The sequence below is a fragment of the Lepidochelys olivacea genome (assembly GCF_965140295.1).
Source record: "Lepidochelys olivacea isolate rLepOli2 genome assembly, chromosome: 5".
Lineage (NCBI taxonomy): Eukaryota > Metazoa > Chordata > Testudines > Cheloniidae > Lepidochelys > Lepidochelys olivacea.
Genome location: NC_140415.1, coordinates 123,759,286 through 123,831,374, shown reverse-complemented (window position 1 = coordinate 123,831,374; position 72,089 = coordinate 123,759,286). Strand labels below are relative to the sequence as shown.

The window sequence follows — 72,089 nt, the reverse complement described above, 5'->3', positions numbered from 1 at the left end:
ACAAAGCAGGAGAGGTGGGATCAAGCGCAAAATGCCACCAGTAGCAATAGAGCAAACACAACAAATTATCAAGAAGACCAAATTTCAGAGCTGAGTGAATTATAGCCAAAGGTTGCAAAAACTTCCCTCAGCTACCCTCGGCTGCTCCCTATACGGAGGTGGAGGAGAAGGCCACTGGACTCGGTGCAATGGGCACGTTCCTTTTCACAGAACTGTAAGTGAAGGAGAATGTTTTCAGAGGGGCGCAGGACAGTGAAAGTCTGAGGGAGGTGGCCACCCACTTCCCTTTGTGCCTTTGACATTCTCCTTTGAAGATCACAGTACTTTCTCAGATTTCTTATTAAACATGCTTAACTATGAGATTCAAATGAGGCATTAATAGAAATGGATGATGGGGATGGGAACTCACCGAGTCGCTCCCCTCAATTTGAATAATTTTAGCTTCCAGATATCACTACTATGCAAAAATCTATTTTGTTTGATCACAAGCCAGAACAACCACTGTATCCTACTCCTCCCACTACATCTAGACTCCATGCGCTCTGCAGTAATTACCAATTTCCTCTAATGCCTAAATATGCTACAGCAGGTACCCCTGCATTATTATGCATGGCTGTGCAGTACCGTTAATTAGAAGGAACTGTGACAGTGATTAAGCCAGCCAATAATCTTACAGTACCATGTCCCCATTGCTGAGGTCAGATCTGAATGTTGCAAACTTCAAAACCTGTAGTTTTTGTAGGCATTTGGCCCCAAAGAATGAACAGTTAGATTATAATGTATGAAGAAATTATTATTTAAAGGCGGCTTATGCTAATCTTTCTGCAATAAACTAACTAGAGTGCTTTTCCTTCCAACTGAATGGTTATTTAATCACATGGAGAGGAAGAGAACAAACATTCTGGCAATAGGTTTTGAAATAACCAGGGCTGTAATGTTGAAAAATTGAGGTTTCAGGAAGTTGTTCCCAGCATTTTCATTCGCATTAACAAGTCAATGCACTATGAACCTCATTGTCAAAACACAGGTTTAAAAAGCCACTTGGACTTGGACTCAGCCATGATTCATGCTGCACAATCAGATCAAGGGCTTTTGCTGGAGGTGTTTTAAAATACTCTGGGCCAGATTGCTCCATTGAAGACTTTTGGGTTCACTGGGTTTATGCTATAATAGGAGTATCACCATCTCTTGCAGCAATATTGTGGCTCCTCATCCTTTCCCCCTTCCCCCAGTTCTCTGGAACACTAGGGACCAGAGTCTCAGCTGGTATGAGTGATTTGGAGGCAGGTATGCTCACTGACATTCACAGAGTACTTGACTCCAAAAGGGAGGAGAGCGCGTAGTAAGGAGAATTGGCACAACGGAGAGAATCAAAGTTATTTCTACTGTCTCCTCTTGGTAAGCCAACCAATAATCTTGGGTCCTCTCATTTCAGTTGTTTCCAGCAAGATTGAATTTTTGATCCATTACGTCCTAAGTAAGGAAGTATTCCTACAATCAACGTTCATGGAAGCTATGAGCCCAAAAATGTTAAACATTTGAGACTTCTTTCCAGTCTGAATTTGTCTAGCTACAATTTCCGGCCATTGCATCTTGTTGTGCCTTTGTCTGCTAGATTACTGGAGGACAATGTTTTTTAAACCAGAAACAGACAGGGTGAGTAGGACTCTGGGCCAAAGCTCTAGAGCAGGGGTAGCCTATATTTGTCAAGGTCCAAATTTTAGGTCAAGGTCCACGCTCCAGAGATAATAATAAAAAAAACCACAATAATGTTGAGTAAATAAAAAGATTTGGGAGTCAGTTCAAAAGCATCTGGAGATCCAGATTTGGCCCACCATCCACCTGTTGACTACCGCTGCTCTAGAATTAGGAGATTCAGGCCCACAGTTAGAAACCCTCTGTCCCAACACCGTGCAAGGCTTTAGCTTTTCAAGAGACCACTGTGATATAATCAAGCCCCCTGGCACAGTATTTTCTACAGCATAGATGAGACTTTACTATCAGCACTTACAGAACAAGCACCGCGGACTTGAAATTCCAATCATTTTTGAGCTGATATGATCCAAATTAACTTACAATAAAACCTGTGGAAGAACAAACCCTGCACTGTTTGTAGAAGTCTGAGTGCATCAGAAATCATGACCAGATATGTGAAATATCTATTATATTAATAAAAGCGGCAAAGAGTCCTATGGCACCTTAGAGACTAACAGACATATCGGAACATAAGCTTTTGTGGATGAATACCCACTTCGTCAGATGCATGGAGTGGAAGTTCCCAGAGGCAGGTATAAATATGCAAGCAAGAACCAGGCTAGGGATAACGAGGTTAGTTCAATCAGGGAGGATGAGGCCCTCTTCTAGCAGTTGAGGTGTGAACACCAAGGGAGGAGAAACTGCTTTTGTCGTTGGCGAGCCACTCACAGTCTTGTTTAATCCTGAGCTGATGGTGTCAAATTTGCAAATGAACTGAAGCTCAGCAGTTTCTCGTTGAAGTCTGGTCCTGAAGTTTTTTTGCTGCAGGATGGCTACCTACCTTTAAAATACCTGCCTCTGGAAATTTCCACTACATGCATCTGACGAAGTGGGTATTCACCCACTAAAGCTTATGCTCCAATATGTCTGTTAGTCTCTAAGGTGCCACAGGACTCTTTGCCACTTTTACAGATCCAGACTAACATGGCTACCCCTCTGAGATTATATTAATCCTATTGGGATCCGAGAAGTGGGCAGGCAAAGCCTGTCCACTGCAAAAGGATCCCCCCCAGCCTAAGAGGGGGATCCACAAGACCTGGATACCAAATAAATACAGGGGACAACTAATGAAATAACAGGGACAGGAGTGCGGTCAAAGCATCATATTAATGCAAGTCATTTTAACGTGAGATTAAAGATAAAGTTTAGCTTGCTCATGGCTGAATTAATTTATATACAAGATACCTGCCACTAAGGCACAGCCAGAATAGTGCTTCCCAGCTTGGGTAGACAGATGAGCTAACTTGGGCACTAAACATAGCAGTGTAGGCGAGGATAGCATGGGCAACAGCTCAGGCTGGCCGCCCGAGTACAAACCCACCCAGACCCCAAAGGAACATACTCAGCCTGAGCTACCCCGGGCTACGCTGCTATTTTTAGCGCTCTAGCTAGAGCAGAGCCAGCAGACATCCATCTACCCAAGCGAGGAAGCATGATCTCAGCTGCAGTGTAAGCATACCCGAAGGCATCCCTAAAGGAAGTAATTCCACATGCAGGCTTTGTACGATTGTATCAGGACTTAATTTGTGTCCAAAGAATAAAACAGAAAGGCACAAATCTGGCTAAGCAGCTTGGTTTTGAAGTCTCAGGACCTGCAACTCATAGTTCATTATTCCTTTTTAAAAAAATTGTTTAGCAGTAACTTGAAATCAGCCTTAGTCAGATTTACCACCTACAATGAACTGCTCCACTTCTCATTCAGCTCACTCAAATGCCTGTCTGTGGGTTACACCAAGAGACAGGTAAACAGTTAGACACCAATGGAAGACAGATATTGCTAATGCTTTTTCATCATGTTGCCTATGACTCCAAACTTCTCTTACATGCATGCAAGTTTTGGCTTTGCTAGTTTGGACTTCAGGCTTGAGTATGAGGGGTATTTTCCTTTGAGATATGAGAGTGTTACAGGAAAGAATACAGCATGCAAGTGTCCTTCCTTCCAGCCTTAATCAGTTTATTACTTCTATAATACATTAATACAAATTAGGGCTTAGAAACAGATTTAGAGGTGATAACTGGAGTTCATCAAATGGTGAGAGACTTTCATGGAAATTTTTGGATTAAAAAGATATTTTAATCAAAATTGTGAATGGTTGCCAAAAAAACCAAAACAAATAACCCCACCCTAAGATGTTTTCCATTTTTCTGGATGGTCTTTCTCCTTTCCAGTGGCAAAAACAGGGAAAGAAAGAAATGGGTAATTGGGGAGAAACAAAAGTAACCCCACCCCCACCCAAAAAATCGAGCCCAGTTGAAGGTACAATTCAGCACAAGTAAAGATGGCAGAATCAGGCCCAGAACAATTTCTTTCCACACCCAGCATCAGACATGGCCCCTGCCTCAGTTTCCCAATCTTCACTTCAGCCAAGAGATCAAGTCACCAGTCAGTGCATTAATGAAGCTCCTGCCACTGTTGGTATTTCATTCCCTTTTCCAAGGGATTTGTTTGTTGCTCACACACAGTTCTACATCAATCAAGACAGGTAAACCAGACCAAGTCTGACCTCCAGCCTCTGTCTCATAGGGCTCCTGCTGCTGCCTATGCAGCAAGTATCCCCAGCCAGGTCTTTCACCTCCCTGCTGTGGTAAGCCCCACTCCCGGAACCTTTCCCTGACCTCAGAGCTGCTGGCCAAGGTGACCAACGCCAGCATCCCTCTCCCCTCCAAGCTATTTGTTGGTCTTTGTCTTAGGACCTGGGAGGCAGCCTAGTTAGTCATAAGCAGGGCTTTGTCTACAAGCCGCCAGGAACACTATTCCCGATAATGTCACGGCTAACCTGGTGGCTGAACTTTGTGACTTTGTCCTTACCCATAACTATTTCACATTTGGGGACAATGTATACCTTCAGATCAGCGGCACTGCTATGGGTACCCGCATGGCCCCACAGTATGCCAACATTTTTATGGCTGATTTAGAACAACGCTTCCTCAGCTCTCGTCCCCTAAAGCCCCTACTCTACTTGCGCTATATTGATGACATCTTCATCATCTGGACCCCTGGAAAAGAAGCCCTTGAGGAATTCCACCAGGATTTCAATAATTTCCATCCCACCACCAACCTCAGCCTGGTCCAGTCCACACAAGAAATCCACTTCCTGGACACTACAGTGCTAATAAATAATGGTCACATAAACACCACCCTATACCGGAAACCTACTGACCGCTATTCCTACCTGCATGCCTCCAGCTTTCACCCTGACCACACCACACGATCCATCATCTACAGCCAAGCTCTGCGATACAACCGCATTTGCTCCAACCCCTCAGTTGCTCCAACCCCTCAGACAGAGACAGACACCTACAAGATCTCTGTCAAGCTTTCTTACAACTACAATACCCACCTGCAGAAGTAAAGAAACAGATTGATAGAGCCAGAAGAGTTCCCAGAAGTTACCTACTACAGGACAGGCCTAACAAAGAAAATAACAGAACGCCACTAGCCGTCACCTTCAGCCCCCAACTAAAACCCCTCCAACGCATTATTAAGGATCTACAACCTATCCTAAAGGATGACCCAACACTCTCACAAATCTTGGGAGACAGGCCAGTCCTTGCCTACAGACAGCCCCGCAACCTGAAGCAAATACTCACCAACAACCACATACCACACAACAGAACCACTAACCCAGGAACTTATCCTTGCAACAAAGCCCGTTGCCAATTGTGCCCACATATCTATTCAGGGGACACCATCACAGGGCCTAATAACATCAGCCACACTATCAGAGGCTCGTATACCTGCACATCCACCAATGTGATATATGCCATCATGTGCCAGCAATGCCCCTCTGCCATGTACATTGGTCAAACTGGACAGTCTCTACGTAAAAGAATAAATGAACACAAATCAGATGTCAAGAATTATAACATTCATAAACCAGTTGGAGAACACTTCAATCTCTCTGGTCATGCAATCACAGACATGAAGGTCTCTATCTTAAAACAAAAAAACTTCAAATCCAGACTCCAGCGAGAAACTGCTGAATTGGAATTCATTTGCAAATTGGATACTATTAATTTAGGCTTAAATAGAGACTGGGAGTGGCTAAGTCATTATGCAAGGTAGCCTATTTCCTCTTGTTTTTTCCTACCCCGCCCCCCCAGATGTTCTGGTTTAACTTGGATTTAAACTTGGAGAGTGGTCAGTTTGGATGAGCTATTAGCAGCAGGAGAGTGAGTTTGTGTGTGTATGGGGGTGGGGGGGATGTGAGAAAACCTGGATTTGTGCTGGAAATGGCCCACCTTAATTATGCACATTGTAGGGAGAATGGTCACTTTGGATGAGCTATTACCAGCAGGATAGTGAGTTTGTGTGTGTGGTTTTTGGGAGGGGGGTGAGAGAACCTGGATTTGGGCAGGAAATGGCCCAACTTTATTATCATGCACATTGTGTAAAGAGTTGTCACTTTGGATGGGCTATCACCAGCAGGAGAGTGAATTTGTGTGGGGGGGTGGAGGGTGAGAAAACCTGGATTTGTGCTGGAAATGGCCCACCTGATGATCACTTTAGATAAGCTATTACCAGCTGGACAGTGGGGTGGGAGGAGGTATTTTTTCATATTCTCTGTGTATATATAAAGTCTGCTACAGTTTCCACGACATGCATCCGATGAAGTGAGCTGTAGCTCACGAAAGCTCATGCTCAAATAAATTGGTTAGTCTCTAAGGTGCCACAAGTACTCCTTTTCTTTTTGCGAATACAGACTAACACGGCTGTTACTCTGAAATCCCTCAAAGGGAATTATCCCACACTGTGACGGAGCTCTTAGTACATCTGAAAGACATACCACCACACAGTGAGTAATGTAGTTACTCGGTGTTGCCTTTTCTGATCTTTAATCCCAAACATGGAATCTTACTGGATAATACTCATAAATTAGCATTTTGCTCCTTTGTCTTTTCTAAAAAGAAGCTTTCCATTACATGGACTATAACTATTCCAGTGCGAATGTTCTTAAATCTGAAGCATTACTGGGTGGATTATTTTTAATATCTTTATTGAATCCAATTCAATTGAACAGTTTTACTTAAAATGGGATTGCCTAGTTATTTTCTCCAGCTATGTGAAAGCTGACATATACGAGGGCTAAATTCCTGCTGTATCTTTACAGATGACTCTGACCTATGCATTGCAAGAAACCTTTTACCAGAAATGAATTTCTGTCACATTGTTTTACATTTTCATTGTTTAATATGAATAGAACTTGCATTGTATTTTCTTCAAATGAAAAAAGTCATTTATATACAAAAACCGCCAGGAGGACGATGGCATTTTATCGCTGCACTACGAAATATAACTTTTTAGCAAGATTTAGCAAGGTCATTTTCAAACTAAATATTTTAAAGCCATACATCTATTTTGTGCAACTGAACTCCTGATGTTTATTGCGTAGAGTTCTCCCCAGTTAAAATGAAAATTGTTGTCCTTGGGTAACCCACAAATAGTATCAAGTCTACATCACATGAATAAATATAGAGATCTCTAGTTAGAATATATATTTTCCAAATTCTCATAATGTTCATTCTCACACGTTTAGATTGTTCAAGTCAAACCTAGCTACTAATAGGAGATAAAGGACAAAGAAAGCTTATCTGCGTATGCAATAATAAACACACCAGCCTCTAGTTCAATTAAATATGAGGCTTGTTCGAACATGAGAATTCTATATATTGCATGACAATTTAATGTCCTACATAACTGAGTTAATGACTGCATAACAGCAAACATCCTAGACTGAAAGACTAATCCTCTGAGGCTTGAAGGTGAAGGACTCATACAGCTGGTACCATGACAATAATATCCAGAGAATACTACTTTATGCAAGGCCTTCATTCCTGAAAATGTTCTGAAAGCTTTTTTTTTTTTTTTTTTTTTTTTTTAAGAATTTACTGGTTTCATGCAGAAAACACTTCACCCACCATTGAAGTAGAGCCATCTCTAGGGAGAATCTAAAGAATAGCATCGAACTACACTATTTAACAATTTAGGAGGGACAACAGAAGATCACATCGAATCAAAACTCAAAAGGAGAGTTTCAGAAAGTTTCAGAGAGGCAGAAAATTGGCTACCTATAGAATTTGGCCATGACACTGGGATTAAAATCCCTTTCTTGTGAAAAATACTATGGGACTTTGAAATAACAGAAGTTTTCAGAAGTCTAGTTGTACATCTCAGTCAAATGCTAGCATATCCAAAACTTCTGCTCCCTGTAGCACCGTTCTAAGATATTTGTTTAGTGCTTACACAAAGGGAAAAGTGACTTCCGACAGGAATCACCAGCACCATGGAGAGAAGTTGTATATCATTTTTACACAATGTGATTTTTACTATTTGGACAGCTGGAGGCTTGAGGTTGATCCCCAAAGCAAACATTCTCCATGTCAGCATACAATTCCACTGAAGAGCAGCCAGGCAGATCTTTCTTTCTCAACCTATATGCCAAAACATCACCTTTCCCTTATCTTTTTTTAGATTTAAAAAAAAAAATTCAGCAAGGATCAAGTGTCCCAGTGACAAGAGGGGGGAAGGATAGCTCAGTGGTCTGAGCATTGTCCTGCTAAACCCAGGGTTGTGAGTTTAATCCTTGAGGGGGCCATTTAGGTATCTGGGGCAAAAATTGGGGATTGGTCCTGTTTTGAGAAGGGGGTTGGACTAGATGACCTCCTGAGGTCCCTTCCAACCCTGATATTCTATGAATATAAGGCCTGACTACAAGAAAACAAAATCTAGGATAGGGCACTTTTTTTCTCCTTTAGCCCTTTACTTAACATGGAGTGGTCACAGGATACACTCACCCCTAGGGGCACCTCCTCTTGGCTGCTCTCAGGGTTAGCTACACTCACATCTGACACCCCTTTCTGCTGCTCATTCATGCCCCTTGCCATCTCTCTCTGCAACTCAGGGTGCTCGCTCTTTGTCAGTTGGCCCTCTAGCCAGGTTACCACAGTCCTCCCCTTCCAGGGTACCTAAGTCCCGCAGGACAAACCATCCAGAGCAGTCTCCAAATTCACTTTCCTGACTGTGCCACTTCCCCAGTGGCTGGTAGGGGAATCCAGGTCCACCCGCTATTTGAGATTCCAGCCCAGGGACTAGGGTTGCCAGCTTTCTACTCACACAAAACCGAACATCCTTACCCTGTCCCCTGCCCCACCCCTTCTCTGAGGCCACAGCCCCCACTCACTCCATCCCCTCTCCCTCTGTCACTTACTCTTCCCACCCTCACTCACTTTCACCAGGCTCGCTCAGGGAGTTGGGTTGCAGGCTCCAGCTGGGGGTGTGGGCTCCAGGGTGGAGCCAGAAATAAAGAGTTCAAGGTGCGGGAGAGGGATCCGGGCTGAAGCAGGGGATTGGAGGTGTGGGAGATGGTATGGGCTCTGGGCTGGGGGTACAGGTTCCAGGGTGGGGCCAGAAATGAGAGGTTCAGGAGGGGGCTCCAGGCTGAGACAGGAGGTTGGGGGGCAAGAGGGTGAGGACTCTGGCTGGGGGCACAGGCTCTGGTGTGGGGTGCAGGAAGGGCTCTGAGCTGGGGCAGGAGGTTGGGGTGTGGGGGAGGGGCTCCAGGCTGGGGCCGAGGGGTTCAGAGTGCAGGAGGGGGCTGAGAGCTGCGGCAGGGGGGTTGGGGTGCAGGAGGCAGTGCAGTCTCTGGGAAGAAGGTGGGGTGCAGGAGGGAGCTCAGGGCTGTGGGAGGGGGTTCAGGGTGCGGGGCGGGCTATGGGTGGCACTTACCTGAGGTGATTCCCAGAAGCGGCCACATGTCTCTGCAGCCCCTAGGCACCTGTGCCATCACCCACAGATACCGCCCCCGCAGCTCCCATTGGCCGTGTTTCCCAGAGCTGCAGGGACATGGCCACTTCCAGGAGCGGCGCAGAGCCAGGGAAGGCAGGGAGTCTGCGTGAGTCCCGCTGCGCCACAGACTGGACTTTTAACGGCCCAGTCAGCAGTGCTGACCGGAGTTGCCAGGGTCCCTTTTCGACCAGGTGTCCCCGCCAAAAACCGGACACCTGGAAACCCTAACTGAAGCCCCTTTCTGCTGCTAGCTTTCTGGCTCTATCATACCCTTACCTGTTAATCCTCAGCTGGGCTCTATTTCCAGTCAGGAGTTGCTTATCCAGTCAAATTCCCCTCAGGTGTGGCTATCAAATTAATTAGCCCTTTTCACTCTTTCAAGGCTGGGGTAGGATGAACACACCACTACAGGAGCCTGCAATGTTTGTATCTAAACAACATCCCATGTAAATTATTGGTGAAATTTGGTCTCTGTTAGGAAGGGTGAGGGTAATGGCATTTGTAAAAGTATCATAAGCAGCTCCTGTTCTGCAGCCCTTACACATATAAGTAAAGATTCTTCACATGATGTTGATTAGGGTTTTATTTTTGTCTCCAATTTAGAGCCACTAAGAAAATGGATTGTAAATGCAGTACATGACAATGCACAATAACAGATACAAAAATGATTATATATGCTTCTATCAGGGCTGGTTGAGATAAGAAGTAGGAAATTATGCAATTATTTTAAATTGCCCTTTTAAATTTTTGAAATTAAACATTACAGAACATTTTTCAAAATTAAAAAAAAAAAGTTTAGCCCTACAGTACGTTGAATATTGTCAGTGTATATCCCTTGCATTTAAAAATTTTGTTGGAAATTTCTGAATTTCAAAATTTAACTCTTATTTAAGGTCTCACAAATATAGATGGAATTAGGCAATGCTTCCATTTTCATTGGATTTATATACTTAGCTTGAAAGACACTGAACCAGATTCACCATGATCTTAGGCAGTTGCAACTCACATTAAAGAAAATTAAATGTTTGTGTCTCACCACTAGGCTTAAATTTGGTTTGCTGTATTTTGCAGTGGGCTAAACTATAGCAGAGTAATTTCAAATGTAATTTCACACACAGAAATACTTAAACTATAAACATGGTGGACAGTCAGATAAGGCCATATGGTGGCTAACCTGAGTTTATGCATGTTAAAGTTAGTAGGCATCTTTCAATTCATAGAATCATAGAATATCAGGGTTGGAAGGGACCTCAGGAGGTCATCTAGTCCAACCCGCTGCTCAAAGCAGGACCAATCCCCAACTAAATCATCCCAGCCAGGGCTTTGTCAAGCTTGACCTTAAAAACTTCTAAGGAAGGAGATTCCACCACCTCCCTAGGTAACGCATTCCAGTGTTTCACCACCCTCCTAGTGAAAAAGTTTTTCCTAATATCCAACCTAAACCTCCCCCACTGCAACTTGAGACCATTACTCCTTGTTCTGTCATTACAATGGGCTTTGGATCAGGCCAGTACAGAGTAGGATGCTCATAAGGAGTGGGCCCTTACAACATTTCAGTATCGTTTATCAATTATCTGAGGGTGAGATTTTCAAGGAGTCAATGATCAGTTGGGCATCCAACTCTTATTTCACTTTCAATGGAAATTTAACACCCCTGTCCCGTCTCCTTGAAAAATCTCCCTCTAGTTTTGTATGCAGTTATAATAGACCTCAGAGTTTCAAGTACTGACTTATTGATACAGCCCACAGTCTGCATCTACAGCTGAGTATTTGGAATGCTAGATCTGCAAAATAAATGAGCTGTGATATGCAGGAAATATCACCTTTTCAAAGAAAAAAATAAAATAATAAATGATAGCTTATGGTAAGTAGCACCACAGTAGCAAGTGGTAGGGTTAAAACTGAAATGACCTTTTCATTTTCTGTTTTCACCTGTAATCTTAGAAACCCTGAATCTTAAATCAAATGGAAACTTCTACTGTAGCTGCATCAGCCAGACTGCATGTCACTTGGATTAAAAACCTCTTGCTTGAACAATCTTTCATAAGTACATAAACATTGTCCTGTTCAGTAGTTTTCCTATAAGTGGTAACCAGAAGAATGATGAATATTATATGCTAATAAAAATACATTGTATGTGCAGCGAGGGAGAATGGAGAGCCCTCTTCCCAATGACCTTTTGGCAAGGTGTTTTATCTTCATTGAGCCATTTTCCTTTCTTCTAGCATCATGTGTTTATAAATGCATTCTGCCAAGACAGGCTCTTGCAATAGCATTAGCGCGTGGAAAGCCAACAAGATTTCTCCCAGGTGTGTAGAACTCCATAACATGGAGCAACAGTTAAGCAAAATCTAATTGTAAAAAAGAGGATGATTCTGTATTATTGAGTAACCCCTTAAGGCTCTGTGGAAAGTTATTGAAAAAAATCACATCCACTGAATATATATTTTCCTCAAGATACAGTACAAATATTCATAATGGTTCTTGACAGTGAAATGCGTTAGCATTTACGGTCACGATGATTTGGAAAAATTGAAGTCTTCAAAACAATTTTAAAATTCTGATCAATAATGTGTATGGGAAATGTTTGCAAATGTGGATGCTTAGAGTAAATGTTATGGATTCGCTAGAAACTTAAGATTCAGCCCACCTTTACTGAAAGGTGAATAGAATAGAATTTCTACCACTAATTAGAATCACTTGACATACTGTCTATCTCCATCATGGCACCTTAGACCTGATTCTGTTCTATTCCCAGAATCTGCAATACCCATCTGCACTTTCTTCTTATCATAGCTGTTTATCTAACTGGGTGGAACCACTTTGACCAGATACTCATTGCTATTCATGCCTCATCCCAGTTAATGTGGATCTTTTGCCATTGTGCAAATAGTCCATTTTCAAACCATCTTGGATTCTTCTCCAATCGCTTCCTCTCTTGCATAAAGGATAGGTCCTGTCCAGCCTCATTCTCGGTCTCTTTCAAATCAGTGAGCTGGCAGGAAGTTCTTCAGGTTGTCTTCTCAGCATTACAGTAGAGTCTGTAAAGTGATGTGAGTTTTCAGCCACTCATCTGTGGTAACTTCCAATAGACTGGCTCTTCTTGAGAAACACATTAAAAATAAGAGTCAATAACAAGCAAAAAGAGCCTTTAGAACTAAGAAAGTGTTTGCCAGACACTTTGTTCTTGTGTCCTTGGGTGAAAAAACCCAAAGCAACAAAAAGCGCGTTTGGGCTGTTTAGAACCAGATCTTGTGCCCACAAAAATTAGCACACAGGTATAGCTTTATTCATATGAGTAGTCCCACTACCATGTGAGGAAAGTTAAGCGTGTGCTTTGTAGTTGCATCTCTAGATCATAATCTCTAAGAGAAAGAATCTTGGGCCAGATGCTCAATCGATATAAATCTGTGTAGCTCTATTGACCTGAGTGAAACTACCTCAATTTACACCTGCTGAGGAGCTGTGTATATCCTTCAACTTCATGTAAAGTGCCAAATGAATTTTAGTGCTTTATAAGGGCTTGAATTTTCAGCCATTGGAAACAATGGTAATATTTAATGGGTGAACAATCAAGCCCTAAATAAATGCAGTAATCATTATTAAAATGTTCTGTGTGAAGCATGGATGGTCTTGTTCAGCGTGGAGTTTACCAATAATAAACTGCTGCCAGCTAACTTTTATCTTGAAAGGGAAAATTTTCCTCACAGAACTTGTATGCCTCATGCAGTACATTTTCAATATAATTTCAAGTAGGTTGCACATATGAATATATTAATGATGTAATTTAATTCATTTTTAAATAGATTTAATATACATGTATATTCAAGCACTATGAAAGAATAATGTTAACATTAAAAAAGTGTACTATTGATCTAAAACTACTGTTAATCCAGCAGCAATTCATCCTCTGGGAATAGTGGGTTCTTGTGTGAACTGCAGATGCGGATATTAGAGATGATGGGCCATTCCACAACTGCTGGAAATTGGTGTAGCTCCATTGACTTTGATGTAGCTACACTGATTTACTCCAGCTGAGAATCCAGCCTGTAACAAACGCCGCAAGAGCAATACTGAAGTTGGGATATGCCTGCATGTGAATCAGGAGGGCAGAAAAAAAAATCAATTGAGATGCAGTCCTTACAGTACAACTCTGTATAGTATCTTCCACTTATTCCATTGACCTAGCTACCGCTGCTTGGAGAGGTGGATTAACTACAGTCATCAAACACCCCTTACATTGCCGTAAGAAACACCTACACTACTGCAGTACAGCCGCAAACAGGGTGGCCAGGGGTCCGGTTTTCAACCAGGAACTCTGGTTGAACATGGAACCTGACAGCATCCAGTCAGATCCGCTGATCAGACACCCAAAGTCCAGTTACTCTAGGTGGAGGAGGCACTGGGTTATCACCCGCGCCAGCCCCTATTCAGTCGGGGCCACCTCAGGCAGCTACGGCTCCCTGCCCCAGCTCCACAGGCAAATCCCTCCTGACCCAGGCAGAAGAGGAGGGGAGAGGCACGAACAGGAGGTTCCAGCGCTCCTGCTGGAGTGTCTGATTTTTAAATATTACAAAGTTGGCAACCCGAGGTGCAGAGCTGTATCTGTTCCGTTGCAGTGCCCAGAGTGTAGACATGGCCTAAGAGTGATAGAATCACATGATTCTACCCTGAGGCTAGAGGCCTAGCACCTGAATTGGGTGCATTCAGAAAGACCAGAAAGGGGCAAGAGGTGTAGCTAGCTCTGCAACCATATGTACAAATATTTTAAAAATAGAATTGCTATCTTAAAAGTGTCTTCCATTTTGAGAAAGACTATGGATTTCAGAGATGTTCCCTACATTTAAAATCACACTGGAACCGGTAATATCTCTCCATACAGAAGTGACTGTGTATCTGTAATAGATCTGCTCTTTGATATTTTGCCAGTATGGGTTTGCAGTTTCGCCAGGTGAAAACAGCTTTTTCCAAGTCAGGCTGTGAGCAAAGCTGGAAGCCATGTGACATACTGAAGGTGCTGGCAAGAAAATCATGACCATCTGCAAAGTTTTGTTAATATTTCAAAATTGAAAATGTTTGTAGAGAGATTCCACTTTTATGGACATTTTCAGGCGTGGGGGCGGGAATATACCAGATTCAAATCTGTCATTTCCTCCTCTTCTGTCACTACTTATTTTTATTTATTTAGATGTATGCATGTGCTAAGAAGGGAACCTGTCCACCCATCTGCTTTAGGCATACTTGATATAACAAATATACATCACAAAAATACCCTGCATACTGCAGTACAATTTATTATAAGTCTCCACAAGTAGTGCAGGCCATTTAAAAACCTCAGAGCCTCCTTCCCCCATCTTTTAAAATGCCAAGGAAAAAATACGAGCTTGAAGGAATTAGTTAAATGTTAGTTGATTTAATCTTTACATGTAGTGCAAGCAAGAATATTCTGGTCACATTGAAACTGCCTGGCTCTTACACAGAACAAGCATCTTCTGCCATCAGTTATCTGTGGGGATTTTTAAAAGAAAGACTTTAAAAGAATTTTTCAGTTCTCCTGCTGCCCAGCAGCCTTCTTAGTAACTGAATCAATCTATCGGTCGAGCTCAGCTCTCAGCAACTATTCTCAGGCACAGAAATCCCAGCACATTTGCTACCCCGAGCTCCTCTGTCACAAAGCCATCTATTAGCACATCAATTTCTGATTAACTCTTTGTCTGATGCAGCCATTGATCTCAATAGCCCTAATTGACTTAAACAATAAAAAGGTACATTTTAGCACTGGTGAAAATGTACTGTGTTTTTTTAATCCGGAGCAAAGCGGATTAAAACTGACATCCCTTTGTCAACTATTGCTCATTCTTTTTGTTTAGCTTCAACATTCCACATAATTACACTGGCACTAATAGCCTCACCACATTTAGGAGGTGTCATCATTTCCATTCTAAACCCATTGTCAAATATGCTATAAATTGGCCATTAGCATTCAGTGTGGGCTTACATTTAGCATAAACGATTCTATGCTACAAGGTGCGGTGTGTTGGTCTTTTGTGTTCAGTCTAAATTGTAGGGCTGCAACAATCGGTAATATGTATTTTCTTTACCCCACAAACACTTTCCTATGATTGACGGGAATCTCTAGAAACTGGAGAAAGTAGAAACCGACAACTAAGAAATACAGGACCAGATTCTCAATTGGTGTTGACTGGCATAGTTCCATGGACTATACAATGCCTGATTCTCCGTTATGCTAAGGCCCCTTTACATTGCCAGAGCAATGTATAGCAGCCTTTCTGTAAATGAAAATCAGGTCCACAGAGTATATGAAATCTATAATAGTCATTGGATGATCTTCATCTCCATCTGAAGTCACTGACTGTACATACTATTCTATGGGCTAGACTATGTCTACACAACCGCTGGGAAGTAGAATACCCTGTGTGGGCAGACATACACATCATAGCTCTGCTTGAGCTAGAACTTAAAATTAGCAGTGTGGCCACAGCCACGTTGCTATTTTAGCATGCTAGCTCAAGCAGAGCTAGCGCATGTATGTCTACCCATACCGGGAACCACATCTCCCGGTTACTAGGTAGTTACATCCTAAGTTAAAAGAAAGGTGTTTAGATTGCAAAGTCAAGTGCTCCAAAGCTAGTAAGTGGCATATTTACAGTTGCCTGTGTAACCTTCATTCTGTCCCCTTGTGCATCCATCCAGCCTGTGTACTGAGAGAAGCAAAGGGAGTTGCACAAAAAGCCATAAAGCTGCTGTTTCCTAACTTTCACGTGCTTACTTTTGCAATCTAAATACCTTCCTTTAGCATAGATTTTTGTACGTAATTTCCTAGGTTGAAGAAACAGGTACATACAAATTCTGTTATGTTTAACTAACAAAATCCACAGCAGGGTTTGAACCCGGAGCCTCCAGTAATTCAGTACAGAGACCTACCACTCAAAGAACAGGATTAAGTGTGTAGCTGGTAGGAGGCGAAGGTGAGGGGGATGGGCTGTTGGGACTATGTGCTGAAGCCGGGGTAGGGAGGTGGGTGTTTGTTGGGGAACCTGGCTTATCTGCCCTCTACCCCTGTTGCTCCAGCCTCTCTTGCAGGCCCCAGTACAGTATATACTGCTGCTTTGGTGGTAGTGTAGGCCTGGTTCTTTAAAATGTTTGTGTTTCAGGTATTACTTTGGCAGGCTCCAAAATCTTCCTGAGGAATGCAAGCAACAGAAGGGAAAAGTGACTTAACAGTTTATAACCCAGCTAAACCTGAAGGGAATTTCATGGAAGAAAAGGCACTTCCTTAGCCCAAGGGCTTTCTCCCTGCTGTGAAAAATGAAAGCGCTCCTTGGGGAAAAAGGGCACAAGAATCCTTGAATGGAGATTGTTAGGCAATTTTTTTTAAAAAAAATAGACCACTCTTATAATGACATGTAGAAATCTTTTCTGTGTTCAAACTTTTAATTGAATCTAAAATATATGTGGGCAGTTCTCAACTATACCAGAATCAGTCTGGAGTAACTCAACTGAATTCAACAGAATTCCTCTGGATTTATCCTAGTGTAGAGGAGAGTAAAATCCAGCCCATAATAAACAACACTTGGAGGGGGAAAAGAATGCAAACATGAAGAAATGACAAGGGGTCAAATTAATCTGTGGCGTAAATCCCTAAACAGCAAGTCAGACTGTGGCCTCTGCTATGAGTAGCCATCAGCAAAAATGGCTGAGAGATTCCTCTGCCTATAGTACCAGGCAATCTGGGGACCCTAAATTTTTCTGTGATTCAGATTTTTCTGAGGTTCAGATTTTCACCAAAATCAACAGGGTTGTGCCCTTTAATGACTAGAACATTCCCTGAAACTTTGGAATTGATCAGATGCAAAGTTCAAAGTTATCACGTTACAGACAGAGACATGCCCTCATGTTGAGCGTTAGACCTTGCTTTGGTTAGTGAATTACACCCAAAGCACTAGTTAAACAACATGATGGTTACAAAATCAAGCAGTCAGAACTCAGAAAGTGCTCCCAAGTCCCTCACCCCAATCTCTTTTCACTCTCAGTCCCGGCTCCATCCCCTGGCTCCCATTACCAGTTATCTCCCCCTTCACCCACAACTTCTAGTCCCAGTTTCTCTCTCCCCTCCACTGGGTAGCCTCCAAGTCCCAGTCTCCCCCAAGCTTCATGTCCCAGTCTACTCCCCCCACTCTTCCTCAGGTCTGGCTTTTGCTGCCTCTGTAATACACCTTGGGCAGCTTCCTGGTCAAGGCTGCCTACATCTGGCAGGAGAGTCACTGACAGCACAGGAGAGAAATGGTCCCTGCTCTCAATTCAGGTGCCTAGACCCAGCATAGTGCACAGCAGTCCAGAGCTGTAATGGCAGGTAAAGTTTTGCGCAGCCTCAGGCAAAAGCATGCTCAGTGCAGACAGAATCTTAAGGGAATTTAGCTGCTACAATCTAAGTCTCAACTTAGCATATGCAAACTCGTTTTTCAAAGGCTGATTTGGCCAAATTTGGGTAGATTTTCATGAAGACAGCAAAAGACACATCCCTGATACAAAGGCCACCCTCCTGCTAGATTTCTACTCCCTGATTCAAAGTATGGGAACACTAGAGCTTCTCAAAGGAAAGGTTGCCAGAATTTTTTAAACATACGCAAATCAATGTATTTTCCCTCCTCATCTTGTTCTCAGAAAACAGCTGAACTGTTTTAGTCGAAATCTTCCCAAAACGTTCAGCCTGAAAAAGTCACCCAGCATGGAAAATGTCTACGCAAATGGTAGTTTGGCAAAGTTATAAGCAACTGAAAACAGGTTCTTACAATGAGATGTGTTGAACAACCTTAATAATACACAGTAGCACCAGCCCACATTTAATATATTGTGCTCTGTTCTAGTCTTTTATAGATGCAGGATTTGAAGATCTTTATGTTCAGAGTAAAGGTGCATAACTGTTTCACAGTGACACTGTCAGATTGGCCAGGGAGGCAAATTCTGAGTACCTCTTTTATGCTGCAGCCCAATACAAGAGTGTGTGCATTGGCCAGCTCTTGTTCTTCACAGAACATAATGGAACTTGGCCATTGATACGCACACACACACGCACCCCTTACCTAATGGTAGATCTTGTACCAAAACAGGGATGCTCAGGTCATTTGGTGGGGAAAGTTAGAAGAATCCTCTTCTTCCTACCCCCACTACACTCACACAGTAGCAGAAGAGGATATCTACCTAGCTTGCAAGCGTGGAACCACATACCTGGGGTGCCTCTCAAGCTCCCAAAGAACTAACCCATTATCTGGGAGCAGATAATACTCCTCTTTTCAAAGGACCAGTTGTCTGGGCCCCATACAATTTCTTCTATCTGCCTGAGGCTCCCTGGGCTTCTGGGAAACACCACCCGACTAGCACTATACCAGCTCTTTGCAATATGGATTAAGCAGGTAAGAGCAAGATTTAGCCCCTGCCTTATGTGGGTAGAGGATAGATTTACAGCTTCATTGTTACTGTCATTTTTAACTGACTCCTCAATTGTACATCCTGAATTCACTATGGGCCTGATACGAAGCCCTGCAAAGTTAATGAGTCTGTCCATTGACTTCAAGAGGCTTTGGATTGGGCTCTATACAGCTTCCATTTGTTTTGGATTTATGGACCTTGGACAAAATTAATTCCTGGTTTTCTCCCTTGACTTCAGTGAGCTTCCCCCAGGGAAAGGTCTAGTCCTTTGTCATTTCTCCTCCATTCTCTTTGTGTTAATTAATCTGGACAGGTGTTCTACTCTACCTACCATCTGGTAAATGTGAACTGACTCCATTTAGATCAGTGGCATTGCTCTAGATTTACACTTACGCAGCTGGGAGCAGAATGTGTCCCTATATATTTTAGATTTGATGAAAAACTGAAACAAAACAAAAAAAAAGGATTATAACGAAAGCCTAAAGGGTAGCTCGCAATCAAGAGGACATGGTTAATGTAACCGGAATATCTAGACTGTAGCTAAAGAGAGCTTCAATAATGTAACTACAATATGCACGCCCATGGCCAATTCAAAAAAGATTCTTTAAAAGCTTGGGGCAGGGGAACTAATGTGACTCTTTGATCCTCAGACTCTTTCTAGTTTGTCTTCTGTACTGAGATCCTCCAAGCAATCTGGCTTTTGGTCCCCTCCAGCATCCTACAAAGAAAGGTTACCTCTGCCATAAGCCTGCTGCCTTGGGAACCCTTAAGCTTCCTTGTTGATACGAGTTTCCTCCAGCTTCCATCTAGCAGCTCAGTCCCTAGGCACCTTTTTCCTCCAGCCAATAATCCAGCCCCTTCTAATATTACATTGGGAAAACAATCCTTTTACCATTAGCCCTGTGTCCTTCAGCACCATCCTTCCTCTAACCGCTTGCCCTGGGTCCGCTTCCAGTATTTGTTTTTTCCCGCCGTGCTGTTTTTCCTCACAAGAGATGGATTGAAAATATAAAATGCAATAGCCATTTTTTTAAAAAGTTGTCCTTTCAAAAGGAATGTAGCTCTAAACTAAGCCAGCTAATCAGAGTATGATTTTTGGGTTCAAATCAGCTGTCACACACTCGTGAACAGATAATGTACCTAAATCTCAGCAGGATTTTTAAATGGGTCAGTAAAAAAAAGCTAAAGGTCCCAGTTCTATCACCCTCACTTACCGTGAGTAGTACCCAACTCTGTGAAATCAATAAGACTGAGTGATGTTTTCCCCTGTGCAGAGTGCCAGCAGGAGGAGAATATACACCACTTGAGTCTCTATTCAGCCTTCAAAGTAGAGCCTAAATGGGAATTAAGTGCATAAGCCTTGGGCTGGATCTCAGCACCAGGGTGAATTTCACTCTGAAGTGTATCTTTTCTCTACACAATGTAGATACGAATGACAGAACTGGACCAGATCCTCAGTTAGTGTAAATAAGTCTAGTTCCAGTGAAGGTTAAGCTTGGTCGTGATCTGTAAGTAGCTACATACAGAAAAGATTTCTGCTCTTTAAGCTAGCCGCCAAAGGCATTGGCTGGAAATTGGCCTCAAGAAAATTCAGACTGTAAATATAAAAATTTACAATGAGGTAAATTAACCACTGGAACAGCTTACAAAGAGGCTGGAATTCTCCATCCCTTAAGATTTAAGAAAAAAAATCAAGACAGGCTGTCCTTCTATAAAATATGCTCTAATTCCACTACACGTTGATTGAGCTTAAAACAAGAATTGCTTGGTGAAATTCTATGGTCTGAGTGATACAGGAGGCCAGACTAGATTATAATAATGGTACTTTCCGGCTATAAAATATATTAAGTTGATGGAGCTATGACAGTTTACACAAGCTGGGGATATAGCCCATAATGAGAAGTTAAATAAGAATCTAAAAGCAGCTGTTCTCATTAGATAGAACATTACTGTAGTATTTTCATAGCACAGTATTATAAATATGAACTAAGGTGCTCAGTTTGATGCACAAAGTGTTCAATTAACATTAAAGTATTAAAATAAAGCAAAAGCAAAATAATATGCTCACAAATGAAAGTGGCAACATTAAAAAGAAGCGGTGGCTTGACATGGGGTGGGGTGGGGGGAGAAGAAGGAGAAAACACCTTTCAAAAATAGCCGTCAGTTTTTTAAACATGGACAACATGTCCTGGAGAACAAAGTATGAGCAGAAGGTTTGAATGGACATAAGATAGGTTAAGCACTGGGCAGTTCTCCGCACAGAGTATTTTAGACCTTCCTTTTGCTCACCTCCTTATTTTTTAAGGATATGAGATAAAAAGGCAAAGTGATGTGAATGAATAGGCATGTCTAAGTAGACAGACAAATAATACTGGCATGTTGAAGAACAATGGGACTACTCGAGAAGTAAGATACTACTCAATGTGAGTAAGGGTGACTGAAATATGGCCATAAGTCACTGGAGGAAATTATGTTTAACTAGAGACCGTTTTAGAAAGCAGAATAATCCATCCTGAATTAGCATGTTTTTTCTTCGAGTAGACAGGATTTGAATTCAGTTCCACGTGCTTCATTTTGGCTGCTCTCGGATAGTTCTTACCTTTAGGGCTTGGTCCTGCACAGAGCATCTGTGGAGCCTTGCACGTATGATGAGCAACACAGGGCGTGCATGGGAACTCTGTACCAAGGAGAATGCTGGCATGTGGCTGACCACGTCATTCCTGTCCAGTAACGGGAGTAATACCACAGAAGGAATGTCATGGTTTGGTCATACTCCTCAAGTAGTCCTACTGGAGGTAAGGCACTACTCAGTGAGGTGGCAGAACCTGGCGCTGTGTAACTTACAATCCTAGAGACAGCTACTACAAACAGGCATTTTTTGGCTGTGCAGAAGCTGCAGGATCATGCCCAGGGACAGCATGTGTTTTCCCCCTTCTCTTGTGATTCATTCGAGGAGAAAAATAAAAATCCTGTATAGGATTCAGCCATTAACGGGGACAGAGTTTGGTCGCATCCAACCATTTGCGGCTAAATATTAATTGAGCTCTAGCCCCATGCTCTCGCAATAGTGGAACAGAGCTCTGTGCCTTGGGAGGTGCCTCCAAGCCCATGTATAGCGCCCGAACTAAATCGGAGCTGCACATTATAATATATTCAGCACAGCAAGGAAGATTGCCCATTTTCTTGATCGCTGAAGCTGACCAAGCACAAATTGGCCAGTACGAAAAAGGCACGATGAAATGTTCTGCTCTGTGTGTGCGCGCACGCAGGATATATAAATATCCTCCTTTTCCCCAGATTCTGCAATATGATAATGGGACACAAATCCAGTAGCTCCTGCAATAAAATAATGTGCAACTGCAGTGCAATTTCTAACTGGTTATTTGCAGATTACAAAAGGTCTACAAATAAAAACAGCGTTCAAAGGTGCGTTGATAGAGGAGGTAATTCATTTTTTTGACACCTAATGGTGCCTTTAACATTACTCATGTCCAGGCGCCATGCATACAATGAACCGGTTAAGAAGCAGATTCTCAATAGCCTGACTTCAACTGGTTTTAAATGATAAATTGGTGCATAATTAAATGCAAATGACTCTCTTTACAAGCGCACTTATGAGGAGTTAAAATTGCAATCCTCCCCATAGCGTGCAGTAATTATATCACAGCATCTTTTGGTTAAAGTCATTAATGTCCATAAATAAGAGCACGTGAGGTACTTACAACTATTTTGAAACCAATGTGTTTGTTTCTTTCTTTCAGCAAAGAAAGTGACATCTCCTCACCCACACCTTTCTTTTCATGGAGGACAGAGGCACCGATGCTTTCGTGCCACTCTTTAGGATTGAGAATTTTTGTGTTCCATTTTTCATGCTTATTGACTCATGATTATGCCAACAACAGAGCAATGCAAGCTCTAGGATAGCTAAGTAAAATTCAAGCTCTGGTTTTCATTTTTCTCATTGTACTGGCATATGTTGGAGCTATGAAATAAAAAAAGCCCTGTCACACACATGCACACTGTCAAACCATGGACAAAAATATGAAAGCTGATCGGACTCAAATTATACGAGCTTTTAGTCACACACCCTTGTGTATCTCTGGCTGACTCAAGCCAACCATTTTCCAAACTAAATTAATTCATAATGGTAAAATCAATCAGTTGAATAAGGTTATCCTCCATTATTGCAATGTATATGAATGGTGACAAAACTGCCCGGTATAATATTTAGGTTTAATGACATCAAAACTGTGTCTTTAATTAATGAAGTATCTAGCATCACTTCCTGGAAACATACAGATTGAATTTATAGACTGATATAGAATCCAATTGCTTAATGATGTTTCACTAAGAGTTTAATCTACCACTAGTATTGCCATAATTGGCATTGGTACTGCAAATCTCAGTTGTTCAGATTTACAGTCTGTCAGTTCCCCTCTTATCAGATTGAAACTAAATAGACAAATTACATCCATGCATCTCAATGAAGCCAGTGGTTTTGAAATGGTGTCAGGGCAAAAGATGGAACCAAGAGGATATATATATCATCGGGCTTTTCAAAGGCGTATAAAGGAAAGTTGACAGATTTCAGAGTGTTAGCCAGGTCTGTAATCGAGTGACCAGGGAGACTGAAGTGTTCTCTGACTGGTTTTTGAATGTTATAATTCTTGATGTCTGATTGGTGTCCATTTATTCTTTTACATAGAGACTGTCCGGTTTGGCCAATGTACATGGCAGAGGGGCATTGCTGGCACATATCACATTGGTAGATGTGCAGGTGAACGAGCCTCCGATAGTCTGGCTGATGTGATTAGGTCCCGTGATGGTATCCCCTGAATAGATATGTGGACACCTCCACATCAGACATCAAGAATTATAACATTCAAAAACCAGTCACAGAATAGGGTGGTGGTGGAATCTCCTTCCTTAGAAGTGCCTAGGGAGGTGGTGGAATCTCCTTCCTTAGAAGTTTTGAAGGTCAGGCTTGACAAAGCCCTGGCTGGGATGATTTAATTGGGGATGGGTCCTGCTTTTGAGCAGGGGGTTGGACTAGATGACCTCCTGAGGTCCCTTCCAACCCTGATATTCTATGATTCTATGAATACTTCAATCTCCCTGGACACTTGATTACAGACCTAAAAGTCGCAATATTACAACAAAAAACATCAAAAACAGACTCCAATGAGAGACTGCTGAATTGGAATTAATTTGCAAACTGGACACCATTAAATTAGGCTTAAATAAAGACTGGGAGTGGATGGGTCATTACACAAAGTAAAACTATTCCCCCATGCTTATTTCCCCCCTTCCCCCTCCCCCGCTGTTACTCTCACCTTCTTATCAGCTGTTGGAAACGGGCCATCCTGATTATCACTACAAAAGGTTTTTTTCTCCTGCTGATAATAGCTCACCTTAATTGATCACTCTCATTATAGTGTGTATGGCAACACCCATTTTTTCATGTTCTCTGTGTGTATATATATCTTCCTACTGTATTTTCCATTGCCACCGCATGCATCCGATGAAGTGGGTTTTAGCCCACGAAAGCTTATACTCAAATAAATTTGTTAGTCTCTAAGATGACAAAAGTACTCCTCGTTCTTTTTAAAGGAAAGTTGGGTGCCTAACTCATGAGATTTGGGTGACTAACTCCTTTAGGCTCTTTTGAAAAATAGCCACATATATCATCTTGGCTCCAATTTTGTACTAAGATTTATATATTCTATTTATTATACGGGGGGTCTACATGCATGTGCATGCATACACACGAGCATGTATATCTCCAACATGGATTGACAAATAGATTCATAGATGTAACAGCTTGAATTTAGGGGTGTGTGTGCTGTCAGGAGGGCTATGCGTATGCACATACATGCATTAGAGCTGTGTCTCTCAACGTTTCCAGATTACTGTACCTTTTCCAGAGACTGATTGGTCTTGCATACCCCCAAGTTTTCTCTCACTTAAAAAACTACTTGCTTACAAAAAAAACAGACAAAAATACCAGTGGTTCTCACTCTCAGAGACCATCATTGCAGGCTTTCATGACCATACCAACAAAAGAAGTCTCTGGCAATGATGTTGATGTCAACAGGATCACCACCTTTCAGTACCAGGGAATGTAAGTGGTGTCTAGCCCTAATAGAGTCCCCTGAATTTCACTCAAAGAACTAAAGTTTAAAGGCTGAGATTTCCAAAGGAACCCAAGGGAATTAGATATCCAAATCCCTTTGCTCACCTAATGCATTTGGCCTAAAGGCTTGTCTATACATACATTTCTACAGCAGCACCACTGCCTCTTCAGTGAAGATGCTACTTGTACCAAAGGGAGGAGTTCTCTTATCAGCATAGGTAATCTACCTCCCTAAGAGACAATAGCTGGGTCAACAGGAGAATTCTCCCGTCACCCTAAATATGATTATACCAGAGTTTGGATCATTTTAACTGTATCACACAGGAGTGTGGATTTTTCACACCCCTGAGCAACATAGTTATACTGACCTAATACCCTAGAGTAGACCAGGCCTACATTTTTAATTAGACCTGGTTAAAGAACTTCATATATAATTACACACAAAAGAATCAGATATTTTCTATTTTCCCAAGCTTGGTTTTCTTTAAATAAGGAGAACAAGTCATTCATTATTCACAAAGATACAAGCAGTTGCTGGATATTCATGAAAATATTCACAAATCCTGTAAGTTCACATTTTTCATCACAACCAATTATTCATTCAAAGCTCCAACTGGGAGTTGCATTTTTCACTTGTCATTAATGTCCTGCTTCAGTTTTTCCCAGTCATCAGATCAACATTCATAAACAGTATCATGACATAAGCAATCAATCACACTGCAGGAAGTGCAAATAATGGGGGGGGGGGGAATTATGAGCAGCATATAGTCTGAATGCTATCTGCCTAAACTATTCAAGTAATGAATACATTTGAGGTGGGGGGGGGGAATCAGGATTGGGTTGCAAACAATTTGCTTACCAAAACAGGAGTTACATTCATTGTGAATATTATTAGTGATTAATAATTAAGCTAGCACTGGCTTTTAATTTTCTTTCCTGCTGCATTGCTGTGACTACTAAATCATTGCAGGTTGCAAGGTCACCAACATTTTCCATCCCTCACAAGCCTCTAAATCTCAAGGGAGGGAGAAACCTCTTTCTCCCTCCCTTCAGGTCAGCTCTCATTTTCTTTCCTTAGGAAGGTAACTTTCTAAATCTTGCTGCTCTAAGGGGCATGTTATCTGTTGCCATAGTGATTGGAGGCTCTTGGTTAGTGAGTGATATGGCTTCCTGTTCGACTGTACCAGCAACAAGAACTTTTACAGCTGGGAGGGTGGGAGCAGAGTGGGAGGAGAAAGGAAAGAGGGCAGCAACTGAAGTTAGAGAGAGGAACAGGAAAAATCAGGGGAAGAGAGAAGATAACACCATCTGGTGTTTACTAAGAAATAGTATCACCACTCACAAATGCAATTCAATTGATAGGCACCCAGAAAAAAAAAAACCAAAGGAGAGGCCAAGGTTCCTTGATACACAGCAGGAAAATGGGGTAGGAGAAGAACATAAAAAATGAAAAAAGGAGTGGAAGGAGAAACTAAAAACTGAATGGAAGAGAGGGATGCTATATTCTGGGATATAAAGATGCTTTCAAATTGAATCTCTCAGCAACTATGGACTCCCCAATAAATATGAAATTCAAAAACTGCAATAAATTAGTTCCTGGACTTAGAAACTCTGAATTTCACCATTTTATGGCACTTACCCACAATAAATTGATATTTTTATGTGACACTGAAGAAACTGAACTGTTCCGGGAGAGTTGTTCATTCACAGACAAAAGGATTATATCCCAAAATCTTGTTCTCAGCAGCCATTGGCAACTACAGCATTTTGGGTTCTCTCTCAGGAGGACATTTATTAGAAGAAGAAAAAAATCTGTGATCGCATATATAATCAGTGACATTAACCTTCAGCTATTACTTGCTCTGACAAGACCTGCTGAAAGATATTCAGGAGAAATAGACTGAAGAGGCTTAGAAACACTTAAGCAATAGGAAAATAATTTCATTCCATTTCACCATACTAGGAGGGTGAATGATCTCTTGCTTTGGAGTTAATCCCTACTCTGTCAGAGGTTCTGCATCTTTTTCTGTGCACAGCCCCATACTCAATCACTTTCTCCTCCTTGACTCCAGAATCCCAGATTTCTATAGGTCAGAATTGTTTCCAGATCTCTTGCTGCTCTATCATATTCTTATTCCCATTTCTCTCCCATCACTTTCCAATCTGGAGGACAACAGAAGATGCATACACTACCCCAATTGGCCACCTTTCCCCTCCAGTCCTTTTATTTTTTTCATTGTTTAAGATAAATAACAGGATAAACTTACACAGACTGTGCCTTGCACCAGAATTCACTGAAGTGAATCCCATAATTCAAAATGGAGGACAAGCTACTATTGATACCACATGCCCCATGTGGGACTATGGCTGATAGAGCTACAGCTAATTGGGCTGATTCTCAATCAGATCTCTCCTGATCTGTTTAGTCCTTTAACTGGTGAAGCTCATCCAGTGTCCATGTGTATTCTTTTACTATACTGTTATTTTGCCTATGTGTACTTTGAAATCATCTTTCACAGACTACATATGATCACTATACGTATGTAAACGGCTACCTACGGAAGACTACTATACTTTTGAAGCATTACATTCAGTTTCTTGTGCAGAGCAAATCCTATTGAGTTTCTATTCAGAAATAACTTATTTTCTGCAGGATAGGAAGACTTTTGAGACGATGGGACTGTAGTAACTATCCAGATCCTAGATTGCTGCTGAGATGCACTGATCATAGAAAGGGTGATGGAGAGAGCTGATTACAGCTCCTCAATTTGCTGTTCACCTCCACCATAGCCTGATCCCTGATGTAGGTTAGATAAGTTGGAAGCTGTTCTTGTCTACATAAACTGGCAACAGCTCTTAGTGGGCTGTTCAGCAGCTGGTACAGCTGGAGTATCGCTGAAGAGATGGAGGTGGCTTCAGATGGAATAAAGGGGACCCCCTCTGTCTTGTAATCTCTGTTCCCCAATACTTATGGCAATATGTCAACACTCCTTGACCATGTCAAGTTTGATTTCGATTCTGTTGCTGTGCATTTGGATTGTACCAATTTTAAATAGGTCAATTTTGTATAAGTAATGTATGTGGTTTGATTTGAATGCTCTTTAGCAGTACATGACAGTTCCTTGTACATGACATTGCCCAGTGGACTACACTGCCAAGAATGACTAATAGGAAGGAGGGAGGAGTGATAGGAAAGTGTAAGAGAATCAGTTGTTTTTTGCAGCTTGGTCAAACTTCATAGTCCTTCTAACCCTACTAATTCTTTTTAAGGACTTGCTGTCAGAAACATATTCAAAAGGCCATGCAAATTAGACACTACTTTGGAGTACATTAACACACCCCTGGTAGGTGGCAAAATGATTTCTACATTGAGTAAGATGTAAGAGAAACAGTTCTGTGAGACTGTCATGTTCACCACAAACTCTTGTGATCAATTATTTAAAGCTGAGGTTTGTCTTTTCAAAGAATAATTTTGCAAAAGACTTTGTTAATGGACCCAGTAAATTTCTAATGTCATTCATTGGCTTAGATGGAGATATAACAGGACAAGTTAGCTTCCGTCCTGACCCTCTTCTTCATTATTTAAGCAGGAATAATGTGGAAAGTTCATGAAAATAGTGGGCGTAACTAATGTTACGTTTCAGGCATTGGTTCACAAAGACATTTTAGCATAAAACTAATTGTGTTTCAATTTATTGCAGGTCAGGCTTAACAAGTCCACAGACACATGCAGAAAACGATTATATGAAAAGCATTACTTTGAAGTTCAGACTCCTGTTTTTTTCCTGGTAAGTCAAACAAACAGAAGTAACTACTCCGCTTTCTTCAGTCACTAACTATATGAATATTGGAAACTAACTAAGATTTGCCACACTGTATCTGATCCTCCAATCTGGTATCCTAGCTACGGACAGGGACCAAATCCTGATGCTTCAGAGGAAGGCAACTCAGCACATACAAACGTCTCTATAATCGACCTAGCCAATTTGTGCAATGTACAGAGGAGGTAGATTCTTTTCTGACCCACTTAGACAATTAGCCTATGTTCCAAAGCTTGAGATGTGTTTTCCTTCTACCCCTGTCTTCAGCTGACATGGCTGAAAATATTACCAGTCATATAGTTATCCAGTCATTTTATAGATCTTATTTCAAACTCACCTGAGCACCATGAATGAGCATGACATTTGATAACAGAGAAGATGGATGTTCTTTAGTAACACTCAGGTGCTCATTAGTTGGAAAAGCAAATAAAGAAGAACTGACAAATTCACTCACATATTGACCAAGTGGCACAGGTGTCCCCTGCATGGAAGGGAAACTAAGGGCTAGATTAACACAGTCTATAATGAGGTACAGTACATGGTTGCCCTCTTCCATAAGTATCCCAGGAAGGAATTGTGGCTTGGGGAACAACAGTCCCCTCCTTATTCCTGTGGACAAATAATTTCTAGTGGCCCATGTCCTAAACAAATTGCTGCCTTCCCTGTGCACCCAAGTTCCACTCAGTGGCAGACAGATTTGAGGCTCTGCTCACACCCCACCCAGTGTTCCAGGGGAATCTGCATGAGCAGATGTGCAGCATCCTTTACACATCTGTGATTAGATACAATGATCAAACAACTCACATAGGGGTGTTCTCCCCTCGTATGCCCTTGTGCAATAAAAAAAAAAAATCTTGCCCTAAGGTTTCCATTTCCTATTCTGGTTAAAAATATAATCTATCTTCCCATATCTATCCAGCCATTCCCAAGACATGACTCATGTTTTATTTTAATACAATAAAAACAACCACTAAAACAATCAGTACAAAAAATTAGAAGGCCAAATCTTTTTCTATTGCCCTATCAGGAGGAAGAGAAGGAGAACTGACACTGGAGAAAAAATAAATCAGTCTACTACTTTATAGAAAATTAAATCGACATAAAATCGGTAGATTTATAGAAGGTCAATAATTCAAATACAGCTGGATTTCACTCTATAAAAACCTGACACAATTGCCATTGTGAGACTGAATCCAGAAGCCACTCTTGCAATGCTCACTAAAGATTCAAAGGGAAACCTGAAACCAGGCAAAATTTGCCTAGTTTTGTGACAAAAACAGAGTCTCAGACTACGTTCATCAGAAGTGTCACAAAATGAAGGACCCAGAAATTGTATTCATTTACACAGACTGCATTTGTGCAACAAAATCTGGGAATTAGATAATGTATAGTTAGCCAATTTGAGCTAAAGCATCAACCCATGCACCAAGCTAGAGTAACCAAGCTTTCTCCTAGGGTTCCTCAGCACAGAATTTTCCATTCGTTTCCTAAATACAGACCACCAAAACTTCTTCACAGCCACTTCTGTGTCCTGGACAGTGCAGTGACATCACTGGCTTCTGCAATGCTTCCCTGTGAGGGTTTTGGCCAGGGAAGCAAAAAAAAATGGTGGACTCTCTGGCCATTTCCTCACTCCATGCCTGTCTTTTCCCCAAAACAACCTCCACAAAGAGAGCCACTGATAAGCAGGGCTCAAAGGACCACAAGAGATAGGGTAGGGGGCAGCAAAATGTACTTCTACCATTTTGGATAGTGGATCAAGGCAGAATTTGGTCTTTTTTGTACTAAATTTGCAACCAAAGCTCATGCTGATCAGCACTTAGTTGTGTAAATAATCCTCCTAAAATTACTCCAGGCAAAGAGTGCTCGCCAAGACGAATAAAGGCTCCATGATTGTGCCTTCCGCTCAAAATAGCTCAGGAGTTATGTATCTGCCCAAGCTATAAAATCTCTCTTTCTGTCTATTAAAAAGAGAGAGAGAGAGAGAGAGAGAGACATGCCGCTTTCATGGAATGAAAAATAAAGCTTCTGAATAAGAGACAAGAAAAGTGTCCGCTTGCTGCAAAATAAATAAGTTGCTCTATTACTCATTCTGGTTTTTTAGCTAAAAACTTGTGTGCTGCAATTAATTTGTGCAGCCTGAAAGAACAATTAAATAAATAAGATTCAATTGCCTTGCAAAGTTCTACTTGCCTGGGACAAGTAATTTAATTTTTTTAAACAACCGGTAAACTATGACTAGGGTATTCATTATCACCATCTTGTTTAAAATGGATGAGCACATTTTATGCCAGAGCTGCTACATTGTCATGACAGCTCCCCCAATCTCAGCTTGTTTCATTGTCCTTGATAGATCCTGAGGCAATAACTGCAGAATATTACATCGTGGGGTGATTAAGATTTAATTGTATTTGAAATTTAAAAAAAAAATTATAGCAACAGTGAGTTTTGAGTTAAGGTTGTATAATGGTTTCCATTCTAACCCCTGTTTTCAATCATGTGTATCCTCGTGAAATTCATAATATTTGGAAGAAAAGTATTTTAACCATTTTACAAGTGGGAGAAGAGCAAAGAGAAATACAGCCTTCCCATGATGATGGATTGATTTTGTCAATATTGCTATAGCCAAATTAGCAGGGGACTGAAAGTTTAATTTTGGCATGGAATTGCTTTCACTTTGGAGAAGTGCCTTTGCTTATACCAGAGAAAGTTAGTTTTGAATTGACTCAGTTATGAGCCTTTGAAAACAACATCCTGAGCTTGCGCTGTAGATATTTTTTTCCTGAAGTATGCAACTTAGATTTTCGGGCATGTATGTGTAGCTATCCTGCATGTGAAGCTAAAGTGCAGGAGTACTAACAACAGCGGATGGTATCGGGAAAAAACAGTCCATTGCATATCTACCTGAGCCACTATAGCAAAAAGTATAATGCTTCAAGTTGGCAGGTAGAACAAGGGCTCTTACAAGCGTTGGAAGGTGCATCTGAGGGGATTCCCAGCTGATGCACCTTCTAAGCTTCACAGCTCCTACATTTTGCAAAACAGCAGCTCACGCCGATGGGCCTTCTAAATTTCACAGGACAGGGCACTCCAGTATGTCTAACCAAATAGTTCCATGCCTCGTGACTCTTTTTGAAAGTCAGAAAATTTTCAGGTCCTGAAGAGTGAGGCTCCTTTTTTTCCTGTTTATTCTTCAGGCCATTCTGTCTCAATTTTAAAATAAATAAATAAAATAAACCTTGAAAATTCCATGCAAAAAACTAAACTGAGAGAACATTACAGTGGCATGACTGGAATGCCCAGTTTAAAGATACAACAAAAGAGGAGAGAACAAAGATTGTGCATGTAATAGATATACCAAGGGGAACACAGTTAAATCTGCTTAATTTTGGCATTTCCTGACTCCGTGTGGGGTGGGGGGTAAGTATTTTGCTGTATGTGTTTACCTCCTCAAGAGTTTATTCTTTCAGTGAACCAATGTCTTTTCTCAGCTTTTTATACATGACACATTCATTAACTACCAGATTTGTAGAATATTGTCCTTAAACATCATAAAAATTCAACGTATAAATGACTTTTTCCAGTACTTATAAGCTTCTTGCTTTTGAAGCAGCTGGAAGTTTTCTGTCTATTCATATTTTATTCTTGAAAAGGTGGCTCTTATATTGTATTTCTAAAGACTAAGTGCCTCTGTTACTCAGAGTAGGACTAGGAAGGAACTGTTAAATTGTTTTTCTCATTTGAAAAAAAGACAGAAGGTTGTACTGTTCTGAGTAACTTTTGCCCAGCATTATGAATTAGTTATGGACTGATGAACTCTAGCTCAGGAAGCGTACAGCAATGGAAACAGAAATGTGACCCTAACAAACTCTCAGACTCATCCTGCTCTTTAAGTTGTAACACATTAAATCTATTAGCTAAATTTCCTCCAACTTACAAGTGCCTGATTTTAAGGTGCACTTTTAGGTCAAGCATAACTATCAATGTCCCATTAGCAAGCAATTATTGAATCATGAACTTTAAATGGCTATACATGCATACCCAATAAACACATCTATTTAGAAAGGGAGGGTTCGTATTGAAGCCAGGACATCAACAGTCCATCCTACAAGATATAGTAATTTTCTGCAAAACCTTGAAAGCTGAAAGAGCAGACTGTCACCAAAGCAACATGTTCTTGTCTCAGCTGTTCTGATGCATCAGGAATATTATTTATGCTACTCACATACTTGGGTCCTTTTATTTAGGACTGGAATCGGCTTTACCATTATATAGGTTTGCAACAAAAATCAAAGAGACTATTTTTCTGAATGGAATGGTCCCACTAGAGCTGCATGATTGTACTGTTGTGGGATCGCATACAAGAGGCGGATGATGGAGCTGTTATAATTTTAATGAATAAACTCATTTTTTGATATAATGAAAAAGCAATTGCTTCTTTTTGTTAAAAAAAAGTTTTACTATATTCACTGCTTGCTTTTCTCTCTTGGTCTCTTTCTCTGTTTTTAGCACTGTTCAAAAGGTGTTGAGGGACAACTCAGCATACTGAACTTCCCAATTATTCAAAGAACAGATAAAGCATAGAGACCCAGAGTACAGCTTGAACACATGGTGCCCCCGCCCTGATCTGAAGGAACCATTTTCAAGAGTGAAAAAGCAGCTGAGATGTCATGCTCAAAGGCTTTGACTAAAACTGTCCCCAAAGATGCCAGTGGTCATTGTCATGTGGACACAAAGTGCTACATTTAGATCACCATTTTATTTTTCATCCTTTTCTTTTTCTGTATTCCTAATACATCCATTGCAATGGAATAGTAGGTTATGGTACTGAAGATAATAACTTTTGTTCACTGCTGGCCTGGGTTAGGTCTGCTAATCTGACCTACAAGTTAAATCTTCTACATCCCCACTGCCATACCCATCCAATCTGAATTTTCTCAGTATAGCAATCCTGACTTGTTATAGAACATAGGCACATATACCAAACACTGACAAACACGTGTTAAAACTTATTTCACTAGAGTTAAAGATAATTTTGCTGTGTACTTTTGTCCTTCAAAAATAGTGTACTGTGCAGAATGTTCTTAAATAAAAGAACATTTCCCAGAAAAGTAAGTCTTATTAGAAGACCCTTATCTGTTTTGAGTAATATAATGTTTTGTGGGAAAGGGGATAAAGAAAAGAACTTGTTTCTGGAAAGAGAAAGAAGCACTTTAAAAAGGAGACAGACTGAGAAGGAAGAGCATGAGGTTGAAAGAAAGTCAAAGAACTGTGATGTGATTGGAACAACAGAGACATGGTGGGGTAGCTCACATGACCGGAGCACTGTCATGGATGGGTATAAACTGTTCAGGAAGGACAGGTGGGAAGGAAAGGTGGGGGAGTTGCACTGTAAGCAAGAGAGCAGTATGGTTGCTCAGAGTTCCAGTATGAAACTGGAGAAAAGCCTGTTGAGAGTCTTTGGGTTAAGTTTAGAAGCGAGAGCAACAAGGGTGATCTCATGGTGGGCGTGTGCTATAGACCACCAGACCAGAAGGATGAGATAGATGAGGTTTTCTTCGGACAATTAACTGAAGTTTCCAGAACACAGGCCCTGGTTCTAATGGGGGACTTCAATCACCCTGACAGCTGCTGGGAGGGCAAAACAGCAGTGCCCAGACAATCCAGGAAGTTTTTGGAGAGGGTTGGGAACAACTTCCTGGTGCAAGTACTGGAGGAACTAACTAGGGGCCATTCTCCTCTTGACCTGCTGCTTACAAACAGGGACAACTTGGTAGGGAAAGTAGAAGTGGGTGGTAACCTGGGCAGCAGTGACCATGAGATGGTTGAGTTCAGGATCCTCACAAAAGGAAGAAAGGAGAGTAGCAAAATATGGACTTCAGAAAAGCAGACTTTGACTCCCTTAGGGAATTGATGGGCAAGATCCCCTGGAAGGCTAATATGAGGGGGAAAGGAGTCCAGGACAGCTGGCTGTATTTTAAAGAAGCCTTATTGAGGGCTCAGGAACAAACCATCCCAATGTGCAGAAAGAATAGCAAATATGGCAGGTGACCAGCTTGGCTTAACAGTGAAATCTTTGGTGAGCTTAAACACAAAAAGGAAGCTTACAAGAAGTGGAAACTTGGACAGATGACTAGGGAGGAATATAAAAACATTGCTCAAGCATGCAGGAGTGTGATCAGGAAGGCCAAAGCACAACTGGAGTTGCAGCTAGCAAGGGATGTGAAGGGTAACAAGAAGGGTTTCTACAGGTATGTTAGCGACAAGAAAAAGGTCAGGAAAAGTGTGGGACCCTTACTGAATGGGGGAGGCAACCTAGTGACAGATGATGTGGGAAAAGCTGCAGTACTCAATGCTTTTTTTGCTTTGGTCTTCACAGACAAGGTCAGCTCCAAGACTGCGGTCCTGGGCAACACGGTGTAGGGAGGAGGTGAGCAGCCCTCAGTGGTGAAAGAACAGGTTAAGGACTAGTTAGAAAAGCTGGACATGCACAAGTCCATTGGTCCAAATCTAATGCATCTGAGGGTGCTGAGGGAGTTGGCTGATGTGGTTGCAGAGCCACTGGACAAGATGACCTCCTGAGGTCTCTTCCAACCACCATCTTCAATGGTTCTATGATTCTGTGAAAGGAACAAACGAAAGTCCAGTAGCTGGACAAGATAGCATGTAGTTACAAAAGAATATTTTGGGTGAAAGCCTATGCTGGCAGCTAAAGGTTCTCAGACCTAGTTCAGCAGAAACTGATGACTGACAACTCAATACTTCAGTGAGAGGTAGAATTACTCATTGGTCAGACAAAAGGATCTCTGTACCTTCAAAGGAGTGTATAAGACATCTGTGGGTGTCATAGAATCATAGAAGACTGGGGTTGGAAGAGACTTCAGGAGGTCATCTAGTCCAACCCCCTGCTCAAAGCAGGACCAACACCAACTAAATCATCCCAGCCAGGGCTTTGTCAAGCCAGGCCTTAAAAACCTCTAAGGATGGAGATTCCACCCCCCTCCCGAGGTAACCCATTCCAGTGAAATAGTGTTTCCTAATATCCAACCTAGACCTCCCCCACTGCAACTTGAGACCACTGCTCCTTGTTCCATCATCTGCCACCACTGAGAACAGCCAAGCTCCATCCTCTGTGGAACCATCACCCCCCCGCTTCAGGTAGTTGAAGGCAGCTATCAAATCCCCCCTCACTCTTCTCTTCTGCAGACTAAGCAAGCCCAGTTCCCTCAGCCTCTCCTCGTAAGTCACGTGCCCCAGCCCCCTGATCATTTCCGTTGCCCTCCGCTGGACTCTCTCCAATTTGTCCACATCCTTTCTGGAGTGGGGGCCCAAAACTGGACATTATTCCAGATGTGGCTTCACCAGTGCCGAATAGAGGGGAATAATCACTTCCCTTGATCTGCTGGCAGTGCTCCCACTGATGCAGCTCAATATGCCATTAGCCTTCTTGGCAACAAGGGCACGCTGCTGACTCATATGCAGCTTCTCATCCACTTTAATTCTTTTCTCAGTCTCCAGCCTGTAGCGGTGCATGGGATTCTTCTGTCCTACGTGCAGGACTCTGCATTTGTCCTTGTTGAACCTCATCAGATTTCTTTTGGCCCAATCCTCCAAATTGTCTAGGTCACTCTGGACCCTATCCCTACCCTCCAGCATATCTACCTCTCCCCACAGTTTAGTGTCAGCTGCAAACTTGCTGACAGTGCAATCCATCCCATCATCCAGATCATTAATGAAGATGTTAAACAAAACTGGCAGCAGGACTGACTCCCGGGGCACTCTGCTTGATACCGGCTGCCAACTTGACATCGAGCCGTTGATCACTACCCATTGAGCCCCACTATCTAGCCAGCTTTCTATACACCTTATAGTCCACTCATCTAATCTATACTTCTGTAACTTGCTAGCAAGAATACTGTAGAAGACTGTATCAAAAGCTTTGCTAAAGTCAAGATATATCATGTCAACCACTTTTCCCATATCCACAGAGCCAGTTATCTCATCATAGAAGGCAATCAGGTTGGTCAGGCATGACTTGCCCTTGGTGAATCCATGTTGACTGTTCCTGATCACCTTCCTCTCCAAGGGCTTCAAAATGGATTCCTTGAAGACCTGCTCCATGATTTTTCCAGGGACTGAGGTGAGTCTGTAGTTCCCCAGATTCTCCTCCTTTCCTTTTTTAAAGATTTCCACTAGTTCCTGCAGAGTCCAGGACCAAATTCAGAGGGGAAAACCATAAACCTGGTACCTGAGAAAAACCAAATTAAGGCAAACTCAAGGAGTGGGAAAGTTCTTCCTGCATCTCCAACCAGATGTTTCACCCCAACCCTGGAATTACACCTGGGCAGAGATTAAATATAAAAATCATAATTGGAGTAACAACTAAGGCTTTCTACCTTAATGTCTAGCTAAGAGGCCTTTATAAGACACACACTTATAAAGCTGTTATCTGGAAGCTTGCAGGAGAAAAGAAAATGGTTAAGTAAATGTATCATTTTAACATCTTTTTAGAATAATGTAATTAGAAAGCTTTGCCCTTTACTTACCATAGATGCTGCTAACTGAATGAAATGCTACATCATCTTTTTGTTAGTTAGGTAGGACAATATAGACGCTCCAAAACTATACTGTGTTGTAATATTACCTATTTAAAGGGGGAAAAGTAGGTTATTGAGTAGAATTTACTTTACTGTACGGGTACAGTCCTGAGTCCTTTGTCTTGGGCTATACAAAATGCTAATAAATTTGCGCTTTTGCCTGAAGAAAAAAAATTAGTCTTTTGATAGTATTTTTCAAAAGTTCAAGACTTTGCTTACCTTGGGTTCCTAGTGACCGATAGTCCTTATAGTAATACCGTGTAAATGAAAAAAACACTTAACCAAATTTAAAAAATTGAACGGACACTTTTCTTCAAATCTCTCAATACCGATCCTGAGAATTATTAGGGAATAATAATGTAAGTATGATTTTTCTCACCAAGATTTCTCTCTGATTTTTATACAGCATGTACAAATAGTATTAGGACAGCGAAAGCTTTCTACATATATATAAATAAATATATTAGTATCTGTAACTGATTTATATGGGTTTACCTCATTTGAAAGACCCATTTAAGTGATTTCATAAATGTGTTTATATCTGCAAAAATATTTCACATTTATCCAGAGAGGCAGCAGATGCTGCAGTTAAAATTGTAATACCATTTCCACTGTGAGGAGAAATGTTACTCCTTTCACATCCTCTGAAAAAGTTCCTTTCAAATTAAAAACTGACATGCAAGGTTGTGTCAAGTTTGGCCAAGCTGATTTAAATAGAATATTTGCAATGTTTTTCCTGTATGGGAAATTCTTATAATGCCACAATTGTCACATCTCTCTGCAAAGTTGAAATATAGAAAATTCAGATTGGGGTTGTTCATTAGATTTTGGCAGGCACTAGTGTATTTTGGCACTTTGAAGAGGCCAATCACCATATTTTAAAACATTCATTTTTAAAGTAACAATGTATACAGTTGGCATGTTATGGACATCCCAGGTCTGCCACTAAAGAAGGTTTATAAAAGATGTCAGACTTCTCAGATTTGAAACAAACAAACAAACAAACAAAAAAAAAACATTCTTTGGTTTCAGAATTCCTCTAGAGATTAAGGAATGCACAGACTTTAAAAGTCAGGGCCTGTTACCTGTTTTCATATTACAAGCCCAATATTGATCATTCTACATTCAAATAAGTTAGTCAACATTAGACCAATCCAAATTAAATTTTTCATGCATTATTCTCTGCCACAGAAGAATATTTGTGACCAAATACACGGTGAGTTGGATGTGGCATTTAACAAAAGGGTGTCCGAAATTTGAGATTCTTTTTATTCTCTCATTTTTAAAGTCTTCTGGCAGGGTTTTGGAAAAAGTATATTACAAACACAACAATTAACAAAAATTCCAACATACTTGTATTTACTTTTCCTCTTGGACAGTAAAATGCCGCTTAGAATTTTTGGAATGTTCAGTGCTCAAATAAATATGGACCTTTGAACAATCAGGTATGCAAATACAGAGACTTTACATGATGAACCAACCACTTAAAATAAAAGAAAGGAGTACTTGTGGCACTTTAGAGACTAACCAATTTATTTGAGCATAAGCTTTCGTGAGCTACAGCTCACTTCATCGGATGCATACTGTGGAAAATACAGAAGATGTTTGTTTTTATACACACAAATCATGAAAAAATGGGTGTTTATCACTACAAAAGGTTCTCTCTCCCCCCCATCCCACTCTCCTGCTAGTAATAGCTTATGTAAAGTGATCACTCTCCTTACAATGTGTATGATAATCAAGGTGGGCCATTTCTAGCACAAATCCTGGGAATGGGCGACAGGGGATGGATCACTTGATGATTACCTGTTCTGTCTTCCGACAGTGGGTAATGCCAGATGCCCCAGAAGGAATGAACAGGACACTGGGCTAGATGGAACCTTTGGTCTGACCCAGTATGACCATTCTTATGTACCTTCCCCCAAAGATCTAATATGAATCTATATACCCCATTTTAACTGTCCATTTGAAAGTGCTTTTAAACATGCTTCTTGGATAGAAAAATGAATTCCAATATATATGAAGGAGGATGGGTCAATGTAGTTTAAGAGGCTCAGGGATCTGAGATGGAATACACTAGAACAGGAGAATGAAATTTTTGGAAGAAGAGGCACAAAGGTAAAGCACAGGAAGGGGGATTTTGTAGTTAATAAAGAGCCTGCCTTCATCTCTTCAAACTGCTTCTGATAGTCACAAAAGGTGCCCAAAAGGCCCACTTCTCTTACCACAATGCAGAGCTCTGGAAGATAGTAGGATGATCCTCTTTAGTTCTGCCAGAAGAATGAGCTTTGCCATGCTAGAGGGTAATTATCTCTTCCTGACCATCTGAAGAACTCAGCAGTAAGAGGGGAAGCCACCTGCTGAGTTGCTGAGCAACACAAGCAGGAAAGAGTGCCATCAGCAGGCAGTGGGAACATGCCTTCTTCCTCCAGAGGAGTAGCTGTACTATGCAGTGTGGGGGAGGGGAGGCAGAAATCACTTCTCATCCTTTTAATACCCCTGGTGGGCATTCAAGTAGACTTCCATTACAGTTCTACTGGTCTCTCTTGCTGTTGAGAGCCTCTCAATGGAAACCCAGGACACCAGCTATGAGCAGAAACATGGGCTCTCTTTTTTTGGTTGAAACCACAGTAATCACCTGGAAACAGTAAGAACCACTTGAAAAACAAAAATACTGCAACTATCCAGTTGGAAATATGCACGCTTCTAGCCCCCTCCTTTCCTCACCAGTTGCTGAAGAATGTGTCTGTTCATTAATATTGTAATTCTTTCTTATAGAAATCAAAGGATTTATTGGAAAACTCTAAGTAACACGTCCACCACCACCAGCAGGTCTAAAACTTCCTGCACCCCATTCAGATACAGCCACACAATTTCAACACAATGTAAAGATACAGCACTACCTATTGGTGGAGGTGCAGGCTACACTGATTATTACAGAATCCCTAGTAGAAATGTCACTAAACTGTATTCAAGTTCTTCCACTGATTTCTGTTGCTTTCCTTCTTTCAAACAGTAATGTCACAAATTCAATATGATGAGTATTTCAACGTGATTTGGAGTTTTGGAAGAGAACCAAACCAGTCTGCCACTGGTAGAACCGAACAGAAAGTGTTTTTTAAAAATTAACAAGCTATTGACACTTTTTTCCAAAATTAAACATTTTTGGAGTGGTGGCCACTGATGTGGGCTTGTGTGCATGGTGGGGTAATGCACTCTACAGGGGTACGATTTCTAAAGCACATCATGCTGTGCATTTTTTGTCCATGTAGACATTGCTGGTGCACTTTAACACAATGCTGGTTGAAACAGCAGTATATTAAAGCGCATTACGGAACCTTTAGTGCTCACCAGCAGGGTCTACAGACCAATTAATGCTCAACATGTTAATGCTCTTTAGAAATCATACCCCCATAGAGTGCATTACCTCACTGTGTAGACAAGCCCTTAGACATGATCTTTCATTTGGCACGCTGCCCTTCTGTTGTCACTCTCCATATGGAGAAAGGAAAATGGGTGCAGCTGGGTACTGTACTGGCTTTTTCAATCGTTCCTGCCTCTTTCTGGCCTGGGGAGTATGCCTTAGCAACCCTTGCCTATTCCAGGCTGAGGGGCAAGACATGTTCTTCCAATAGCAAAGGCCCAGCTGTCCAAAGGGACACTCAACTAAGAGTGGAGCAGCAAACACAGGCCGGCCTACATAGAGGTCTCTTCTTCTGCATTCTGAAGCGAACTTTTAGACACACAGCCCTTCAGGGAAGAGACTAGTTTTGAATTATTTAATGGCTCCCCCAAGCCAATCCACTTTCATGACACACTCCCCACACATGCCATACCTACAATTCATGGACCTTCAACTACAGCCCGTTTGCGCTTTGTCTCAAAAATAAAATAAAATAAAATAAATCAGTCTTTGCCTCCCAAAATTCAACTCCCCTCTCACTGTAGTCAGACTCCTGCCTATGGAATCAATCCTCTCCCCTCCCTCACAAAATAAATCCTCCCTAAAAACAATTTTCTCCCTCTTCCTAGAGGTCATGCTCCACCTCCCCAACACACAAGAACCATTTCGCCCCCTGCCCCCCCACCAGGACTTGTGAGGCTGCTCATCACCACAGCAGGATTCACTTTCCTCTGCTGCCACCTGCCCTGTTTTCCTGTGGAGAGCACTGCTCGCCAGGGAGCAAGGAGATGCAGTTGCTGCTGTTGGATTGCAGCTGCCAGCCAGAAGCACAGAAGATTAAAAATAAGATTCTGCCAGAAACCTGGTGGTAGCGGCACATAGAGAGGAGGGATAAATGGAAGACTCCATCTACAAGCAGAGGATTAGGCAGGGAGAAGCCTCTGTTTCATTAGCAGAATGAGGTCCCACATCTCCCTTTGTAGCCTCCCCATCCCTCACCAGCTGCAGGAAAGGGCCTCCCTGAGCCTGGTGGGGGGGAAGGAGGAGTTAGCATATCTCGGGAGAGATCTTCACTCTCTTCTAAATTTCTTCCCATCTTGGATACATTTGCAGCATTATCTGTGACCAAGCTGCGAACTAGACATTTGAATTGTTTTCACCCCACAGTTTGTTACAGCTTTTACTGCTACTTCTTGTAAGTATTCTGCTGTGTGTGCATTTCCAGATGTATCAATTGTTTCTGTAAGAAAGACATTCTCTTCTTCTGTTGTCACACAGGCACATACAACAGGATCATTGTGGACATTGCTCCACCCATCAAGACTCTGGTTAACAATTTCACCCTCTAGACCTTTTGCACACTGCTCACTTTCTCTTTCATACACTTTATCCAGCAATTTGCCTGCAACATCTGCTCTGTTGGGTGGACTGTATCCTGGTGTTAATGACTGAACCATGTTACTGAAGGGTGGGTTCTCAATCATACAGAAAGGAGAGTTTGTTGCATAAACAAACCGGACAATTTTTTCATCAATGACCTCTTTTTGTAATCTGGTGGTTCTTATCAAAAAATGTATCTATAGTTGTTTCTGGATGATGGAGATTTTGTTTGATTTCCTTTTTGCTACAGGTGATATACTGTGACTATGTGACATACATGATGTGACTGAAACACTATCATTGGCAGATAACTCTGAAACTATAGAAAAGGATGGTGATCTTGAAGGTGGATAGTCTTCAGAATCCTGTATGTTGAGGATGGATTCTCCTAAACAAAATAAGCCAATGCAGTTATTTAAATTATTATTACCATACTGCTCATTTAGTATTACTCACTGCATTCACTGACACTCAGTACTACTTTAAAGGTGAAATTGTAAAAGGAAGATCTGCCTATTTCCGCTATTTATTTTTTATCACAACTGCATCTAAAATGATAGTACCATAGAGTAACAACTGTATTTTTGGCTCAAACATGAGAAGTCCAGAAGGAAGACAGGCAGTCCTTAAGAAAGAAATATGAAATAAAAAAAGTTTACAAACCTGAAGATCCTGCATGTTCAGACATGTTCCTTTCATCATCTTCAATGCAGCTTCCTCCTAAGAAGGAACACTTCTCATGATGTTGTTTCATTCGGGCAATGATACCATGCGTTTCTTTGTAGCACTGTTTACATTTTGCACACATGCCCATCTTTTTTTTTTTTCCTACTGCCTCTCCCTCCTTTCTCACATTTATCTCTAGACTTCTTTTCCTTATCCAGATCTATTCCGCCCCCAACAATCTTTTATTCATTGAACTTTTTGAAACTTTGCACTTTTAGAGAGGTAAGGGATTGACACTGTGTACACAAATTTGCTGAGGGACAATAGGGTTGAGGTCTGTTATTTCTCACCTCTATATAGTATTTATTTAAAAACATTTTTGCTGTTAACAAGCATGTTATCTCTGAAGACACAAATCCACAGTTTGAGAACTGCAAAACTAAGCATCTTTGATGGTATTTTCTAGACTGAGCCCCATTGGGTAGATAGAAAGATTAACCTAAATAATCTACACAGAAGCCCCTAGAACCCCATAAAATAGGGTCCCTAATCCATCAACTATTGGAACTCATTTACAAAACTTTTCTTAAGCATACATGAATATATTATCTCATACTACAGAATTAGAATTTATAATCCCTATTCCATGATGAGATAGTTTTAATTAAGATACATTATAGCTCAAAGATATCTTTAGATATGCTTTTTGAGGAAAAACCTTTTATCCAAAAATCCAATAAAAAAATCTGATTTTTTTAAAATCATTATGGTTTATACCAAGGTGGATAAAAATCACACTTTAAAATATTCATTTGAATCCAATACTTAAACACCATTTCCTTTTTGCTAAAATCCTAGCTTGTTTGTGACACATATGTAACACTTGGGTGGGCTTCATTTCCCATCTTCATTGCCTTAAAAAACAAAACAAAAAAAAAACAACTCCCGTAGAAAGTAGCTGGAGACCCAGAGTTCAGTCTCTAAGGATTTTCAGCAAAGATTACACAGGGTCAACCTCCCCACATTCAAGTCCCAAAAGGAACTGAAGAAATTAATTTAATTAAATAACTTTATAAAAATCTTATGATAAAGAAACAAATAATCTAATTTTTACAGCATGACATGGCTATTTTATAATCCACAGAAATTACCTTCAGTTATACATAAATAAAGAAAAGTTAAAATCTGAATAGTTCAGTCTTCACGGAAATACAGTGAGAAGAAACTGAAAGTTCCCCAAAGCTTAGGTTTTGTTCACCTAAGTCTCAGAGTCTTTGATCACCAAATCTATCAATCTTCCCTCCCCTTGCTTGTAGGAATCTTCAGTTGGAATCCAGGCAGACTCTGCTGAAATCACTGCTAGCCAGTTAGCTGACTGATTCACCAATGGCTCAGTTACCTGTATAGATTTAAAGAAAACCCAGTCACAAGAAAATACAAAACTGAGACTAGCAAACTAGAAGTGAGTCTTTCCCTGTTGCTACATTTAAATAAAAGTTGGTGAATCGCACTAGTTGAGACAATTTAACTGGAGGAGTTTGGCTAAAACCAAAACATTCAAAGCGTGCAATTAAAATAGAAGTTATTTTTCCCTCCCAATTTCCCCTGGCTATAATTAGCATTGCCCAGGCTTCCCTGTTGGAGGGTAACAATATCACTAACCTGCTGAAAAGTGCTTCAGAGCTCGGGACGGCAGCCTGCTTCCTGCTCCTGGGCTCAGCTTCTCCCAGCCCACACAGGGCATGTGGCTTCCGCAAAGCAGCTGCCCTGACTGCCTGCCCCCATGGAGTCTGACCCCAGCAACAGGGAACCTGTTGGAGCAGACCCAATGTTACCGTCCACACACAGCCAGAAGCTTCTGGAATTGGGGTGTGCTTAATCTGCCGAGCAACAATGACCAGACAGAACTCACTCCTACCTCGTCCACAATGGGTCTCTTAAAGAGACATCTCCCTATTAGGCACATAGGTTACACATACAGTACATAAGCCCGCTGCTGATTATAGGTATATCTCCATAGTATTACACTAAAATGTAGCTCCCACCGACAAAACACGCCCACTTCACAGACTTAATAATTCCACCTCCATGAGAGGCATAGCACTTAGGTCGATGTAGTTAGGTCAATGCAGTGTCAGTGTGAACACTTCATGGCTTACATCAACTGTTGCTGTCTTTCAGAAGCCATCCCACAATGCCCCCTGCTGACAGTTAAGTCGGTGCAAGCTCTCTCAGTGAGGACACCAAGGAGCATTGTGTGGACATGCAAACGCGATGTAATTACTGCGGTGGCTGCATGTCAATGTAACGTACATGTACTTAATTTTGTAGTGTAGATTTGCCCTAAAACACCAACAGGTGTTTTTATCTAATCTCTTCCCCACCCGTATTATTTCTTTGTATTACTGTAATGCCTAGGAGCCCCACTCAGGGATTAGGACTCCACTGTGTTAGGTGCTCTAAAAACACAGAACAAAAAGACAGTCCCTGTCCACAATGTAACTTGAATGAAAGCCTCCATCTTCTTGTCTGTTCTTAGCCTCAAATACAAAGCGTCTTGTCTCCCTCCCTCACAGGGAGGGTGACTTATGCAGAATAGTACATAAGCTTACAGATAAAGGCCAAACGTAGCTATTTAGGAAGCAAGGGTACATTTAAGTCTATAGCAGGCACTCAGATAGCAGAGTGATGGATGCAAGAGAAGACCCTAGAGAGGGAGATGACAAGAACGTTCCAGCGCAAACGACTCTTCCTGGAGCAGATTTTTGCCTGTAATTTTCAATGGTATTTTCCCCAATTGTTTTGTTATTTTTGTAACACAGCCCCTTCCAATGACACCAATGTAAGCTTTGTCATTGCTCTATCACAGTTCTGGGTTACCTAGGGAGGTAGTAGAATCTCCTTCCTTAGAGGTTTTTAAGGTCAGGCTTGACAAAGCCCTGGCTGGGATGATTAAACTGGGAATTGGTCCTGCTTCGAGCAGGGGGTTGGACTAGATGACCTTCTGGGGTCCCTTCCAACCCTGATATTCTATGATTCTATGATTCTATGCTGTGAAGCGGCTTGTTTTCCTGCTTTTATAGTGGCCTAAAAGCCAGCACAAAAACACTGTATGGGCCTACAACATCACAGTGGGAGGTGTAGCCACTTAACCCATCAGTGTACCCAAGGACTGAGTACTAGCTAGCTAGCTCAGATATAAAGCACAGTTCAGAAGTCCAATTCTTCTGTTGCTTACATCGACATAAGTAGATCCAATTAATGCAAGAAAGAAGAGACTCAGGCCGAAGAAACCTAATCTCTTCTCTGCTGCTGTCGTGAACTAGACAGACCACTAGAAGGAGCCTGTTTTGTTGACATCTACACATTAACAGAAAATGTGTGACTAGAAGCCATTTCCAGATAGTTAATACAAGGGCTCTGGATGTGATGAGTTCAGGATCTGAAATGGAAAATACCTTTCTACCCGATGGTACTGCTTTACTACTCCTTCTAACCTATTATTAGTTCCTCGGAGGCCATACCCTGACATGTTAACATCATAGATTCTAGCATGTTTAATTACCAACAGTATCTTTATTGAAATTAAATTGTATTCAAACTCACTATTTCTAACAACTCTCATTCAAAAGTTATTGGGAAGCCCCTTAAAATTATGGTTTTTAAGTCAAATAAATTTTTTAAAATGTTTGTCTTCAGATTTCTGAGATATGAAGATTCACATTTTTCAAAAACTTTTCTCCTTAACCATGAGGGCTGGAAGCTTTGGTTTATTTTAAAAAAGCAAGCAAAAAACAATTCTCATATGATCACTTTGCTGCAGAAGCTAAGGCAGTAAGCACCAGATATGATGAGATTTAAAAAAAAAAAAAACACACACAGGGGCTTACAATAAAATTGTACTTTACCTTATATTTGTAATGGTAAAGCTGGTCAAAACTGAAAATACTCCCCCTCTCTATACTACAAAAGCCAGTCAGCCTGAGCAAAAACATTCATAGTCTGAACCAGTACATTCTACTCCTGAACTAAGCTCACTTTTCATATCTACCCCTACCATGCTACCAGTCTAGTCTAAAAGACAGGTCAAGCCAGCTTGGCTGATGAGTGTTGATTGACTGAACTGCCCGGCCTTTTAAATTTTTCCTGCCTGGTCTTGGATGACTGCAAAGCAACTTCACTGAAAGAGGAGTTTTGTAACTTACCTCTTTGTGAATGACCCCATTCCCCATATGTAGAGTCTCCTTGATAACAGACTGATAGGATACCCCATTACAGGTACATAGACTGGAAAACTGTCACCAGAGCTGCTTGGCACATTTGTGTGTAGATTATGATCCTGAAGTTGGCACTAATAAAATTCCAATTCTCAACTGATTTCTCGTCCTAATTGTAAAGACCCCTTCACCTAGCTATCTACATCCCTGACTCTGAGGCGGTGGCGATGCAGAAGCCCAATAGTCCCCATGCAATTAGGCAGTGTATTGTAACTCCTTAATGCATATCGTGTTTGAGTTCCCTTTTTACCAAACTCCATTGCTTATTAACCGCCCCTGGGCAAGGTGAGACATTCCAGGGAAAGCACCCAGAGGACTTTTCCCACCTTCATCTAATAACTGACTTGGTGGGGAAAAGAATCCCTTCCCCCTTTCTTTAAAATACTTTTCCTGGAGCTATTTTGAGATGAACTATGAGATTGCCCTAACCATAAATATGTGCTAGTATTACCTTTTGCAAGATTTCCATTCATGTCCAGACCATTTTCTTTTCCTTCACTCTAGCAACCCTACTGCAGTAATATCACCTTAACCTGGGTTCTGAAAAGACACTGTCCATATGGGGTCAGTGCATGTAGTGGGTGGAAAATGATATTGTTCTGGCTTCTTTCCTTGATCCTTTTTAACTGTATCTCCATTAAAACTCTTGAATCCCTTATCTCCCTCCAGGTTGAAAATGAACTACATGAAATTATCAGAAGCTTCACGATAGTCAGGAGAAGCTGGACCAGGTGTGGAGCAGAAGCTCTCCTACTCTGGAGAAAGGAAGGATAATTGTTGAGCACATCACAGATTCCAGCCCTCATTAGTCAGGGTGGAGACTGCCATTTTCTGATTGCTTTCCCACATTGCCAGTTTGCCACACCCTGTGATGACATCACTAGTCTCATATAAAAGCTAAACAAGTGTTACTTCTCTATGGCAGTGTGTGAGGAAAGTAGAAAGGGTCAGGTGAGATGTTATAATTTAATTTGTTATGGGGGGTTATGGCTTTTGTGGGGTTGGATAGTAAAATGTAATTGTTTAAAACTAGTTTGATACTCCTTAATTCTAGTACTAAGCCATGTTTTCTTGTGTTGGTAGCAAAATAAGTAGTGAATAAGTTATTCTATCTTGTGTGTGTTATGAAACCTGGTGTATTTGATCTCTAGAAAGATAACAATAGATGAGTAAAGCCTATTAACAACAGAAGTACTTAAACTAAGCTCTAGTTATAAACATTTAAACCTATTCATCCAAATGTGTTACCCCTTGAGGTAAAAAGCTATGGGGAGTGGGGGAAAATCAGTGTTTATTAAAAGTGTAACACAAGAATGGCTATACTGGCTCAGACCAAAAGTCCATCTAACCCAATATCCTGTCTTCTGACAATGGCCAATGCCAGGTGCCCCAGAGGGAATGAACAGACCAGGTAATCATCAAGTAATCCATTCCTAGCCTCTGTTTGCCAGAGGCTGGGGACCCCATGCCTGCCCATCCTTGATAATTGCCATTGATGGACCTATTATCCATGAACTTATCTAGCTCTTTTTTGAGCCCTGTTATAGTCTTGGCCTTCACAACATTCTTTACAAGGAGTTCTACAGGTTGACTGTGTTGTGGGGAAAAAATGCTTCCTTTTGTTTGTTTTAAACTTGCTGCCTGTTAATTCCATTTGGTGGCCCCTAGCTCTTGTCATGAGAAGGCATAAATAACTCTAATTTCTCCACACCATTCATGATTTTACAGAGCTCTATCATAGCCTCCCTTAGTTGTCTCTTTTCCAAGCTGAAAAGTCAGTCTTATTAAAATCTCCCCAGACAGCAGATGTTCCATACCCCAATTATTTGTTGCCCTTTTCTGAACCTTTTCCAAGTCTCTCATTTTTTTTTTGACAGGGGACAATTACATCTGCACACCACATTCAGGATGTGGGTGTACCATGGAGTTATATAGTGGCAATGTGATAGTAAGACAGAAAACATCTATCCCCTTCTTAATGATTCCGAATATTCTGGTTGCTTTTTTTGGCTGCTGCTGCTGCACATTGAGTGGATATTTTCTGAGAACTATCCACAATGATTCAAAGATCTTTATTGAGTGGTAATAGCTAATTCAGACTACATTTTATATGTATAGTTGGGATTATGTTTTCAAATGCATTACTTTGCATTTATCAACACTGACTTTCATCTCTCATTCTGTTGCCCAGTCACCCAGTTTTGAGAGAACCTTTTGCAGCTCTTCAATGTCTGCCTGGGATTTAACTACCTTGGAAAAACGGGTAAACAGTGAGGTGGCAAAATTTCTAGATCATTTATGAACATGTTGAATTGGACTGGGCCCACTACAGACTCCTGGGGTCACCACTATTTCTCTCTCTCCGGTCTGAAAACTGACTATTTATTCGTATACCTTGTTTCCTATCTTTTAACTAGTTACCAATCCATGAGAGCACCTTCCCTCTTATCCCATGACTGCTTACTTTGCTTAAAAGCCTTTTGGTGAGGGACCTTGTCAAAGGCTCTCTGAAAATCTAAATACTATATCCACTGGATCCCCCTTGTCAACATGCTTGTTGACCCCCTCAAAGAATTATAGTAGATGGGTGAGGCATGCTTTCCCTTTACAAAAACCATATTGACTCTCTTCCCCAACAAATTATGTTCATCTATATGTCTGACAATTTTGTTCTTTACTATAGTTTCAACCAGTTGGCCTGGTACTGGGAGTCAGGCTTACTGGCCTCTGTCACCTATAGAACTCTTTTTAAAAACTGGCATCACATTAGCTATCCTCCAGTCACTTGGCACAGAAGCTGATCTAAATGATAGAAATGAGGAGTCTAGTGGCACCTTAAAGACTAAGTTATTTGGGCATAAGCTTTTGTGGGTAAAAACCACTTCAGATGCATCTGATGAAGTGGTTACCACCCACAAAAGCTTATGCCCAAATAACTTAAACCACTTCATCAGATGCATCTGAAGTGGTTTTTACCCACAAAAGCTTATGCCCAAATAACTTAGTCTTTAAGGTGCCACCAGACTCTTCAGTCTGTATCCACAAAAACAACACAGAGCTACCCTTCTGGTTCGTAAATAGGTTACAGACTACAGTTAGTCCTGCAATTTCACATTTGATTTCCTTCAGAACTCTTGGGTGAATACCATCTGGTCCTAGTGACTTATTGTTTAATTTATCAACTTGTTCCAAAACCACCTCTAATGCCACCTCAATCTGGGACAGTTCCTCAGATTCTTCGCCTAAGAAGAATGGATCAGGTTTGGGAATCTCCCTCAGCTGTGAAGACTATGCAAAATTAATTTAGTTTCTCTGCAATGGCCTTATTGTCCTCGAGTGCTCAAGAATCTTGATTGTTCAGTGGCTTGTTTTTGTGTTTTTTAAATTGCTATTACTTTTTGAGTCTTTAACTGGCTGTTCTTCAAATTCTTTTCTGGCCTTCCTACTTATATTTTTACACCTCAATTACCAGAGTTTATGCTTCCACTTTTTAAAGGATACCTTTGCCTCACTACTTTTATTTTGTTTGGTGCTCTTTTGGTTCTTACTATGTTCTGTTTTGGGGTTTTTTGTTTTAAATTTGGGGTATACATTTAAGTTGAGCATCTATGGTGTCTTTTTAAAGTTTGCATGTGGATTGCAGAGATTTTACTTTTGGTGCTGTACCTTTAACTTCTGTTTAACTAACCACCTCATTTTTGTGTAGTTCCCCTTTCTGAAATTAAATGCTACAGTGTTGGGCTGCTGTGGTGTTTTCCATACCATAGGGAGCTTTCTGTGTGTGGGTTGTTTTTTTTTCTGTGCTGGTACAAAACATGTCACAGATATGGTTGAGGGGTTTTAACCAAAAAACATACTAGCTCTAAATAATTGTTAAACGTGTGAATGTCACTTATACTGTGACCATGAAACATAGAGAAGAATAACAAGTGGCCAAATTGCTTGAAACCATGAAACAGAAAATGAAGCTTCTCAACCTTGTACTACTCTAATTTAAGAGCCAATCTAGTTCTTGACCAGGTATGATTTGTTAATTCGCCAAAGGAACAGACTATTAGCAATGTAAGATTATGTTGCAGTAGGGCACAGGAGCTTCCAAATCCATTGACTGGAATCCTGTCTTTTAAATCTAACTATTCAGATGGGTAATACTAGACCTATACTCCTGCACATAGAAGCTTGAGGGGGAAAACAGTGGTTATGTATAAAGTTATTACTATATATAAAAAACAGTGCAGAGATACCTGGTGCACCTTAAAGTTGCATCCAATAGCAGTGTGACATGAGAAACTACTGGGGACTCATTCTATGACTTGCTCTAGTTTCTTCCAACACATCCTCTTAAGACACTAGTAGATTTATCAAGTGACAATAAGTTAGAGGACAAGTTAGCATTCAACCACAGGCTTTAAAGCAATGTGAAAATAAAGTGGTTGAACTGATAACAGATGTGAAATCTAATTTTGAAGCATGCTAATATTTGATAGTGAATTTTTAGGAGTTACAGCAGCTATCAAATCATCCTGGGAACTCAGACCAGTAAAAATGAACTTTACTACTGTACAAACTAAAGCCAAGGTTAAAATCTAAACAAGTGAGGCTTTTGTACAAGGAAATTATCCTTTCAAACCTATTAATTCTCTGAGGGCCTAGTGGAGAAAGCAGAAGTGGTAGATATTTATTTAGATTTTTTTCAGAAGCTTCTTGATGGTGCTTCACAAGAAGCTATTAAGAAAAATAAAGTGCCTTGCATAATGACAGGTTTCAGAGTAACAGCCGTGTTATCCAATGAAGTGAGCTGTAGCTCACGAAAGCTTATGCTCAAATAAATTGGTTAGTCTCTAAGGTGCCACAAGTACTCATTTTCTTTTTTAGAAAAATAAACTAATGCAGTGAGAAGCAAAGGTCTGCCATGAATTTAGAAATTGGTTAAAAGGAAACTGAGGATAAACTTCCTGATGCTGAAAACTGACCAGAAATGAAGCATTCCACTGTTCAACATAGTTAATATTTCATGTACTAGGCTGCAGCAGGGGGTGAGCAGTCAGCAGCTGGGGGTGGGGAGGAGGAACTAATGGATGACCATTTTAGTCTAAGACTAAAGGCATGAAGTGCGTGAGTGATCTTGAAAAGAGACGCTAGGATGGGTCAAATCCATGTAACTAATGCATGTTAGTAGACTCAACATCGATCTATCCGATAGCGTTCTACATGTACTTTCGTATATGAGGAAGAGACCAACAAAAATATGCAGTACTGGGTTAAAAAAAAACACAACACTGAAATGAATGCAAAAGGCTGAAGTTGTATTGCCATGTAAACTGGTGTTACAAGCTAACCTCAAATAGTGTTCATTTCTAGTCCTAGCTGTTAGGGGGCTTATTCCTTCACCCACTTACTTCCTTGGTCCTTCTCGCATGAACAGAGCAACAATACCTGAAGTCCAAAGGTGCAAAACAATTGGATGTTTGTTGGGGTGAACTTCCAGCAAGCATGATTCCAGTTTCCTTCCTTAGTATCCTCCTTCCCAGCTCTGACACCACAGAGCCTTAAACATGTGTCCCTGTTCCCATTCATGCCCTTAACAAAACATGATTCCAATTTCCTTACCCCCATTCTCTGTTCCCATTTCCCCCACCCACACGCCCACCCCCTCACTTCCTGATTGACTGCAAACTATATAGTAAAACTTGAGTTCTGCTTAGCTATACCTTAACAAATCATTTTCCTGAAATTTAACTAACCAATCCTAACATGATTATGTACCCAATTATATCCCACCACCTTAATTAGTTTACACCCAGCAAAATTATACAGCAGACAGGAACAACCACAGAACCAGACAAATTATACAGACAAACAATAGCAAACTGGGAACTATAATGAGAAGACAATACAGAAGTGAGGATTTCACATCCCAGCTATTGATAAGTGAGTTCTTGCCAGACAGGATGCTATCAAACTAAGTTTCCTTTTATATTTTCTAGGCACTTCCCTGTCTCTGGAGGTGACAGGCATTATCAAGACAGGATTGTATTCCTAACAGCCCAATAGCACCTTCTTTCAATGTGACTAGTTTGGGATGTGAGGAGGTGATCGTTCGCTTCCCAGCTTATGGCTGCCTCTGCTGCTTAGCCAAAGGCCTTAGCCTAAGCACAGGGCCTCAGACTGTCGCAGTAAGAGAAGGCCCTTACACCGGCAGACAGTGACTTTGAGTCTGTCTTTTGTACCTCTATAACTAGCCAAGTGATAAGAATACACCTAAATTCTTAGAGTATAGGCCTTTACAGACAGGCCTGAATATCTATATCCTAACACTAGCAATCTAGATATAAACATCAGTCGTCCAAAAAAATCACAAAGTGCTCACAGTATCTAAGCCATGTGAACTTCTGTATGAACAGATTAAAAAATACTAGAGCTGTCTAGTTTTTAAAAAATGTGATGGAGGCTTTGAAAACTATACAGGAACTCATTTAAAAATATATGTACCTCTCTTACAGCAAGTTCTGTAGGTTGGTAATGCATTGTGTATCCTAGCAGATTAGGGTTGGAAGAGACCTCAGGAAGCCATCTAGTCCAACCCCCTGCTCAAAGCAGGACCAACCCCAACAAAATCAACCCAGCCAGGGATTTGTCAAGATGAGCCTTAAACCTGTAAGGATGGAGATTCCACCACTTCCCTAGGTAACCCATTCCAGTGCTTCACCACCCTCTAGTGAGAGGTTTCTTTGCCTAATATCCAACCTAGACCTCCTCCACTGCAACTTGAGACCATTGCTCCTTGTTCTGTCATCTGCCACCACTGAACAGCTAAGCTCCATCCTCTTTGGAACCCCCCTTCAGTTAGTTGAAGGCTGCTATCAAATCAATTCTCACTTTTTTTTTCTGCAAACTAAAGACCAGTTCCCTCAGCTTCTCCTCATAAGTCATGTGCCCCAGCCCCCTAATCATTTTTGTTGCCCTCCACTGGAGTCTCCCAGTAGGTCATTACAAATTGGAGAGAAAGAGCTTAGGAATGCTAAACATTTAGACTTGCATGCTAGCATGATGGTATCTGAGGATAACTAGACTTGTGCTTCAGAACCTAATGCTCAGCAATCAGTTATGGGAAGATTGGGTTCCTAACCCAATCTTCATGTTAATTCAGAATAGTACATCTGGTTTTATCCACTGCTGGAGACAGTATATTGGACTAGATGGCTATGGAAAGTCCTAGCCCTATCAGAGGCCAAACTCACTATAACTTGATGTCTTGACTTATCTGACTCTCTCTGACAATCAGAAGAAATACCCATCTGAATGTGGGGAGGCAATGGGTGACTGAAAGCAGGCGAAGAAATTCATGAGAATTTAATTTTCAGAAGACTCTTATTAACAGAAGTTGGTCCCAACTGGAAGTGGTACAACAATTGTCTGCCAAACACAGTTCAACTGTAACCCTTGATATTCCCTTTTTAGCTTGTGTAGCTGTCTCCATCTGAAAAGATGAGATGGAGTAGAGATTCTCCACTCTTTTGGCTAAACAAAGTTACTGTTATGGGATTTGCTCACTACATTGAAGTTTTTTTTTAAAAAACAAAACTGACCCACTATGTACTGCTGACCTAGCTCTAATCTCCTGTTAGAAGGAACCCTCTAACTTGACATACCAAAGCTAGCCCTCTGGTCAGTATTTGACTACTCCCAGAGCTGGCCATATCTGAGTGAGTAATGACATCTGGCCCCCACTTAAAGTTCTAGACTAATCTTTCAATTACGAAGGTGGGACTGACCTTGTGACCAGAACTGATTCTTAACCTTCTAGAAAACAGTATCCTCTCAAATTCTCCTGATTTCATTCCTGGTAGATGAGCATTCTTTCCTTTCCCTCTGTGTATTTGGAACAGCACTTGCTACTATCTAATGACCCTTTTTACAATAAGCTTTGAAAGCAGGAAGGAGTAGATGGCAATATTTAGCCTGTTAGAGCTCAGTCTTGCAGAGAATGGTATGGTTCACCTTTTCATTCTTTTCAGTGGTATCTAATATCATCATGTCTATAGACGAAAAGAAAACAAATGCTGTTTTCCTAGAGACTGATCAGGAGCATCAGGTAGGTATATTATTGGTTGCTAAGTATGTAGAGTTAAACCAGGCTTGTAAACTAGCCTTATAACCACAATCAGACTGGGTGTTTTTCTAAAAGAAATAGTCTAATTCCCCCAGAAGACATGGGGACAAGCTACTGGCTGAAATTCTACAGCCAGTAATTTGCTGCAGGAGACAAGATTAGGTCACAATGGTCTTGTCTCCTCAGCACAATTGCCTAGGTCACAATGGTCCCTTCTTGCCTTAAACTAATTCATGGGTGTGAAATTAGAACTGGCAATGCAACCACTGCCATAATGAACTTGGAATGACATCACATCAGGTCTCTAACATGTAGTCTCCAACTCTGGAACACATTCCCTTTGGGTCTGCCAGAGCCTGACTTCACTGGGAGTTCAGCATAATTGGGAGCTGATAGGGGTCCCAAAGCTTCAGCTCATGCCACAATCTTATCTATTACCTGAAACTTTCTTGGGATGGGTGAATGAAGAGTCCTACCTCTTATGTGTGATTGGTGCTAATTGCACCTACTGGTCAAACTTGTACTGTATGCTATTAGCAAGCTTCAATACTGCCTACAGGTGTGGATAGTAGCACCTTAAATTAATCTAAATAAGATTGCTTTCCTGGACTTTAGAGGCTAATAAAGCTAGCTTGGGTGGGACATCCTGACAGTCATAAGTCTCTTCAGTCTGCAAACATTCTAGTTATATCCCAGGAACAGACTAGCAAAACTAATAGCTAGTGATTAGTTCTTGCTAAATTGCATGGCCTCTCAGCAAAATACTTCTGGGCACTATAACTACCCTAAGGCGGTATCTGGAGGAGAAACTAACCCCCTGCTGGAGTCCCTGGAACAGTCAGGAGGTACTGATTCAACAGCCCTAAGATTCTCAGGTGTGAAAGGGCATCTGTGCAAGTCTTACTAAATCTGTTTAACCAGCTGGACTCTAACTTTCTTCCCTTTCTTAGAGTGTGATGAGTAGGGTGGCCAATCTGCCACTGGTCAGCTCTACCTATGAAAAGGTTTCTACTACTTACACTGCCACTAAAGAAGACCATTCACTCATCAAGTCAGTCTGTGGTGTTGCAGAGATGGGAGCGAAGACAATTGCTACTGCTGCAGTTGGTGGTGTACAACCAATTCTGACTACACTTGAACCTCAGAGTGAGTAATGATGATGTATCTGGGTGACGGGCATTTTGGCAAAAATGCCTTTTGGGAGGGAGCTAAAGAAGGTGATGCATCCTTTCCATGTGAAATAGTATAGGATCACTTTGTAGATGCTGACATCACTGCAGAAGAAAAGACGAACTTTTTCATATATATAAATTGCCCAAAACTCCTAGGCAACATAGACACTTAAGACCAATCCTGCTCTGAAAAACCCACAATGTAAATAAACATGCAGAGAAACAGGAGGGATGGTAGAAAACTAACAGGCCTTTCCTTATAGGTTTTTACTCTTGGCAGTTTGGGTTTTTGTCTCAACCTTTGGCAACTTTGCTCATCAAAACTGACCTCAAACTCTGTCTTAGTAAATATGCCAAAACAAATATTGCTCATCTTTACAGTCAAATCTGTAAAACCTACAGCAAATTTTATCTACTCCTGACCAGGTTGATTGCTTGCTTATCCAGCAGTTTATTGGCTTATAACTTAACCTGCTAAAGCATAACCTTAAATACTAAAGCACTGGCCTACAAAAATCAATTACACAAATCAGGTGAAATGCAGCCAGCAGTACAGAAGGTAAACCTTAAGCAGTTTTCATTGTGCTTTTGCCAGAACAGATATTTCTGATAAATGTCAATAAATAAAACTACTCTCTAGACAAGTTGGAGGATTGGGCCAAAAGAAATCTGAGGTTCAACAAGGACAAGTGCTGAGTCTTGCACTTAGGATGGAAGAATCCCATGCACTGGTATAGGCTGGGGACCAACTGGCTAAGCAGCAGTTCTGCAGAAAAGGATCTGGGGATTAGTGGATAAGAAGCTGTCAACAGTGGGCTCTTGTTGCCAAAAAGGCTAACAGCATATTGGGCTGCATCAGTAGGAGCATTGCCAGCAGATCGAGGGAAGTGATTATTCCCCTCTATTTGGCACTGGTGAGACAACATCTGGAGTTGTGCATCCAGTTTTGGGCCCCCACTACAGAAAAGATGAGAACAGAGGAGGGCAACAAAAATGATTAGGGGACTGGGGCACATGACTTGGGAGGAGAGGCAGAAGGAACTAGGCTTATTTAATCCAGAGAAGAGTGACGGGGGACTTGATAGCAGCCTTCCACTACCTGAAAGAGGGGGGCAGGTTCCAAAGAGGATGGAGCAAGGCTATTGATGGAACAAAAAGCAATGGTTTCAAATTGCAGTGGGGGAGGCTTAGGCTGGGTATTTAACTAGCAGGGTTGTGCAGCACTGGAATGGGTCACCAAGGGAGGTGGTAGAATCTCCATCCTTACAGGTTTTTAAGGCCCAGCTTGACAAAGCCCCTGTCTGGGATGATTTAGTTGAGGGTTTGCCCTGCTTTGAGCAGGGGGTTGACTAGATGACCTCCTGAGGTCTCTTCCAACCCTAATCTGATTCACTATTCAGATACCTTAATTTGGAGACACAAAGGTCTTGCTATTGTCATGTGACTTAATGGAGAGCAGGATGGATGCTTTAGATTCTAAAGGCAATATAAACAACATTGAGTTGCCATAGCCAAACACTAATTTATAAGGACCTACTTGAATTGTGGGTCAGTTGTGGACAAGCTGTAGAAAATTGCCAAAAAGTAGTCATGGACCTTATTTGCAGTAATTACTTTTCTGCAAGTTTTCCACTGTCAGTGGGAAGGGGGTTTGCTGTCAGCAGTAACAGAGTTCCTACAGGCAAAATTGCACTGGACACCTAATAGTGCAGAATCCTCAATCTCACAAGTCAAGTAGGGCTTTACTAACTTATTCACAATAGCAGCTAATAAAGTGATATCATGGATTTGTCAAGAACAAATCATGTCAAACCAACCTGATGGCTTTCTTTGACAGGGTAACAAGTCTTGTGGATGGGTGGGGGGGGGAAAGCAGTAGGCATGGCATATCTTGACCTTTTTAGTAAAGGTTTTGATACTGTCTCAATGACCTTCTCATGGACAAAAAGTCAGGACCTGTTCTGATCAATATCTTTATATGATGGCATAGAGAGTACACTTATAAAGCCTGTGGATAATACCAAGCTGGGAGGGGTTAAAAGTGCTTTGCAGGACAGGATTAAAACTCAATTATCTGGACAAACTGGAGAAATGGTCTGAAGTAAATAGGATGAAAGTCAATAAGGACAAATCCAAAGTACTCCACTTAGGAAGGACAATCAGTTGCACACATACAAAATGGGAAATGACTCCTAAGGAAGGAGTACTGTGAAAAGCAGTCTGGGGGTCCTAATGGATCACAAGCTAAATATGAGCAAACAGTGTACACTGTTGCCAAAAAAAGCAAACCCATCCTAGAATGATATTAGCAGGAGTGTTGTAAGCAAGATGTGAAGTCAGTCTGCTCTACTCCATGCTGATTAGGCTTCAACTAGAGCAGTGTTTCCAGTTCTGGTTGCCACATTTCAGAAAAGCTGGGGACAAATTGGAGAAAAGTCCAGAGAAGAGCAACAAAAATTATTAAAGGTCTAGAGAACTATGGGGGAAGATTGAGAAAATTGGGTCTCTTTAGGCTGGGAAAGAGAAGACTGAGGGGACAACCCTTTTCAAGTACATAAAAGGGTTGTTAAAAGGAAGAGGGAGAAGAATTGCTCTCCTTAACCTCGGAGGACAGGACCAGAAGCAGTGGGCTTAAATTGCAGCAAGGGAGGTTTAGGTCAGACATTAGGAAAAACTTCCTAACTGTCAGGGTGGTTCAGCACTGGCATAAATTGCCTAGGGAGGCTGTGGAATCTCCATCACTGGAGATTTTAAGAGCCGGTTGGACAAACACCTGTCAGGGATGGCCTAGATAATACTTAGTTCTGCTATGAGCGCAGGGGCCTGGACTAGATGACCTCTCAATGTCCTTTCCAGTCCTATGATTCTAAAACACTATTTCCAAAGTGCCTGCATAACTAAATTTTGACTTACTGACAGGCTCTTCCTGGTATAGCAAGCCATAGACTTCTCACCCACAATCACCTTCTTTGTCATATGGGAGCACCTTGGTGTCATAAATGATACAGTCCAGATTCCATTTGTCAAGGCACTGTAAACATTGCAACAGGACTTCCTCTGATTTAGTCTCTTGATTTCAAGAGACTGTGGGGAACTGCTAAAACTGAAAAGAATTTCAAGGGACTAAAGTTGGCTTTTTACAGTTGCAGCAGTAAACAAGTATGCCTCCAAAGGACTGGACAAGCTGGAGGAGAAACTGCCAATTCTTCAACAGCCAGCTGATAAGGTAACTTTTTTGGTCAAGAGAAATCCTGGAGAGAAGGATGCAGCAGTCCTAATTAGATTAGAATAATGTCATAGTGATGGAAGCAGTCCCTGGTCATAAGGCCTTGGCCAAACCACATGGCTGCTTTGAAACAAAGGATGTTGGCTGGCAGTAAGGAGCTGCCCCAAATGAAGGCTGTTTTGATGGAAGAAACTATGAGTGAGGAAAATAAGGAAGTGAAGTTGGTGCTGAAGCCTGAGACTAAAAATCTGTATGGACCGAGCATGGCACATCCCCACTAAAACCACACTGGTACCTATTCATAATCTGTTAATAACACCATTCTTTTCCCCTAGGTGATCTCAAACACCAAGGAGCTAGTATCTTCCACAGTAACAGGCACCAAGGATGCAGTTGTCAGTGCTGTCACAGAAGCAAAGGATGTGGTAACTGGAATGATGGGCAAAACAAAAGAGACTATGCAGAGTAGCATGGATGCCACCAGATCTGTAATGACTAGCAGCATGAGTGCTGTCATGGAATCAAGCATGGGGCAGAAGGTTGTGAGCAGCATTGACACATTGCTGGGGAAATCAGAGGAACTGGTGGACTTCTACCTCCCAGTGACAGATGAAGAACTAGGTCAGTGCACTCTTCCCAGTACACTAAACCTAGGAGACCCTGACTTCCTAGAGAATCTCAAGTTTTCTAATGTTAAATGTCTAATCATACCTTAATTAGATAAAGATCTGCCACTTATGGTATCTTCACCAACAAATGCCCCTCCCATAAAGCATTCATTAAACAGGGAGTGGGGGGGGGTATTGGAATGCAGGATCAGAACTACAGCTCTGACTCTACAGAAACATACATCTCATCTCAAGGTGCTAATGAACATGTCTTCAGAGGCCACCTGGTGCAGCCTTTGAGGTTCTGCCCCATTACATAGGAAGCTATGCCAATCAGCCCCAATACTGCATTGTCTGCTGCAAACTTGAAATCCTAAATGAACCTTACATGGGTGGGGGGTAAACCTACAGGTATTACAGATCCAATGGTGACTGTTCACACATCTAGGTCTCTAGCATCCAAATAAATGCTAAAAGCTTTTACTGCTCCTGTTCTCCTTTTTTTCTAAAGTGCAAACTATGCAGGTGTTGCTCCACTTTAGCCCATCTTATGTAAGGCTTTGTATAATCTCTTAAGTGCCTAGATTTCACAGTTGGTCTGGACTCAGAATACAGGGTATTCTAGCAGCATGAACTCTCTACTAGTTGATCAGCTCTCAAAGGTGGTTTCTTAATCAGAATAACCTGTCAGACCTTTCCAATGACCAGGATCTTTTAGCCAGCTACTCCACTAGAGAATGACTTCCCCCTCCCCCAAATCATCTTGTACTAGAGCTATTTAAAGAGGCTGACTTGAGACAGGCTGCAGACACTCCACTGTACCTGGAATGGCCCCTATTATAGGCTGTCATTGGGAGTCTGCTTCTTACTACACCAATGCACAAATACTAATCCTCTAGTGATATGAACACTAACACCTGTCACTAGCTATAAATGATTCATCCTATTTTAGTTCAGTTATGTGGTCTTGTTGGCCCTTGGCATATCAAATTAAATCCTCTGGTACTGAGAGTTAACGAAGAACATGATTGTGCTGCACAAGCAAGAATTGGGGGAAGGATTTCTAGAACCAGGGAGTGACTACAACAGATCAAATATTATGGCCTCCTACCCTCTCTTCTCCACCCCCACCCCAACCCCCAGTCACTATCAGCCTTGGCTAGGATTAAACCTTGTTCTCCTCATTCCTTTCAGTTAAACTTGCAACATCTCTGGAGGGGTTTGAAGTGGCCTCTGCAGAGCAGCAGGGACAGCCAAAGAGTTACTATGTGCGTTTGGGTTCCCTTTCAACCAAACTCCGCCAACGAGCTTACCAGCACTCCCTGGGCAAGGTGAAACAAGTTGGACAAAGCACAAAGGAGGCCCTCTTTCAGCTTCAGCAAATCATTGATCTGGTAAGGAATGAAAATCCTAGTAGTCTGGGCTTCTCCCTCCCCCCCCCCCCCCCAGAAAAAAATATTCTGTCAAGGAGTTGCATAGTGACAAACCCTATATATGAAAGGCTATACTTCTGATGAGCTTTCTGTGGAATGCCTGTTTGCCTACAATAGCAAGGCTTAGTCAAGCAGTCCATTGTGGTGGTACAGCCTGCTTCTTTACAGGTCAGTCTGTAAAAGCAAGGGGGATTGGAGAGGTGGAGAAACACTGCTTCCTCAGTGACTTGCTGCCACTTTTTTTAATCTTGCAAATGATTTCAGATTCCACCATCATGTGGTGCATGTATCTACTAAGAAAATAAAGGAACAAAAAGCTTTCTCAACCATAAACCAGGCCCTATGGGCTCACTTTCACAGCCGTGACTTGTGAAATCCAGCCTCTGCCCCAGACTTCTGCTCCAGAGTCTGATTTCATCTTAAACTGATTCTGACACTTCCAGTCATAGAATCATAGAATATCAGGGTTGGAAGGGACCCCAGAAGGTCATCTAGTCCAACCCCCTGCTCAAAGCAGGACCAATCCCCAACTAAATCATCCCAGCCAGGGCTTTGTCAAGCCTGACCTTAAAAACCTCTAAGGAAGGAGATTCTACCACCTCCCTAGGTAACGCATTCCAGTGTTTCACCACCCTCTTAGTGAAAAAGTTTTTCCTAATATCCAATCTAAACCTCCCCCACTGCAACTTGAACCAGTGTTGCCATCAAATCCTGGAGACAAGAAATTGATCTAAAAACATCTGTCTCAGAACTTGCAGACAACCTAAATCATAAGTTCTAAAACACAGACTGCCCCTTTAGATCTGAATAATCTAAAAAGTGAGATGCCAACACATCTAATTGCAAACATTTCAGCAGAATATACAAACATTCTTATACAAGATGTATGTTGCTTTTCATGTCTCCAGGTAAGATATAAGACACAAGCCATTGTACTGACAAACCATTCCATTTTGTAGCTGGGTCACTTAAACCTCTAGTCAAAGCAAAGCTGTAGCCCAGTTTGGCATGGGTCACAGCACACTGCAGAACTCAGGGTCATCTTGTAGAGTACATGGGGAGGAGCCATCATAAAACAAGACTAACAGACCTGTAATGAGCTGTGACTGTCATAGAAATATTCATAAGAACATTTAGTGTGACATACAGGACAACTTGTGACATGGGATGGGGAGAGCTCAGATGTCTCCTGTCAGTCTAATTTAAACTAACCACTTGGTGTATTCTAGAGAGGCCCACCATTTCCTTAGTTCTCTTCCTCCCACCCCAGCTGGGTGATCTACCAATAACCAGAGGAGCCATCTCACCAAGGCAGCAGAAGCATCCCAACCTCTCTGTATTGGGTGACTGAATTTTGACAGGAATCCACAGCCCTCTCTAAAGACCTTGCTGTTTGTCACCAAAGTCAGACTTCAAGAATCTCCTCCCTTTTTTCTTTTAATCTCTCCAGATTGACTCTGCTAAAGAGGCTGTGGGTCAGAAGCTTCATGATGGCCAGGAGAAGCTGAATCAAATGTGGCAGGAGTGGAGCAGTAGGGAGCTTGGAGCAACTGAAGACACAGATTCTGCACAGCCAGAGGTATCACCCTTACTGACTAGTCAGGAATTATTTGAAGTTTCCTCCAAGGAGGAAGCATTATCTAGTGTTTAAAGCACAGGACTACTAGTTAAATTTAGCAATAGTATTCAGATGTCATGCATTCAACCCTGCACTCTAATTAGAATGCATAAACATTTGATACATGGTTTCCATTAATTGCAACTTGCTTCTTCACAGCTGATTGAGACTCGGACACTGGATGTGTCCCGTAGCATCATCCATCACTTGCAGGCCATCTGTCTCACCCTAGTATCCAGCATCCAGGGCCTCCCAGCCAATATGCAGGACCGGGTCCAGCAGATCCTAAGTGGCCTAGAAGACCTCCATGCTTCCTTCTCTACTGCTGCTTCCTTCCAGGATCTCTCCAGCAGTATCCTCTCCCAGAGCCGAGAGAGGGTGACCAAAGCACGGGAGTCTCTGGATGAGCTGCTGGAGTATATGGTGCACAACATTCCCCTCACATGGATTGTGGGACCCTTTGCTCCATCTGGAGACTCTGCAGTGGATGACAAAGTTGAGAAGGACTAGACAATCCTAGCTTCCCCTAGACAAAGGAGGACAACAAGCTCTGAATTCTGCTTGTAAAGGACACAACAGACCTATAGGTCTTGGTCTACAGCCTACAGCGAATATAAACCTGTTGCCTTCACCTTGCAGGCAACTGACATCCATACAGCTTCTCTTGACCAATGGGCACAGAACTCCTTTCTCTGAAATACTGAGACTTTCCATGTTTCAATCTCAAATCAATTGTTGGCTTATACTCCTTCATGCAAGCAGTCTCTGATCCAGTCTAGATGCACAAAGCAAATTCCAGCATTGTAACCCTAATGCCCATCAGTCAGTTACTGATTACTGCAGTTTCTGGGAGAAATAGCTCTGGTAAAAGAAAGCAAACTCAGGTTGCCTTCTTATATTGGAAAGAAACCCTCTAGCTGTAGAGACTTAGTACAAAAGAACTTGCTTGCACTCTGCCTGCCCTTACAAAACAAGTTAACAATAGCTGTCAATCTACTAGACTCTAAATACAAAAAGGAGTAGACTTGATCTCTCTGTACCAACTGTCTTGCTGCCTCACTTACTTTCTTTAAGCAGAACCTATCCCTTCCCTTTATGTGCCACTGCTATGAGTCAAATGACATTGTACAAAATAAACACTACCTGCATTCTCAAATGTGTCTCATGATTGGTAATCTTTCAAGTTCAATACTAAAGTCTCTAGCCTCTTGCTGTCCTTTTAGTTTGACATCTCTAACTGACTTCTAGCCACGAAGTACAGGCAGAAGTGACTTCCTGTATCCTCCACATACAGCAGTTGCCACTACTAGTATGCAACTTATAAATGTTTAGTGATACCCAAATGCTAGTTACTTACCAGTCTAGGTACAGAAAATAACTCAGGTTTCCTCTTTAATAGGAAACACATGTCATTTCAGATTTGGAGGTCTGACTGCTCAGAACATCCACAGAATGTAAAGGCTTCCACTGTCAGGTTCCCTTGAACTCATTTTTTCAGTGACCTTATTACAGCTTGGTTACTAAGTGGGTTTTTCCCTTCTTTCACACTAATTGCCTTCCTCCTGCAGGTGAATCTCCATACATGATCACTGCACAGCACCCTTTCACCTTAACTTATGAAATAGCTTGCAAAACAGGTTGGGTAGTGGTATGATGCATTAGTTTGACTGCTTCTGGCCTTTCTGCAAAGCCATAAGGCTCTCCCTATATAATGTCCATTTGCTTTTGTATAGCTTCTTTGTACACTAACTTAACATATGAACATATCTGTGCTGAGAGCATCTCTTCTCCCAAACCTCCATCCACAGTGGAACATAATATAATCCATTTTCAGATTCAAAAAAAGGATTTTGTTACAGCACAGATGTGTTAATGCTGCTGTTTTATGAGGGTAGTATTTGTTTAACTGATGGGGAGAACAATTCTTGTAGCTTAGCACCTGTGCAGTGAGTGATAGTCAAATCTACTTCCCTTTGCCCTGCCCTGCCACCTAATGCCACTTGGACAAAATTTTCACATCTAGGTTCCTAAAGAAAGGAGCTGATCTGGAGGGAGCAAGTGCAGCTGGATCCAATTTTTCAACTGTTTTTTTCCTCCAAAAAATATTTTGTGATTGTCAGTTTTGATGAACTGTGCACATAATCCTGAAAGGAAACCTTTCATTTTTATATTTTTCCAAGACATCTTGACTTTGAAATGGCTTTTCATTTTTGAAATTTCCTTCAAATCTATGAAATTTAACATTTAGAATGGAACACTTCATGTCAGAGTAAATTTTTGGTTTAAATTTTGACAATTTAACCCCAAACAACTTTATTTTTTTCACAAGTGCCACAAACCAAAAGTCTATTATTTGCACAGCTGTTCACTGCCTTGTGTGATACACAAGTAATAGCAGGTGTAAGTTTCACACTTACTTTCCTCTTGTTTTAATCTTAACCTTGATGCTTACCTTCCTATGAATTTATGTAGGAAGTATAGCAGGCCCATGAGCTGTACACAGTAAAGAGACTCAAAACCTCTACAAGAGAACCCTAATTTTAGTCCTGTGTTTTATCTTCCCCAAATTTTGTTGTTCTTATTGCTATGTCAAAGTTGTAGTAGATTTGGGCCCCTGCACTCACATTTCTCCTGACACCATGCCCCTCCTTTCACTTTAATCTGCTGAGTAGTAAAGGGCCACCAGCTGCTTTGGATGCTGTAAAAGTTATTTTTGTGTTTACTAATCTTGCTCTGAGTGGTATTAGTGCCCCTGGACCCAGATTTGTGTTTTATATATTGTATCAAACTCTCTTCCCCTACCCCATCTTAAAAGAACATGAAGGTTGCAAAATGAAGTGCTTGGAAGTTAGGAAATGCCTGCTTTACTGTTGCCTGGGCAACTCTAATTCCCCACCACCATTGCATACACATGCGTTATGATACAGTTCTTAATTACATGATCACATCCTGTTTTTTGACAGGACCCGTGCCGCATTCAGTGCACAGAAGCAATGGTGCTCTGGGAATGAATCAGGGGGATTCTGGGACATGTTACCAGGGGCTAGAGAGCAGGTGCCTAAATTCTTGTCTGGAAAGACCTCAGTGCCCTGAACTCCCACTAGCAACAGTAAGATTGCCCAGCCTGAGGGCTTCCATAAGGGAGCTAGGGGCAAGCCCAAGCTGAGGGTTGGCTAACTAATCCCCTGACTCAGTACACACCTCTTGCTCTCTGTATGAGGCAGGGGATTGGAGAAAGGATTGTCTCATTATTAAGATCAGTGATTGTACAAAGCACATGTGTGTGATGCAGACAAATCTTCTAAGCCAACCTGTTTACAGGTAGTCATTTGTGTGTTCATTTTCTGAGTACAGTATGACACAGTGATTTGCAGAAGTGGCTCATAAAGTGAGCACCTCACAATAGTTGGTAGGTTTGGCCTCTATCTTTTTGTGTTCTCCATTCCCCAGCTGTAAAATCAGGATACCACTCATCTCACAGGAGTGTAGTGAACAGAAGTTCATTACTGTTAATGATGACCAAAGATAGTCTGGTGAGAACACTACAGGAAATAATACTTCTGTAGTCAGTGTAGACTTTCAGTGGTAAATTGAAGAGGAGTATTGAATAGATACCCATTCAGTGGACACAGTCCATCCTTCTAGAAAATCATATTTCATTATGTGACCACATACTATCATAATGTAGACACACAAAATGGCAAATTAAAGTTGTACAAGTAACCGTCAGTCTAGCATTTCTTAAGTTTAAATGCTCCAATATATGTTTCTTAGACTGGTGGTCTGACACAGTACGGCCATTCTTATCTACCCCAGTATCCTGTCCCCTGATGGGATGGTGCCAGATGCTTCAAAAGGAATGAACAGGACAATTATAGAGTGATCCATCCCCTGTTGTCCAGTCTGAGCTTCTGGCATGTAATTGCCTACATTTTTAAAAGAGCAAACAAGGCAGAAATTCTATCACACTGTCAAATCTATTGACACCTATATGGATCACCAGCAGGGTTGGAAATTTTAGATGCACAGACCTCTATTGCTTGAGCTAATGGAGTAACTGATAGCAGCAGTAGGTTGTCATCCTCCATTTGGACAAGTGCTAAAGGAGGATGAGACACACTTTCACAGATAATTGCTGACAGCAGAGGAGCGATGAGACTCTGGAATCTTGGTTCCCCACTCCAGGATCTGGAGGAGAAAGTTCTCTAATGGGCACAGATCCTTCTGTGTGTGTATTCCTCAAGCATGACCCCTTCTGCCCCAGTCTCCTGCAGCTTGTGCCAATGCCAATCCCTTCTCTCCCCCAAGCTGCCATCCCCATCTGCCCTCTGCTAAGCTCCTTGTCCTCATCTCAGGCTCCAGCCCCTTGGGCTTCTCATCCCTGTCTGCTCCTACAAGTTTCTTCTCATTCCACTCCAGCCCTCTGGTTTCCTTATCCAAATCCCAGGTTCCCTGTCTGAGTCCCACTCTCCCTTCCAGTTCCCAGTCTCTCTCTCTCTCCCAGGCTTCTTGTACAGCCAATCCTTTCCTTCCCCATAACCAGCTTCTCAACCTAGCTCAGCCTTCCCCTCCCCCACATCAGTCTCACATGATGCCATTCCTCCCAGTCCCAGGGCTTGTCTATACTTACACCACTGCACCAGTCCAGCTGCACCACTGTAGCACTTAGTGAACATGCTACCCATGCTGATGGTGCAGTTTCTCCCATCAGTGTAAATACTTCACCCCCCTGAGAGGCAGTAGCTATGTTGACGGGAGAAGCCTCCTGACAACATAACACTGTCTACACCAGGTCAGTATGACTACATCGCTCAGGGGTGTGGTAGTTATACCAACATACGTTTGTAGTGTAGACCAGGCTCAGTCTCCTACCCCTAGGCTTTTTGTCCCCATCTACTTCCCTTCATCTCCTCCCCAAACCCAGCTCATGTCCCCTCATTATTATTAATTATTTGAATGACTGTAGCACCTACTGGCTACCACCAGACTGAAGGCCCATTGTGCTAAGTAAAATATAGTTAAAAGACCTTCACACTCACAGAGACCTTGGTAACCTGTTTAAGATGAAAAGCTAAAGCAACCATTAATAGTCAAAGCATAACCCATGTGCCTAATAGGGAGATGTCTCTTTAAGAGACCCATTGGGGGAGGTAGGAGTGGGTTGTGTCTGGGTTATTGTTCCAGTTGATGACAGCAAGCTTTTGATCATAGAATATCAGAGTTGGAAGGGACCTCAGGAGGTCACCTTGTCCTCAAAGCAGGACAAGCCCCTAATTTTTGCCCCAGATCCCTAAATGGCCCCCTCAAGGATTGAATTCACAACCCTCGATTTAGCAGGCCAATGCTCAAACCACTGAGCTCTCTCTCCCTGCTGGGTCACTGTTGCTAGGCAGATTAAGCTTCTGGAATTGGGTGTGGACGGTAGCGTTGGGTCTGCTCCAACAGGCTCCCTGTTGCTGGGGACTCCATGGGGGCAGGCAGTCAGGGCAGCTGCTTTGTGGAAGGCCACATGCCCTGTGTGGGTTGGGAGAAGCTGAGCCCAGGAGCAGGAAGCAGACCGCTGTCCCCAGCTCTAAAGCACTTTGCAGCAGGTTAATGATACTGTTACCCTCCAGCAGGTTAATGATACTGTTACCCTCCAGCAGGGAAGCCTGGGCAATGCTAATTATAGCCAGGGGAAATTGGGAGGGTAAAATAACTTCTATTTTAATTGTACGCTTTGAATGTTGTTTTGGTTTTAGCCAAACTGCTCCAGTTAAATTGTCTCAACTAGTGCGATTCACCAACTTTTATGTAAATGTAGTAACAGGGGAAGAGTCATTTCTAGTTTGCTAGTCTCAGTTTTGTATTTTGTTGTAACTGGTTTTCTTTAAATCTATACAGGTAACTGAGCAGTTGGTTAATCCGTCAGCTGACTGGCTAGCAGTGATTTCAGCAGAGGAAGAGTCTGCCCGGATTCCAACTGAAGATCCCTACAAGCTAGGGGAGGGAAGATGTTTTAGACTCAGCAGATTGATAGATTTGGTGATCAAAGACTCTAACTGAGACTTAGGTAAACAAAACCTAATCTTTTGGGACCTTACTCTTTCTTCTCACTGTATTTCTGTGGGGACTGAACTGTTCAGATTTTAATTTTTCTTTGTTTATGTATAACCAGTGGTGAGCTGGAGCCAGTTCCGGTTCGCTAGAATCGGTTGTTAAATTTAGAAGCCCTTTTAGAACCGGTTGTTCCCTGAGGAACAACCGGTTCTAAAAGGGCTTCTAAATTTAACTGGCCAAAAGTGGCGCCTTAGGCGCCGACTCCATGGGTGCTCCAGGGCTGGACCACACAAGGGGAAAATTTGGTGGGTGCAGAGCACCCACAGGCAGCTCCCCGTCCCCGTCCCCAGCTCACCTCACCTCACCTCCTCTCCGCCTCCTCCCCTGAACGCGCCGCCCCGCTCTGCTTCTCCGCCCCCCGCCGATTCTTCCCATGAATCAGCTGTTCACACGGGAAACCTGGGTGGGCTGAGAAGCAGGCGACGGCTTCGCACTCAGGCCCAGGGAGGCGGAGGCAGAGCGGAGGTGAGCTGGGGCGGGGGGGGGCGCGAGGAGGGCCGCCCTCACCGCAGCAGGTAAGCCGGGGGCGGGGGCGCGCAGGGGAACCGCTCCCCGCCCCAACTCACCTCCGCCACTCTCGCCCTGAGTGCGAAGCCGCCGCCTGCTTCTCAGCCCTCCCCGGCTTCCCACCGAACAGCTGATTCGCGGGAAGCCAGGGGGGGCGGAGAAGCAGAGCGGGGCGGCGCGTTCAGGGGAGGAGGCGGAGCGGAGGTGAGGTGAGCTGGGGCTAGGTGCAGGGCGGGGAGCTGCCGGTGGGGGCTCTGCACCCACCAAATTTTCCCCGTGGGTGCTCCAGCCCCGGAGCACCCACAGAGTCAGTGCTTAAGGCGCCACTTTTGATGTGATGGGGGGGAGCGGCTGCTTCCCCTGCTCCCCCGCAGCTACGTTCCCCTGCCCCTCGGAGCCAGAGGGACCTGCCGGTTGGTTCCTGGGAGCTGCCTCAGGTAAGCATCGCCAGGACTCCCCACCTCACCCCCCGGCAGGTCCCTCTGGCTCTGAGGGGTGGGGTGGGCACCCGCTACGGTGGCCCACAAGACCCTCCTGCCCGGTTCTGGGGGCAGTGCAGGGGGCTGGATGGGGTAGGGGTCCTGGGGGGGCGGGTCAAGGAACGCCGGGGGGGGCGGGTTGGATGGGGCAGGAGTCCCGGGGGGCGGGGGTGGGCGGGCAATGACCCCCTCGTGGGGTGAGGAGGGAACCAGTTGTTAAGATTTTGGCAGCTCATCACTGTGTATAACTGAAGGTAATAGGTTTCAGAGTGGCAGCAGTTAGTCTGTATCAGCAAAAACAGCAAGGAGTCGTTGAGGCACCGTAGAGACTAACAAATTTATTTGGGCATAAACTTTTATGGGCTTAAACTCATGTGCTGTAATATATATATATATATATATATATATATATATATATATACACATTACTTACTGTATTTTTCACTCCATGCGTCTGATGAAGTGGGGTTTAGCCCACGAAAGCTTATGCCCAAATAAATGTGAAGGTAATGTCTATGGATTATAAAATAGCCATGTCATGCTGTAAAAATTAGATAGTTTCTTTATCAAAAGATTTTTTCAAAGTTATTTAATAAAATTCATTTCCTTAGTTCCTTTAGGGACTTGAATGTGGGGAGGTTGACCCTGTGCAATCCTTGCTGAAAATCCTTAGAGACTGAACTGTGGGTCTCCAGCTACTCTTCTATGGGAGTTGGTTGTTTTTTAAGGCACTGGAGATGGGAAATAAAGTGAACTCTAGCCCACCCAAAGGTTACAAAGCACATGGCAGGGGAGTGTTTGAGTTGCAATAGCTGACTTCATCTGCATAAAACCCTCCCCACCATTAAGCCATGAGGCTGGGCTATGCTTAGGGCTTTCCAGGCATTCCCCAAGGCACTGCAGAAAGGGATGTTGTGCGGGACCCAAACAAGCTACTCCCTTCTGACCTTAAAGTCCATGATTCTATGAGAGAGGTTTAGGGGCAGGCTAGAGCTGAGAAAACAGGGCCAGTGGATCTTCAGAATTAACAACATTTGTAGGGGGTGTGGAATGACAGAGATTACGATACCAGCCTATGGACTGAAGTAGCTGCCACTGCAGTGTTGTCAAACGGGGGTGGGGTTGAATTCCATTCCCAGAATCCCATACAAATCCCAAGTTATTGAGCTTTCTTAAGGAAGGAAGCATTTAATCCATCATGCTGTTCCAAAGTGAGCCCAGCCAGTTTTAACATTCTGCATGGTCCATCGCCAGGAAAGCAGAAATGTACCTGTGTAAAATTGCAGCATGTCTGAAATCAGCCAGTCTTTTTGCAAGGCTATCATTTCAGATTCTTTAAAAGTATACTTTGCTGGTTTGCCTGGGTAGAGCAGTTATCCCTGTAGGAAATGGAGTTAAGTGGAGAGACGGTATGATAAATGCCAGGTAATATACAGAAACCTTTGACTTTGTCTGCATTGCATTTTGATGCCTTTCTAATGATTCCAGCCCTATACACAGCTTGCTCTCTCTTGCTCCCCTAAGTGGTCATGGTAAAGGAATGAATGTTTCAGTATAAGGAAGCAC

The 72,089-nt window shown here is 42.1% G+C and overlaps 1 protein-coding gene across 1 annotated transcript; it reads left to right on the top strand.

The window, feature by feature from the left end:
• Positions 1-55,303: 55,303 nt before the first annotated feature.
• On the top strand, positions 55,304-63,948 carry LOC311521165 (perilipin-3-like; the record flags this gene model as incomplete). Its single annotated transcript, XM_084629326.1, has 7 exons — positions 55,304-55,363; positions 56,332-56,527; positions 59,697-59,779; positions 60,115-60,400; positions 61,582-61,781; positions 63,271-63,399; positions 63,598-63,948. The coding sequence occupies 7 exons, from the start codon at positions 55,304-55,306 to the stop codon at positions 63,946-63,948; spliced, it is 1,305 nt and encodes a 434-aa protein (XP_084485452.1).
• Positions 63,949-72,089: the final 8,141 nt, after the last annotated feature.